Genomic DNA, 71,680 nt, shown 5'->3' with positions numbered 1-71,680 from the left:
CCAAAGAAAACCCAGTTTAAAGGGAAAAATGAGAGAAATCTCAGGGAGAGCCACAGAGGAGGGATCCCTCTCCCAGGACGGACAGACGTGCAATAGATGCCGTGTGTAAATTGAAAAGATAATACATTTGCAACATAGGTAGTCCAAATGTTTGGAAATGCATGTGTGTAATAGGAAGATGAATCCACGAGGATATCCATCCAGGACCGATGATCCAGGACCACAGCCACGACTCAAGATCCAGCGCTCGCGATCCAGGACACAGGACCGCAGGATCATCCATGACTCCGGATCTCAGCGTATATAGACACCAAAAAGAAAGACATGTGGGGAAGCTGGGTTAATCGGAACATGAGAGTACACAGGTATAGACAGAGAGAAGGAAGAAGTAAGATGTCCTACTCATTTAACGGGAAGAAACACAGCTAACTGATGATATGAACCATGTTTACGGAAATAAAACACAAGTCTCACAAGAAGCTAACCTTTTGCTAAATGAGCCCTGAGTGAAAAAATGCTAACGCACTCTAGGTATAAATCGATCGATATACTTATCTGATATGCACAAATAAGCTTATGCTAACAAACTGAGATTCCACAGATTATAGAAATATAAGTATCATCACTGAGCGATCAGAACTCGCGACAGGGGAAGCAAATACAGACATCACACGACGTAGCTTTAGGTAGCAAAATACGGAGATATGCTCACCTTTTGCTGTTATTCTGATCAAAAACGAGAAAAACGCGGCTGAAGGTTAATCCATAGGTTAATCCAATGTGTCTGTCATTTTGAAAAAATTATTGATGATCCATAATTCAATTTTTATGTAAAAAACGGAGTTTTCATATTAGCTGCTAATGAGAGCTTCCAGAGTGTATGACAGCTCCCTGTTTTGTCTCCTGGATACGAGTCAAAACAACTCACAGACTGCCTTGCTCCGAGCGCTGAAATTGTAGCCCTTGGACCATCAGATCTGACGACGCTGATTGGCGGAAATTATGTTTCGGTGGCATAGTACTTTTCAGGTAGCAACAGTCAGCACTTGGTTGGCTGCTGCTGCACTTAGGGCTCTTTTCTTAGCGCCCAGACGAGAGAGGGTAATGAAACACGGGCAAAGATTTCTGCGGCCAGGCAGGAAACCCATGACTTATCAGTAACTTTAGACATCGTAACACAATTTTAAACGAGATTTTATTGTAGATTATACATTTTTCTGATACCAACTATATACTATGTAGGCTACCTTGTTCCTTGTTTATTATAAAAAAAATGTAAACAATTTTTTTTTTTTAAATATATTCTTTTATATTTAATGACAATCTAGAATGTGGGAAGAGGGGGGGCGACGCCCCTAGCGCCCCTATGGGTCGGCTGCCACTGCTCCTAAGTACTTGTACTCCGAGACAACCTGAAGTCTCCTTCAAGAAAAGAAAACATCTTGTTCTGTTATACTGCTGTGGCCAGGGGCGGACTGGGACTACAAATCAGCCCGGGACTCTCGACCGGCCCACTTCGGTACCACCGGCCCACCGCGGTACCGCCAGTAAATACCGCTAGTAAATTGGAGGGATGGACGGACGGGGGAGTAGACAATTTACTAGCAGTAGACATTAAGGGTAAATAATGTATAACTGGCATTCGTCCAAAAAAAAGAATCGACTAATAATGAAGAAAATTAACACATTTGTTGCAATAGTAATGTATGCACTAACTACATTACTACTTGTACTACAACATTTTAATCATCAGTTCTTCCTCATTTTCCTCAATTGTTCATATTTGGTTTATTAAAATAATGATATTGTGGTCATTGTTAAAAAATGTCTGCTATTATTATTATTTGTATTGCACTTTCTGCCTTCCTGTCATTAGGAGTTAGACATGTAATGGCTATGTAATTGATTTGATTAGAACCTGAACCTTCATTATCCTAAACTGCTGGGACATTTCGCCAATGCCTTTATATTGTCTACTCCAGTGGCGGCCGGTCCATAGGGGCGCTAGGGGCGCCGCCCCACCTCTTCCCACATACAAAATAAATAATAAAAAAAAATAATAATAATTAAAAAAAGAACATTTAATTAAAAAATATATATATATATATTTTATATTTTTAATGAACAAGGTAAATATCATACAATTGGTATCAGTAGAATGTATAATCTACAATACAATCTCGTTTAAAATTGTGTTACGATGTCTAAAGTTACTGATAAGTCACATGTTTCCTGCCTGGCCTTGCCCATTGCATTAGTTTATCATTACCGGGCGGAGCCCCCGAGCCAAACAGCAGCAACCAGCACGTTGCAAAAGTCTCTATAGTAAACTGTGCCGCTGAAACATAATTTCAGCCAATCAGCGCCGTCAAATATTTTGGTCACGAGGGCGCTCACGTTGGCGCCCACGTTGCTTACGTGCGTTGACGTGAGTTGCTTTTTAGACTCGTGAGTGACCAAGGTGACACAGTAGTTGGATGAGAATGGTGTGCAGGTGGAGTCGCCGGACCTCGGTCCGCACCCAAACAGGTAAATGCTATCTTTTGTTTCCCATGCTTGCTCTTCAAACAGCCGGGGACAGATACGATCTGTTCAGAAACTAGACAAAAGTTAAACAAGTACAAACCACAGACTGTCTGTGTCATGGAGAATACAGTCGCTGGTTTATTTATGTCTGTATAGGCCGTTGTTGTGAGTGTGGACGGTCGGAGCATATATAACGTTAGCTTAGCCAAGCTCCATTCAGAAAACAAGCATTCTAAAAGGTTTTTCGCCTGCCGTCTGTCTGCAGACTTGTCAAAGCATTAATTCATGGTTTTTACTAACCGGTATCAGTATGTTGTTACGTCGGCATCATTTAGAAACGTGTATTACAATTTAATCACGGTAAAATATGTTCATTTTGTTGTAGTTGTAGCTCCCGAGCCAGCGCGTCTTGTTTGAATGATGCGAGTAAACACAGCTGGCAGCCGCGGTGAAACTCGAGCGACTAGAGCGATGCAATAGGAGCGTTAACTTTAGAGCGAAGCGAATATTCGCATCGCGTCCGGTCTAAACGCAGCATTAAAGCGAGCTCCGCGCTGCACTGGAAACGCGCCATTACATCACCAGAAGTCCTAATTTAAGGGGTCATTTCTCCCAAAAAAATATGTTTTACTCACTATATCAACCGCCCCACCAAAAATATTTTCCACCAGCCGCCACTGGTCTACTCTTCACTTACTTGTCAGCATAGGTCGGCATTGATGTACAGAGCCGACAGAAGACCTTGTTTATATTGGCATCATATTGAGCAACACACTCTCACTCCCTAAGCGTCCAGGAGCGACGTTTGGTCAGTGTCCGTGGCGTCCAATTGTGACGCTCCTAGGCTCCTTCAGCGTCATAAAGGGACGCAAATAGCTTTCAACTGATTGCAATGTATTCCCATCTGCGTCGGGATTTGACGCTCATGGAAGCACGGCATTCGTTTGTGTCGGCTGCCCTTAAAGGCAATGTGAGCGTCCATTCCCATTGGATAACGGAGAATTGTACACCCGGATGTAAGTATTCCTCTTACTGTCGATTGATTTTACAGTGATATCTGCACTACTCATCGACTAAAAAACACCAGATTATCCCTGTTAATTACACAACATTGATTGGTTTAAATTGTGTGCAATGCTTTTGTATTTTTCCCCTTCGATTCGGAGAAACAAATGTTTTTTCTGAGTAAAGGATGGCAGAAGACTCTACACCAATCAATGTTGTGTAATACACTACCCAGAATCCCCAGCTATCGTTTGGACTACACCATGTGCTCTGTTTGACAAACCCCGTGATAGTCCTCAAGCTCTGTGATTGGAGAGTGTGCTCCGAGGGTTTGACAAACCCCGTTTTTTTTCACCATTCATTCCAATGGCTGGCGTCTATGTCACGTGATCTTCAAATGTCTCCCTGCAGAAAAAGAAAACATGGCCGAACTTCGTTTTATTCTCGGTGGAAAATGCCTATTTTAAAGTTAGTTTGGCCATTAAAATGCGTTTTGATGTCATTTGATGCGAGAAATATGAGTTGTTATTTCAGATTATGTGTGCAGTGGATGTACATGATCTTTAGTTTGCTAGTTATTATGAAGATTACTTCAGGAAATTGCGACGTTTTCATTGTTACCAAGGTGGTTGCTAGGGACGCTGCTATCGATATTATTTCTGTTATGTTGTGTAACTGTTTAATGGTGTTATCTGTATTGCTACCCCCTTCCCCGTCAATGTATAGTGTTGGTCCACAGCGCAAACATATTAGTTTAACAAAATCCGCATCTAAAGATAGCCTACGTTATTTCCCCCTGTGCAATTCCAGTCTCACATCTCACAGCACATCGTCATTAACAAATACCAGAAACAGACCGAAAACATTTTTAAAAATAATAATAATAATACTTTATTCCGAGTGTGCTTGCTTTTCTCTTTGAAAGTCATCACATAACGGCATTGTAATACACGGTTCGGCTGCATTAAATATTACATATCTGCCGTAGTTCTGTATTTATAGAGCCCTGATGAGAAGACTTCTAGACAAACATGAGGAACTGAAAACGTGACGTGGATCATAAATATATCAGCCATTAAACAACATCTAACATTTCTTTTCACACAATACGTCTCCTTGCAGTATCAACACTAATTCGGCTCACTTTTATATTTGATCCAATTGGTAGATAAGCTGTATTTACACCATAAAGGTGCACAGCTGATATAAAGGGACACCTAGTGGTTAAAGCATGTTATTGAATTTCATTATTTTTATTATTAGATATTAATAGGATCCTTATAAAGTATATTCATTACTCGTTATTCTCTACTAATAGTTAATTAAAGACTGTATGTAATGACTATTTTGCACATCCCTTTCAAGATTTCAAGATTTTCTAAGGTTTATTGACATATCATATAGGCCTACACAACTATGGTGTAGTTCTGCACTGAATGAAAAACTTGGGTCGCAGGTTCCTCAATAGTGCATTACAAGACATCTATCAATATTTGTGCATACCTCCAGCAATGTTAACTATGTTGAAGCACTTATTTTAACTGATATTATACATAATGTATTATACTCTTATAAGATGTAGATATTTCATCTCCGGGTTTGTCAGGTATTGAACAATCAATAAATAAAGAACACAGAATTGTTGAATATAAAACACAGAATTTGTGTGATTATACTAAATGATTTTCAAATAAACACAACTGCATATTTAACTGTTACACATGCTGATGTAATGCAAATGTTCCAACTTGGGATCAATAAAGTATATCTTATCTTAAGCTGATCGATGGCTACTGCCATATTTGCAAAATGTGCCTCTGAACCTTGACAAGTGCATGTTTCAGGCTTATCAATTAATGTAATGTAATGTTATCACAGGGGTCACAAACATAAGACCAGCTGTTAAATAAAGCTCTTCTGACCTTAGCTGGCATGTGTGTATATATATTAATACAAGCAATTTTCACCCATTTATTAATTATATGTTTTAAATGTGAGTGTTTACTATCCCCTAAACCTCCAGGGATGTACACAGTTTAATACTGGCAACTTCTTATTATGGGAATTACGAAAACGTCTTTTAAAACTACAACTCCCAGTAGAGACGTGCCATAGAGAACATGTTGCGAAACACAATAGCCAGCATGTGTAGTTCTAGGGACGGGGTGGGGGAGGGGGGGCGCGGTGGACCCGTTCAAATCCAGTTTTGGACAGTCTGCCGTGGTTCCATCCCATTGCAAGTGCTGTTCGAGAATCGGCTTAACCCTCGGAGCACACTCTCCAATCACAGAGCTTGAGGACTATCACAGGGTTTGTCAAACAGAGCACATGGTGTAGTCCAAACGATAGCTGGGGATTCTGGGTAGTGTAGTGTCTTCTGCCATCCTTTACTCAGAACAAATATTTGTTTCTCCGAATCGAAGGGGAAAAACACAAAAGTATTGTACACAATTTAAACCAATCAATGTTGTGTAATCAACAAGGATACTGATGATTTGTAGTGGATGAGTAATGCAGATATCACTGTGTAATCATTTAACAGTGAGAGGAATACTTCCGGTTTTATTATGACAACTTTGAGACCGGAAATACTGTTTTCACCCCGTGAGCCAACTTTACATGGACGCTGTGCGGAAAGACGTAGTATACGTTCTCCTGGCGAGACCTCAAATCGTCTTCGTAATATCTATCAAACTATAGATCCTACACATCCACTGGACCTGGATTCTAAAAGTACAATATACACTTCTCGCTAGAAATCAAATCAAAAATCATTTTAATGGCCAAACTATCCTACAATTTAGGATTTTCCAGAGAGGGTTATTACTAGTGAATATGCGACCCTCTGGAGCGTTTGCAATCGCACATGCCGCAAATTGTTGTTTCTTACACGACCACTAGAGGTGCTAAACTTTAAAATAGGTTGTAATAAGCTGCTGAACAATCAACCTATTTGGTCGTTTTTTGGAGGAGGACAGGCTGGTTGCAATACAGCATGCAGTGGCTATCCATTCAACACTTGAGCAGTTAGCGTAATGCACAGGTAAAACATAAAATAAATCAAATAAAACAGGGGTTTCATCGTTAAACCCACCTTTGTTAAAACAATTTTGCAGCTCATGTTTCAACAGTTTGTTTAGATCCAGATGATATACTATGACCCATTATAATAGTATCGCAGGAGTCCAAGGTTGTGACTGCAAATTCAAAATGGCCACACACGACACTGCAGTGCAAATCCTCTTGCAGTATGCCAGATATGACAGATGAGATGCACACCACCTTAATAATTTCACTGATAATGCATCAGTATTTTTATAGGGAGTTAACACTTGGGACTCTAATGTTAATGCTCTTTCGAATAACTGTTCTACAAGTGTTTGCATGCCATTTAGGCAATAGCAAACAGGAACCATACAGTTATGTGTGGGGGTGCAGTGTGTGTGGATGCAGAGGTATCCCTATAAGACAGGGGGAATATGCTTGGCCCGCCTACAGCTGTGATGAATGGGTCTGAGGCTTTGTACCACAATGCCCCTCACTTCATTACTGTCACATGGACCAGATGGTCCCTTTCACCGTGGCATCACATGTACACACACACAGACACACACAGACACACACGCACACATACACACTTTCCGGGGATTCCGTCATTTTGTGATGTGTGCACACACAGGGACAAGGAGGCTTAATGAATTATACACCACATGCAGCTTCTGCACTCAGCTGAGGCATTCATTTACAGATCTGAAGAGCAACCAAACAAAAAATTAGATCATGAGTATGAAATGTTAGACAAACAAAACAGGGGGTAATTGAATGAAATATGGAATAAACAAAGACCTGTGATCCATCTTCCAGATGGAAAAATGTTTTGGTACTTGGGTATCTTGATTTGCTGGCAGAGAAGCACAAAATCCCAAGATGTTTGAAGGAAAACAACAATGTGTTTGTGTTTGTGTGCGAGTGTGTGTGGGTATTGATGCCTTAGGGATCGCAGGTTACACGCTCTTCTTTTCACTGTGTACCTCGGTGTTCAGTGTATGACAAACACACACATAGTTTAAAGTTTGAGCAACTGCTTTCCTTTTTTATGCATGCAAACACAATGACTAAATCAAACATGAAATATGCCAACAATCACATTAAACATTGCATTTGTTTTAACAGTTAAAGGGCATAATAGATTGGATAAAAAAAAAATCTGATTTTCTTCTTACCCACTTGTGTTTCTACCATATTCATCCAGACCCCAAAGTCCTTATCCTGTGGGTGTGTGTCACATTTGTGAAGGCCCACTGCTTTAACAACTTTCTGTTCTGCCTTAAACCAAATTCCCCCACTGGAGCCTGACCGTTATCCTTCTCCTTACACATGGGTCACAACATAATAAGTCCCCGCTCACTCAGTCACACCGGAGCATCTCTGGAGCGTGTTAATGTGAAGGGCAAATCGTGCAGGAGCAAAGCAGGCTGAGCTGTGGGGTGGAGAGGTGTGAAAGACAGGGTGGTGGGTGGGGAGGTCACCTCTGGGGAGACAGTTGGCATGTTATGATGGATGTACAGTAAGTCTTACTGGATCATTGTTATACTACTTTAGACATCCAATCTTTCTCCTGTGTCCTTTCCTTGCGAATGTTATTTAAATCTTAAGTTTCCACCAACATATCATCACACTCAGCCACATTACTGTAATTATGGTCTTCAACTTGTGCATTTAAATGTATTTCGTCTCTTTCTTTTTCTTAATCCAAACCATTTCTCACCTGTCCAGCAAACAAAAACGCTCTTTGGCAAACACTTGCAGTCTGAGGAGCAAAGATCACAGGGCTTCACACTTTGAGGTTACACCTGCCAATAAGCGGGTGCTGTAAACTCTATCTTTAACTTAGCACACACACGTTTGGAAACACTATCTAACTGAAAATCAGAGCAACTGATACAGGCACTGAGACCACACGCCAAACAGCCCCCAGTCCAAGCTTTATCTCTGGATGGAGCGAGTCCAGACTACCTGGTACCAGTATTATCTTATTGGTTTAACATTAAGCAAACTGTGGCAGCACACCAGACCCACAGCTATTGGTTCCTCTTTGCATTTTTATTTACTCTCTTTTCCTTCCGCTATCTTGAAGAGGGCTATTAAAGATGCATCTTTCTTATTTACAAGCGAACCAAGACAGGGTGTGCGTGTCTCTTTGGGTCCATCATGTGTGTTTAGGTATTTTTACTTAAGAGGTCAGAAGGAATGGCAAACAAAGAGAAAATCATGTTGAGGAAAAGAGACGTCTAATGGCGATGATATTATATGCAAAAATACTAAAAAATCACTTATTTCACTCACTAATTACTTGTATGTTTATGTCAAAAAAGGTAACAAAACGGCCTTTAAAAACCACATGTGCGCACATGTTAACACAGTGTACAACAATATACAAACAGTGGCTAAATGAATGGACTTTCTTTTGGACCATTAGTGGGGTAACTGGTCCCGCAGTGGGCAGCAGATGCAAGGCTACCTCCTAACCATTCAACAATAGCTCCCAGGCCATGCTGTCCATCCATCTGTAATTGTCCAATACAGTAAAGAATCCCTGCAGGAAAACCAACTGGCATTCTTCTGTTGTCCATTGTAATAAAAACATCACAGGGATGGATCACTAGGAAGACGATCCAACCTAATTCTCTGATCCCAAACCGAAAAGAAGGTCAGGAAGGGACTTTGATTGATCAGGGAACAAATAGGACAGATTCTACAGGCCTGCCTTTCTCTGCACACACAAGAATCTGAATAGCAAACTTATTTAATTTCCGCGGCCTGTGGCTTCATTCCTGTCAAAGTCTGATGGAGTAGCTGGCTTCAGTAGGTGGCTCGTAATGTCTTGAAGGTTCATACATGCTACTGCTGCTGCTGGAGGTCTTCACTGCAGTCTCTAAGGTGAGTGAATGTGGACCCCCCAGTAGAGGTGAAAGCACATCACACATTCCTGTATCTACAAGGAGATTACTTATCACTGCAGTGACACTGTACTTCTCTGAGTAAAACACACGTTTGGATCAACCCATGACATAGTACACATATTTCTTTAAGGAACCAGGCCTTATTACATATTGTCCAAAAAATACAAATAAATGAAGTGATTTAAATTATTCTATGTGTCATATTGATTGTAGCTCAGTGATCTATAGTTTATGAGTTGGAAGCTGTCACAGCATGACTAACAGTATGCTTTTGGGCATCAAACTCTCAGAACATGTAAAGCTTCCACAAGTTTTATGAGCTAAAAATATATTGAAGAAGCACTCTCTGAACCAGTAGGCAACACAACAAATACATTCAGAGATGGAGAGGTGACCAAGAGGGCAAGCCATAATTTACTTTCCCAAACTAATAGTCATGAAAAGGGCAACCCAGTCTCAAGGCATTTCGTGTTATAGTCACGACATTTAATCTATTGATTCGTGTTCACCAACACGATTTTCTCCTTTTTTGCGTGTCACACAGAACGATTTTAAAAGCAATGTATTTCTATTGGTAGTATGTTTCGTGCCTGCAGCACGTCTTTTTGTCCGGTCGGGTCTTGGAAGAAGCTGTGGGGTTCATAAAAACATGTTCTTACTCAATATCAAGGCACGATTATTGTTTTTATTTTAAATGGTATAATGTCGGACTTTTTTTGTCGTCTGTTAGGAAAAGAAATGGGGCTCAGAGCCTCAAAATACTGAAATCTGTATTTTTTTAATATTTTTTTCCTTCTAATTTGTTATTCTTTTCTAAATAACACACTGTTATTTACAATTATCCTTGTTTTTATTTATTCGTTTAATTCTATCATCTCTGGCTTTTTAGCCGTTCCTCGGGAACTGAATTTCAAAATAACGTCACTGGAAACAGACGTAGGCCTATAAAGCCCCTGCCACACTATCCCGAAATTGACACCCGATGGACACACGAATATGGAATTGTGAATTTCGCACGAAGATGGCCCTGAACCACACACGAAGGCAACATTTACATTACATTTAAGACATACAACTGCAATGAAAGCACCAAAACAATTATGTTACAGTACTATGATACTGAACTGATATCTTCAGACTTTGTTCTTTACTTTCTCCGTCTTTATATGTAGAAAATATTACGTTTTCTCCGTAATGTTGTTTCCATAGCAACAACAACTTCCTGTCAACTCTCCTTCAAAATAATATATTATATCCTTTTTAGTTTCACAGAACACAAATTTGGTTATTTACATAATATGTTTACATGATTTTGTTGTGCAATAAAACAACCCGATGGACACACGATAAAGGAAATGTTCAAATTCGGCTGTGATCGTAGCAACATTGGGCCATTCGTGAGGGCATCTTAAGCCATCGTATGATCGCTGGTGGAGTTTCTCAGGCTCCGGCAGCAACTTCATGAGCGGTGGCAAAATCTTTGGCATGCCAAAAAATTGCCGAAGGACCTTGCGAAGGTTCGTTTTCGTGTTGAATTTGTGTGTCAATTTTGCCCTTCGTAAGGCCATCGTGAGGGCATCTTGTTATCATCGGTGCCATCGGGCATTCGCCCCGATCAGAGTGAGGGTGAATGCACCGATGATAACACGAAGATGACACGATTTGACAAGATGCCCTCACGAGTGCCTTACGAAGTTGCCGCTCACGAAGTTGCTGCCGGAGCCTGAGAAACTCCACCGGCGGTCATACGATGGCTTAGATGCCCTCACGAATGGCCCGATGTTGCTACGATCACAGCCGAATTTGAACATTTCCTTTATCGTGTGTCCATCGGGTGTCAATTTCGGGACAGTGTGACAGGGGCTTTAGAGAAATTTCGAGCATCATTGCGATACACACCACTAACCCACTGAACTGATTACCCAAGAACCTCAGCTAAGCTCGGTGATTGGATTGTTTAGTGCGCAATGCACGTTTGGATATGGTGTTTATGCGATACGAAATCCGAAAAACATTTTTTAAAAAAAGATTTCTTTATTCCGAGTGTGCTTGCTTTTCTCTTTGAAAGTCATCACATAACGGCATTGTAATACACAGTTTGTGGCATTAAATATTACATATCTGCCGTAATTTTTCTATTTATAGAGCCCTGATGAGAAGACGTCAAGACAAACTGGAAGAATTGCCACGGAAACTGAATACGTGACGTGGATCATAAATATATCAGCAATTAAACAACATCTTCAATTTCTCTTCACACAATACGTCTCCTTGCAGTATCAACACTAATTCGGCTGACTTTTATATTTGATCCAATTGGTAGATACTAAGGTTATATTTACACCATAACGGTGCACAGCTGATATGAAAGGACTTTTTAAAGATATTACTGATTTTCTTTGAATATAAGAATGTAAATACTGAGTTGAAAGAATAGTCAGGGGTTTCGGGTGATGGGAGACACACCTATGGATTCAGAATTTCAATAGCTTACCATTAAATGACGGATATACCTTTCTGTCTGTGATGTTTTACAAATCAGACATTAGAAGTAAAACATGTGAAATAATATAGCAATATCCTGTAAAATTATGTGAAAACATGAATAAAACTACACATCTTCAGATGTTATACATACACAAGTGTCCTACACTAATAATACAAAGTTATTATGGCTGTGTGTACCTTGTGTGCACCGCCTAGTGGTTAAAGAACGTTGTTGAATTAGACATGATATGTCAATAAACCTTAGAAAATCTTGAAATCTTGAAAGGGATGTGCAAAATAGCCATTATATACAGTCTTTAATTAACTATTAGTAGAGAATAACGAAGTGAAGGAGTTCAAGTATCTCGGGGTCTCGAGTGAGGGAACAATGGACCGTGAGATGGGCTGGAGAATCGGAGCAGCGGGAGCGACACTGCAGTCTCTTTACCGCACCGTTGTGACGAAAAGGGAGCTGAGCCAGAAGGCAAAGCTCTCTGTCTACCGGGCCATTTTCGTTCCTACCCTCACCTATGGTCATGAAGGATGGGTCATGACCGAAATAACGAGATCGTGGATACAAGCGGCCGAGATGGGTTTTCTCCGCAGGGTGGCTGGTGTCTCCCTTAGAGATAAGGTGAGAAGTTCAGTCATCCGGGAGGGACTCGGAGTTGAACCGCTCCTCCTTCGCGTCGAAAGGAGCCAGTTGAGGTGGTTCGGGCACCTAGTTAGGATGCCACCTGGGCGCCTCCCTAGGGAGGTGTTCCAGGCACGTCCAGCTGGGAAGAGACCAAGGGGTAGACCTAGGACCAGGTGGAGGGATTATATCTCTTCGTTGGCCTGGGAGCGCCTTGGCATCCCCCAGTCAGAGCTGGTTGATGTGGCCAGGGAAAAGAAAGTTTGGGGCTCTCTGCTGGAACTGCTACCCCCGCGACCCGACCACGGATAAGCGGGAGAAGATGGATAGAGAATAACGAGTAATGAATATACTTTATAGGGATCTGCAGATAAATGTTTATTCTTCTCAAGCACCAACTATCAAATATCTCTCCTGATTGTTGGCATTTGACAATCACCTTCCCTGAATTTCACTCAGGTGCAGTGGCGAGCCGTGACTTTTATACCTAGGCCCTCTGACCACCCCCCCCCCCCCCCTTCCCTCGAAAAAAAAGAAGAGTTATTACGTCACAGCGTATACTTCAGCGGATTATCAAAACAGTGGCCCGGGGTGCAAAACGCATCAATGACAGCGACCCTCTACCACACAAAACAACACCATGTATCTAAACACCTATCATGACAGGGCACCCACAGCCAAGTAACAATTACAAATGAATTAAGTCGGCACGGCGGCCCGCATTGAAAATGACTTAGGCCTACCTTTGATGATCAAATCACTTAAACACAAAGTCCATCCTCCTGTCCTTCTGGATGAAGCACTTGCGGGTCATTCAGCTGATCCTTTGCCACTCCAGTTTATCATTGTAACTCAATCTTGAAAATGACTCGGTTAATAATTTCGCAACGATGTCATCACTATCACTGAAGTGAGCCATCATGAACGAACTTATGCTAATCATAAATCTATCGATCAGATTTATGATTCAAAATTAATAAAAGTAGGGTAGGCATGTGGATATTATCCGGCTGAACAAAACGTGCATTTATCTAACAGGTTCGTTTTCCACAGACCTTATTTCAAGCTATTTTCCAAACTCCTCTGGAAAAATCCCATTGCTTTCTGTCGAGGGAATCCGAGCGCAGTTTACTTCCGGGTTTTAGGACGTGTCACTGCACTTCACAGCGGGCGGAACTTGTCATAAAGTCCGCGAAAATAAAGCCCACCCATTTAGAGGGAAGATATGATTGGTCAATTGTACTGTCATTTGACATTACTCTCTCATTGAGTTACTATTGCTGGCCCTCTGTGAATGTAGAGAGGGACCAACAAGCTCTCCCTTCTTCACATAACTCGCAGAGACTGCATTTAACCCTTCACATTCCAACAGAAACTGAACTGGCAGATTCGAAGGATTTATTTATTTGGAAATAATATTTTAAATACAATGAAATCAAGTTATTTTGGTAAAACTAATGAAAAATGTAACAAAAAAATATAAAAAATAATATTTTTAAAAACGGTTCGCCACTGCTCAGGTGTAACTAAAGCCTGATTTAAGGGTTGTTTATATTTCACATCATTCTGCAAAGTAACTAAAATAAATGTAGTGAAGTAAAAATACCAGGTTAACCTCTGAATTGTAGTGGAGTAGAATTACAAAGTAACAATGAGCCGTCATGTGGGATATATTAATGCTGCCCATTATGGATACAAGCAATTTTCACCCATTTGTTAATTATATGTTTTAAATGTGTACACACCAATTTGTTTCCTATCGCCTAAACCTCCAGGGGTGTACACAGTTTAATACTGTCAACTTCTAATTTTGGGAAAAATGAAAACGTCTTTTAAAACTACAATTCCCAGTAGAGATGTGCCATAGAACATGCCAGCATCAGAGCCCTAGAGAGATTATCTATTATCTCTCTAGGGCTCTGGCCAGCATGTGTAGTTCTGGGGGGGGCGTTCGAGTCTAGTTTTGGATAGTCTGTTGTGGTTTCGGCCTTCAACACGAAATGCCGTGAGACTGGGTTGGAAAAGGGACAACAATGTAGTACATTAACTTAGAAAAATAATATAAACTTAATTCTAAATGTTAAAGCAAAATTAAATGGTGTATCAACAGTGAGTTAGCTACAGCCCTAAATAATATCACCCAAAGTACTTTATGGTAGTATTCATGCTAGCTGTGTTGTTGCTAGTACCATGTAGGCCTATGCTAGCTTAGTTGTTTTCATGCTAGCAAGCCAAGGCAATTAATCTTTGACACAAGCTTTTTGGATTGGTAGAGTTTTAGTACTGATTTACTTTAATGTAGAGGAATAAGCCTCAAGCTCTACCTGGTGTTTTCTTGACACTTATCAAACAAAAAGGGAAGAAAGAAATTGGAAAAATAGACAAATGTAATCAGCCAATGTGTTACAGGGCTTTTTCAGTGCTATACAGAAGCTTTCAACTTAAGTTTTGAGGCACAGGTATTTTACAAAAACGTAATTCTTAATGATTCACCTCAGCGTCGGTTCAACCATTGACATATTTTGTTCTGTTTAACCGTATTAACTGTAGTAAATATACTGCTGTACAACCACAGTGTTTTTATTACAACCTGAAACCCTATTTACTTGTAATGACCTTTAAAAAAGGGTATCTTCATTTGTACTAGCATGCAACTAACTTGCATCTAGGAAGTCAAACAAGTTATATAAGTTACAGAGAATTCTGTGAGCACAGGACAATTACTGTCTTGATATGAAGGCATATTTAAATGAGTTTGTTAGTTGAAAGATGTCAAGACGATACTCTCTGCTAAAGCCCAAGCCTGGACTCTGCCCGGTTAAGAGGAATTGAGGAAGGAGAGATGAAGGGTTTCATCCTTTATTGCCCATAAAGACACAAGAGTGGAGTCACATGTGTGCAGTAAAAAGCGCTCGACACCTGCTGGGATGTTGACTTAAAATCTTTATCACCAATATCTAATCGCTCACGTTTTCCCCCTGATAAATGGGCTCATGTCGGAATTCTCCCCCTCTTACTTAAAGACATGCTAAACACAGGTGTGGGTATGTGTTGGTGTGTGTTTGACAGATAGAGAGGATATCTGAGGACCTGTGTATTTATTCACATATGGTTGACTGGGTTAATGCTTAAGCAGGTGTAGGTGGGATATTGATGCCGTTGTGTTTGCCTGTGGATTCTATATACCTGGAGGCAGGGGCGCCGCCAGGGATAGTGGGCCCCATGAAAAGATAATCACATTGGTTACTTAAACATTTTTTTCTTAATGTTCTTAAATGTTTTGGGCCCCTGTCAGTCACGGGCCCTTAGAATCGTCCTAACTTTTCACCCCCTTACGGCGCCCCTGCCTGCCTGGAGGGACCATGAACCGGACAAGATCTAAAAAGAGATTGGGGTTGTTATCTAACAAACTGTTATTAACGTTGAGCAGAACAAACCTGCTGCCACACGCTGAATTTAACTGAAAACTCAACGCACGTGCACAAAAATTCAAAGAAAGAAAGGCTGTTTGTGCTTATTATGATGCGGATAATTCAATTGAATGAATGTGGTGAGTCACTGCTTTCTTTTTCTTTCTGTATTTCTTTCTCCAAGAAATGCTCCTGACATTCCTTTCAATTACTTAAAAAGCAGAAAAAAATCAAGTGATATTCAAAGCTGAAAGCAGACTAAAGTTTTCTTTAGATGAATAACAATGAAAGGTATTTTGTGGGTGCTCTGTGTGATGTAAGAAAAGCAGATCTTACACACTTCAAAGTGTTTAGCAATACACTCTTTGATTCTGTTAATCCCGGGAGTCAAATGACAAGAGCTGCTTCTTGTTCGCATGGGAGGGCATGGTCCAAAAAACTGTTACCGCCGGCCTGACACAAAAACACAGGGAGGAGAAGAAGCAAAGTGCTCTCTACCTGAGTCTAAATATTGACTGTGAAGTCTGCCACTTCTTCCAGTTATGCTTGACTGCTATTCACTCAAGAACAGGGTGATTAAAGATGAAAGCACTGCACTTCAGGGAAGACATTACAAAAGCACAAACCAGAAAAGGCTGATTGTTGTTGCTAAGACTGTTTTTTCTGATGAAGTGAAAAAAAAGTGTGTTAAGCGAACTGCTATAAGACCAAACATCAGCCATTGCCTCAGCATTGATGTGCACCTCTGTGTGCAGGTACACACAACAGATTGGTCAGGTTTCAGGAGTGACAGTATTTGTGATGTTTTGTGCGTTGTAAAATAGCAGAGCGGCAACAACATTTGGCACAGGGACTCTAGGCTAAACCTGAATGTGTTTGTGTGTGTGGGTGCACATGTAAAACGTGACTACTGTCAGTAAAACTAAAGTCTCAACACACCCCAAGGTGCATGTTATAATGGTCGAAATACAATGTGAAAAGACTCAAACACGCATACACACACACAAGCACACTCACATACATTCACACACGCAGAAACAAGCATTGCATTGTTTCGCCTGAAAAGGTCAACTGCAGAGTAAGATGTAAAACTTGTTTGCTTGAGTATTTACATTTTTTGTCACGTTCTTGTATGACAATTAACAGAACAACATTGTACTTTATTCAGCTACAGTACATTTATTTGAAATATTTGAAACCTATACTTACAAATACAAGCATAAGTTGACGTTTTAAACAATGTATAAAGTACTACACCCACATTTGTAATTTTTCCGCAGAAATTAAGTACTTCTACTTTTGATACTTTGAGTACATTTGCTTAAAATAGGATTTTGAATGCAAAACCTAACGGACCTGAATTCTCATTTTATTGTTTTTCTGTTTACATAATGCATACATATATTTTTGTGACTTATCTGTACATGTTAATGATGACCATTAACATACTCATGTCATTACAGGCCTGCCTAAAAACCAAATGTACAGCTTTACGATGTTTGAGTGAAATATGTCCTCAGTGGTTTTACTGCATTCTTTAATTGAGCCAATGCAGCCTAATTATCTTAAATACTCTTTTGCCTTAATAACTCTAATAGAATGTGTTTCTTTGCTTATCTGTAAGTAATGCAATAAACAGTAATCTACAAATGAAAGTGAAGACAAAATACATACCTTAGAGACAGCCCATCTACTGTGCAGGTGAGTACACACACCTCTCAAAATGGTCAGCAGATAGGAGCCGTCACTGAACAATAGAAGCAGGGCTGAGGCCCAGACTGCCTGCGCTGCAACTGCAGGGAAAGGCAGACAGATACTGATAGTGTATGACCTGATAAAAAGAGAGAGGTGGTGAGAGAATGAGAAAAGGAAGACCTCCTACCAGCAAGGCCACACAGGATCAGCCTTCAATGCATCTGACCCCCAGTCGGCTTCCGTTTGTGTTTGCTTGTTTGTTTTTTGTTTACTACAGGGGTAGCGCATCCAAATCCCAGTGGTGGTGGTGATCTGGCACGCTGCACTCTGTTAGAACTGTGTGTGTTTTTATTTATTTGACATACTGGGCACATAGATTGTTCAGTTCCCTGGCATCAATGAATACGGTTGAAATTGGATTACACAGTGACTTGTCTTCAGCTCTGTCTTTCACCCTTTTTTTTAGCCTTGCTCTGGACCTAACCCTTCTCTTAGGCCTTTAAAGCCACGCTGATGAGCCTGACTGGCCCTAGCTCTCAAGGCCAGTAATAATCTCTCTTTAGAAGGCTGAGAGGGTGAAGTGAGCCATAAGAACCCTCTCTGTCAGCTTTAACCGGCCAGCAGAAAGAAAAAGTCATAATTATAGTACTCTCTCTGGCTGGATTTAAATAAAGCTTCCTGGCTGGGCCCCTATAGACACACACACACACACACACACACACACACACACACACACACACACACACACACACACACACACACGCACTTCAATAAACAGGCACTAATCAATCAGGGGTTCCCCTGCCACGGCTTCATTGGAGCCTCTGTCTGAAAGAAGGACTGACAGCCCTCAACCTCCCAGTATTGTCAGACAAGACTGATTAGGCTTCTGACTGGCTACCTCAGCCACCAGCTAGAAAAGCACGGAGGTCAAGGGGTCTCCATTTGAAATCGACGAGCACTGAAAGTTCTGGACACCTGCTTTTTAAAGTGATGCTTGTCACCGAAGTTCTATCCTCCTTTTTTGTTATTTGCTATATGAGGGCAGTGCAGGGGAGAAGGACAGAGTTGTTTGAGAGGGTAAAAAAGGGGTGAGTGGGGTGCACGTGTGTGTGTGTGTGTGTGTGTGTGTGTGTGTGTGTGTGTGTGTGTGTGTGTGTGTGTGTGTGTGTGTGTGTGCGTGCGTGCGTGTGTGTGTGTGTGTGTGTGTGTGTGTGTGTGTGTGTGTGTGTGTGTGTGTGTGTGTGTGTGTGTGTGTGTGTGTGTGTGTGTGTTGTGTGTGTGTGTGTGTGTGTGTTGTGTGTGTGTGTGTGTGTGTGTGTGTGTGGCTTAAGTTTTTAAGGGGGAGCTTGGCTGTGGGCCAAGGCTGGAACAAAGAGGGGACACTCTTTACATGCATAGCCAGACAGAGTAAACTGGCCAGTAGTGCTGCCAGCAAATACAAGGCTCAAAAAGAGAACGGAAAGAAGGCGAAATGAACAGGAATCTCAGACCCTCACCACTGTCAGCTTGTTCCATCTCTAAAACCTTCTTCAGTATTGGGATAAAGTTATTAAATGTATTGGGTGGCATTCTAGGTAGTTAAATAGCACAAGCTGCTTGTATTTTGTTGTGTTTGCGTTCAATATGGAGCTGCGTTACCATGTGTAAACGAAAGATATCCCTTTGCCACAGGATGGACAAATACAGGCAATTACTGCAGCACAGCAACAGAGAGGAGAGGAGACATTAGAATCATCACACCTGTTACTTACTGTTACTGTTTGCTCCTGTGGGTATTGTCCACAGTAGATGACCATTACGTGTATGTATGATCTGTATGTGTAATGTGTATTTGTAAAGCGCTTTGAGAGTCATTGATAAAGCGCTATAATAAATATAAGGATTATTATTATTATTACTTAAATACAAGTATAATCGTGTGTCCTCAAGTTTTATTTGAAAAATGTCAATCAATGATCATATGCCATAACATAGCATCACCTGAATGTCCACATAGACACATTGTTTCACTCTCACATGTCTTCCATTATGAGTTGTGTGCATGTGCTCTCTCAATAAAACACAACAGCACTTGAATGTAACGCTCATCACTAAACTGTATCCCTAACCTGTGAATGGCCCAGTAGCAACTGAACAATTCCTCAGTGCCCTGACACTTCAGATGAATGATTTCTAAAGAACAGCTTTTTCTCCATCACTGTTATTTTTAAGAAGGAGGTGCAGTGGATTCCCTTTCCTTCCTTCTCTCCTTTTTTCGACTGAGATCAGCTTAAAGCTCTGCAACGACTTTGCCATTTAAAAAGGAGAGCCACTCCATCAATGAGGGACAATGGTATATTCTGACAAAAAGTCTGAGGGCGTTACGCCACCCTGCCATCACCAGGTTCCTTTCCATACAGCCTCTGCCGGTGACTGGTAAATGCCACTTTCAATCTTTCTCCTTTCTTTCCTCTTTCCTTTTCACTCCTCCTATTCCTACCCCTCAATGGGTGTGTTAAGTATTGTGCGTTGTGATGGGGGTGGTGAGTCAGTCAGGATCATTAAAAGCAGGCCGAGTCTTTGGCCAGATCAAAATAATTAACTGGAGAGGTCACAAGCTAATGAAATGAAATGTTGGGCTGAAAGGAGCCCCCAAATGGTGCGCACTAATCCTCCCTTTACCTTGTTTCAGGGAGGGGGCAGGACTCTGTAAGCCCGGGCATCTCTGCTGATAATAGGTTGTGGGGTGCAGGGGGACCTGGGACATAGATTTGGGTGTGTATGTGTGTTCATGTGTATGTGTGTGTGTGTGTGTGTGTGTGTGTGTGTGTGTGTGTGTGTGTGTGTGTGTGTGTGTGTGTGTGTGTGTGTGTGTGTGTGTGTGTGTGTGTGTGTGTGTGTGTGTGTGTGTGTGTGCGTGTGTGCTGTGCGTGCGTGTGTGCGTGCTGTGCGTGCGTGTGTGCGTGCGTGCGTGCGTGCGTGCGTGCGTGCGTGCGTGCGTGCGTGTGAGAGAGAGTGAGAGCTGCAAATAGCATCTATTTCAACAACTCGTTTGATCACGAAATTTCCCAAAAACAAGTGAGACAGTTTCCAGGAGGGGGTTTTTCTTTCAGTTGCTTTAATGCAAATCAGCTTTACTTAATAGTGTGTCATTAAGGAGTGAAGTGAAGTGAAGCTATTTCCCAGTTTCAAGATATTGAAATGTGTTGTTATAAGTGTTAAGGGGAAGGGTCAAGTTTACTTGAGTGAAGAACTTAAAATATGTATTTTAGTACCAAAATAAAATTATTATATTATACTGTATACCATTAGATTGTTATTTGTGGTTCAATATCAGCATTTGACTGTTTGGTTATAGCTTGTCAGGGTCAAGTTTATTTAAGCTGCATTTTGTGTAGTTTAACAGATACAAATGTATATTTTATTAATTGATATGTTTTCTATGTACATACTGAATCTGCAGCCAAAAGCTAAAGCTGTGACTAAATATAAATGGGTAAAACACATATTAATATCTAATCTAATGTTATGTCAGGAATTGTTCTCACTGCAATATGTGTAAATGTACTTTTCTCATTGTTAAAGTACTACTTATTGGGTTTCCAATGCCTGTTAAACATACACTGAACAAAAATATAAATGCAACACTTTTGTATTTGCTATATACACAAAATAACCATTTCTCTCAAATATTGTTCACAAATCTGAAAGAATCTGTGATAGTGAGCACTTCTCCTTTGCCGAGATAATCCATCCCACCTCACAGGTGTGGCATATCAAGATGCTGATTAGACAGCATGATTATTGCACAGGTGTGCCTTAGGCTGGCCACAATAAAAGGCCACTCTAAAATGTTCAGTTTTATCACACAGCACAATGCCACAGATGTCGCAAGTTTTGAGGGAGCGTGCAATTGGCATGCTGACAGCAGGAATTTCCACCAGAAATGTTGCCCGTGAATTGAATGTTCATTTCTCTACCATAAGCCGTCTCCAAAGGCGTTTCAGAGAATTTGGCAGTACATCCAACCGGCCTCACAACCGCAGACCACGTGTAACCACACCAGCCCAGGACCTCCACATCCAGCATGTTCACCTCCAAGATCGTCTGAGACCAGCCACTCGGACAGCTGCTGCAACAATCGGTTTGCATAACCAAAGGATTTCTGCACAAACTGTCAGAAACCGTCTCAGGGAAGCTCATCTGCATGCTCGTCGTCCTCATCGGGGTCTCGACCTGACTCCGGTTCATCGTCGTAACCGACTTGAGTGGGCAAATGCTCACATTCGATGGCGTCTGTCACGTTGGAGAGGTGTTCCCAGTTTTCACTGTTCAGGGCAGATGGCAGACAGCGTGTGTGGCGTCGTGTGGGTGAGCGGTTTTCTGATGTCAATGTTGTGAATCGAGTGGCCCATGGTGGTGGTGGGGTTATGGTATGGGCAGATGTATGTTATGGACGACGAACACAGGTGCATTTTATTGATGGCATTGTGAATGCACAGAGATACCGTGATGAGATCCTGAGACCCATTGTTGTGCCATTCATCCACGACCATCACCTCATGTTGCAGCATGATAATGCACGGCCCCATGTTGCAAGGATCTGTACACAATTCCTGGAGGCTGAAAACATCCCAGTTCTTGCATGGCCAGCATACTCACCGGACATGTCACCCATTGAGCATGTTTGGGATGCTCTGGATCGGCGTATACGACAGCGTGTTCCAGTTCCTGCCAATATCCAGCAACTTCGCACAGCCATTGAAGAGGAGTGGACCAACATTCCACAGGCCACAATCAACAACCTGATCAACTCTATGCGAAGGAGATGTGTTGCACTGCGTGAGGCAAATGGTGGTCACACCAGATACTGACTGGTTTTCGGACCCCCCCAGACCCCCCCAGACCCCACCAATAAAGCAAAACTGAACATTTTAGAGTGGCCTTTTATTGTGGCCAGCCTAAGGCACACCTGTGCAATAATCATGCTGTCTAATCAGCATCTTGATATGCCACACCTGTGAGGTGGGATGGATTATCTCGGCAAAGGAGAAGTGCTCACTATCACAGATTTTTTCAGATTTGTGAACAATATTTGAGAGAAATGGTTATTTTGTGTATATAGAAAATGTTTTAGATCTTTGAGTTCATCTCATGAAAAAGTGTTGCATTTATATTTTTGTTCAGGGGATACATCATTTTAAATATGTATATTAATAAAATGTGGCCAACATCAAAGCTGAAATCAGACTAAACTTAAGTATGGTTTAACATTTCTGTACCACCTTAACCTGCATGAGCTCGCATGTTTCCATTCAGAGTCATCACACAAAACCCTTTCATGACTAGAATCAAGTGTACACTAAGCTTTTATACCAAAAAGAAGGCACTTCCATTGTGTCATGCAGAGATATTCACAAGACATATAAAGGAAAAATATCTAAGCGTGCTACTGTCTGTCTGAATCGAATAATAGAAGAATGACGCATGGGATCTGAAGCTGAGGGCGATGCATGTCAGAGGCTGATGAAGCCGTGGTGTGTCACTGTAAACAGGTTCTGCAGGGGCAGGCTGCAACCTGCTGAGGACCCTGGGCATGACTGTGTGTGTGTGTGTGTGTGTGTGTGTGTGTGTGTGTGTGTGTGTGTGTGTGTGTGTGTGTGTGTGTGTGTGTGTGTGTGTGTGTGTGTGTGTGTGTGTGTGTGTGTGTGTGTGTGTGTGTGTGTGTGTGTGTGTGTGTGTGTGTGTGTGTGTGTGTGTGTGTGTGTGTGTGTGTGTGTGTGTGTGTGTGTGTGTGTGTGTGGTGTGTGTGTGTGTGTGTGTGTGTGTGTGTGTGTGTGTGTGTGTGTGTGTGTGTGTGTGTGTGTGTGTGTGTGTGTGTGTGACAGTACATGTTTGAGTAAAGATAGGTTAAAGGTTTGACCTACAACATGCAGACAAACAGTTTCGATTTGCACACCAACCCCCACATACACACACTTTGCGGCATAACAACGTATCGCTGAGTGAAGGAATGCACCTGATCAACAATAGTATGGGCGACAGCTATCTAAACAAACACACAAAGAAAAAAGCACACAAACACAACATGCCCGCACATAACATGTCAAGACCGTTTGCTCTTTGATGAATGAACTTCTCATGTCATCACACACACACACACACAAACACACACACACACACACACACACACACACACACACACACACACACACACACAGACAGACACACAGGGCAGCGCAGGACAGTGTGGGTGAGTTTTTAATAAGGTGACAGGAGGTCTGGAGAGCAGCAAATATAAAGTCTCTGACACTGACAGAAAGTAGTGCCATGGCTTATATAGTACAAGGTACTTAACTGACAGGAATACAAAATAAATTCAAGCCACTAGCAGATATAGCATTATGAATGATTGGCAATTCAATTTTTTTTACACTAAACCAAACCATACCAGAGTGAGTAGGCCAATGTAAAAATGTCTTGAGGTGCAGTTCCTATAATGGCCACAAGATGCTGGCTCAATGAAAACCGGTGGTTTGAAGGTGGTTGGGCAAAACCCTTACTTCTCACTTTAAACACATTTGGTCACACTTTTCTCTCTGTAGTGAATTTAATATAAATGTATGTTTTGATGTGATGTATTATAATTGTTCCATTAACAGCCTAATAAGCAGTGGTGGAGGAAGTAATCAAGTGATTGAGGTAAAAATAGAACTCACTATTCTCAATTACAAGTATAATTCCTCCTGTTTTGCTTGGACAGTAGCTCTTTTGTAAGTGGCCACGGATAATAGCACCTTCTAAATAAATAAATGTAATATGTCATGGTAAAAATATTAATTTTGTGGATGTGTGACAGGTATCTTTCTCAATCTGTCAAATGTTGTGCCGTGATTTTTTCTTCTCGCTTATCCCACCAGAGCTGCTTCATAGGCCTCACCGCCCAGATGTGTGTGTCACACATAGGCCTTAAATATGTCCACAGAGAATAACTGCCATCAATAAGGAAACATCCATTGGTTATAATATCAGTCAAAACAATATAAACAATTAAATTAATCAGAATACAAAATCTAAATGATAGATTATCCCTGCACTGACTCTTCTGTGTTATCAGGAGTAATCTTAGAATCCTTCCTTGCGAATTCTTCTATCCCTCACTGACCATTATCCACCTAGCATCATTCTGTGCCACTGTTTTAGAAACAGCTTCAGTTTAAGGTCCAATACCTGTGTCCACCATCCTCTTTCCAACACCTGACCCTGGACATCAGCTCCAGCTCTGCTCCACCTTCCACATCAGCCCACATAAGTAAACAAAAAAACCTCTCCCTCTCGAGCTCTGGACAAGCAGCTCACTTCAGGCTGCAGTCTCTCTGAACCATCATTTACAGTCATTAGGCAATAATAAGCTCTGTATCACAGGAGCCCACCAGCATCCAGTTTAACCCAGCACAATTAGCACATCCGTTGGAGTAGAATTACCCTGTAAAATGAGAATGTGCCGGACAAAAGAGGCAGGAGAGTTGGAGTTGAAAAAAGAGGGTAAGTGTGAGGAAAAGGGGGAGAGGAGGAGAAGTAAGGGAGGACAGGGAGAGATTAAAATTGTTTGAATTGGGTCCACGCTCGCCCCATTCATCTGGTATTCTGTTCAAATCAGGGCTTTTGTTCGGCCTGGCGTAAAGTAGTGTCAATCATCTCGACCCGGTTTTGTAGAATGGGGAAATTTATTATGAATTTGCTCCTGCAAATAATGAGGACTACCCCCTGCCTGCTCTCCCTTTTCCCTCCTCCTTCACCCCCCCCCCAAGCCACCTCTCCTCTCTCCCCCCTTGCCTCCACCCCCATATCAATGCTGCAGAATAGGCAATAGAGAGTGAAGTTAGCAATCTCAGGGCCACTCGCACTCTGGACCCACATCAAAGTGACAGAGACGTCCAATCAGATTTGTCTTACAGGCATTACATGATGAATATGGTGCGGCCGTAGCACAAAAGCGCCTTTGTGTCTCCTCCTAGCAGAGACTATTCACAGCCCGCCACAGCCAGCCAGAGTGGAAGTAAATGGCCAAAAGGGCCCAGGCCAAAAAAAAAGCACCCAAACTTGTGCAGCACAATGGCCCATGCAAATCACAGCCCCCACCTCCTCCACCCAGCACATATCCCCACCTCTTCCATCCCTCCACCCTTCAGGCCTGAGCTCGGTTCCTCCTCTGCTGGGTCGTCTGAAGTTTAGGGCCTATTCACTCAGAGGTGTCAGTTAAAAGTGCTGAGCTGCACGCATTCAAACGTTCATTTGAAAAGAGAAAGATTTCTTTTTTTAGAAAGATAGAAGAAAAAAGTCGAATGACTGACTTTTTTGTCAGAAAGTAAGAGTGACTTGGCGGCTGTGGGGATGGCTTCTATTTAGTAACCCTAAACCCTAAACCCTAAAGGATTTCCAGCACACTGGATGACATGTGTTTACATTGAGAGAAATTATCAAATGAATTTTAGCACAAGGAAAGGACATATTGAGCTCTGTATGTTCCTTTAGCACACTGATAAATATTACACCTCAGTGCATGACTTTGATTTTAACTGCAGAACCTCCTACGCAGATGTGCAGTGCAATAGATAAAACGTGTATGTAGGCCTACATCTCTGGAACATCTAGGGGGCGTCTGAATTGAAATCATAGAAACGTATCTATCAAGAATGTCCAGTTATGAGCTCTACTACATCAGGGTAGTACAACCATCTGCACTGGTTCAAGTGTCAGTTCCTGCTGTGCTCTTGCTGTGTTGGCTTTTTAGGAAAAGTACAACTATTGCTGAATAAAGAAGAGAAAAAAAGCTTAGGCAGCATCCGGAGTATCCCCAAGTTCAGCAGGGAGAGAAAAGACTAGAAGCTTTACATTTAAAAGGACAACATTATAATGGCTCAAACCCAATAAACCTGCAGTTACTGACCATAACTTCATATAGGGGCAACAAGGGGAATGGCAGCAGCAGTGATTAGTAGAAAATAGTCATTGTCCATAGTACCTTTTCTATAAAGGAGCTTCCTCAATCAGCTGCACGGGCCTCTGTGTGTGTGTGTGTGTGTGTGTGTGTGTGTGTGTGTGTGTGTGTGTGTGTGTGTGTGTGTGTGTGTGTGTGTGTGTGTGTGTGTGTGTGTGTGTGTGTGTGTGTGTGTGTGTGTGTGTGTGTGTGTGTGTGTGTGTGTGGTGTGTGTGTGTGTGTGTGTGTGTGTGTGTGTGTGTGTGTGTGTGTGTGTGTGTGTGTGTGTGTGTGGGGAGGGTGTGGGTGTGCGTGTGTGTGTGTGTGTGTGTGTGTGTGTGTGTGTGTGTGTGTGTGTGTGTGTGTGTGTGTGTGTGTGTGTGTGTGTGTGTGTGTGTGTGTGTGTGTGTGTGTGTGTGTGTGTGTGTGTGTGTGTGTGTGTGTGTGTGTGTGTGTGTGTGTGTGTGTGTGTGTGTGTGTGTGTGTGTGGGGCGGGTGTGGGTGTGGTGTGTGTGTGTGTGTGTGTGTGTGTGTGTGTGTGGTGTGTGTGTGTGTGTGTGTGTGTGTGTGTGTGTGTGTGTGTGTGTGTGTGTGTGTGTGTCTAAATCAGTTCAGCACGTTTTCTGTCTATGTCCAATAGAAGGGTGGCTGTACCTCCGCTTAAACATTAACACCTCTGTAAGCATTGCTCAAGGTTGTGCCACATCTCTTCATTCATCATCACTGTGCTGCTTGTGGTCATCTCTTCTTCTTTGTCTGGGCCGTACTCATCCTATCCTATATGTTTATCGTGGCTGTGGCTCCGTTTTAAAAGAGCAATTGTTGGTTGGTATGTTTTTTAATATTTGTATTAGTTTAAGGCAAGGCAAGTTTGTTTATATAGCATCTTTCAACACAAGGCAATTCAAAGTGCTTTACAAAAATGAAAGACATTAAGAGCATTAATAAACATAATAAAATGGCATCTAAAAACACTAATTTAAAAGCAAAGATATATAAAACATGAATAACAAAGGTACAGTGCTCTGCAAAAAAGAAATGTATGGTGAATTTGCATTCAAGTTCATTTGTGTGGAAATGTGTTTTGTCTCCCAAAGCCAATTAAAAAACGTTTTTGTTTTGTGATAATTGTGATGTTTAAAGAATCAGAGACCAGGGTCTGGTTGTTGTTAAGTAATGCATGGTGAGATAAATGATACCGTTCTTGATGCACCTGTTGCTCTACATGTAATGTGGCTCTGGGCTTTAGGCACATCTTCCAGTTTCTGAATGTATAACTTCAGCAAATTTTCTATAGCCATTCTGATTCAGTATTGTTATCTACTTCAATGTCAACACAGCCGAGAAAAATAATGTAATTGACTAAATTAAATAAACATAATTTTCTTAGATTTGACCTTCCATGAGTCATGTGTTTTGATATTATGTTAAAGTCATTCCAGATCGTATGATCAAGAGTTATGCTCTTGTGACTTCAAACAAATCAAACAAATGTCCTTCTGGAAATTCATTAATCTCATCAAACCTTTTTTCTTTTTTGGCTTATTTGCAAAGACCATGATGTAGAACTGCTGGTAAAAAAGAAAGAAAAACAATGTGTTAACACCAAAGCAACCATTAAGACGATTTACCACTTGAGCTCCTTTGTTGGTGCAAGTCACCCCAGCTGTAAATGTGATACCCAGAGGTGTTGAAAAGTCATCTATTATTTATTATATTAAATATGAAGGTGTTTCAGAGGTGGAGCCTTTAAATTGAGGCGTTTTACAAGTGAAAATTCAATAAGTAGGAATTGGTATATTGATGGACCAACACAAATAATATTCAAAAATAATTTGAGCTGCTAGCTCACATTTTAGTGCAGTTGAACAACAAACAAACAATATAGTTTTATTTATTTCTTTGCTAATTTCTGATGCTTTATTTCCAAATGAATGATCCCTACATGCTGAAAGAAAACAGTTGTGTTATTAGTGGCAGTTAGACTGTTATCATGTACATATTGTCTACGTCTAAAATTATGAATGTCGTGGCTGATAAACCTTTTTTGCCGAGGGCGTCACAACATGAAGGAAACGAAGTTTGAACACTATAATTATTTCAGCAACTAGCAATTTACGCACACACTGAAATGATTGACGGCCTCTTGTTCAGACGAAAGGCTTAAAAATCCATGAGCACTCTTATGACTGCATGCAGAGCAACAGATGACCCTTCACCACCCCACTCTTGCCAGTTTAGCCCTATACTAAATGCTGGGTTTGTGTGCATTTGGCGTTTCCATGGTTTACGCATACATCATGGCTTCGCGACAGAAAACCTGTGCATAAATGAGCTGCATGTGATTGATTTCACCATTGGATTACGCCAACATTAACATCGCCCTTATGTATTGTCAGAGTGAAAATGAGCCACGGACAAGATGACATGAATACATCCATGTTCGCCCTCTCTGAGGAGAAAATTGCAAATCCATTTTAGAAGACAAGAGACAAGTGCGTATTTCACTTTGTGCCCTGGCCTCTGCCTGACTCTGAAGGACATCAGAACTTTCAAAATTATTATAATGGAGCAGCGGGGTATTTTTCGCCAACATTGATGTGTCTTTGAGACTCCGAGTGACGTAGAGGGTTATAAAGCAGAGCGTAATTAATGTCATTTATCACTTTTTGGATGTTGACACTGCTTTCACCGACGGGCTCCATACGCGAGCCATTAACCAATGGGAGCGCTCGAGTCCCTTTGTCACCGAGTAAAGGCACGTGGCTCACACCTGCAGTGTGTGTGTGTGTGTGTGTGTGTGTGTGTGTGTGTGTGTGTGTGTGTGTGTGTGTGTGTGTGTGTGTGTGTGTGTGTGTGTGTGTGTGTGTGTGTGTGTGTGTGTGCGCGCGCGCGCACGCGCGCGTGCGTGAGTGTGGCACACTTTCAGATACAAAAATAAATATAACTTCTGTGTAAGATATCAGAAGTTCTGCTGTCCTGACCCACCACTTTATTATATATGTTTGTTGTATTTATGTTAACTGATATAATGTTGCCTATTTCAGTATTTGAATACATTTAAAAAATACTAGCTAGAATAACATGTTTAATCGGCCTCTCTTGTTCCCAATGTTCCACTCCCACAGAGAGCACCAGGTGAAATTAAACTCGTTATTTTTCGTTCTGCCTCGCTGAATTTAGCATCAGTGTTTAATTACAATGGAAGATCTTCTATAATTGGCATAATGAGGCGCAAAGGCTCACACAATAGCGCTCACAATGTGGTGTTGTACTCCCCATTTTGCAGGAGACGGGCTTTTTGCTTGGGCTGTGTGCTCCATGAAAAACACAGTTGGGGATACAACTAGTCTACAACCCTAGGTTTTATTTAGATTGATCTCAATCGGTCAATAAGAATTTTGACCCCTCTTATTGTCTCGCTGACTTTCCCGGGCCGTATTTCAAAGTGTCTATACCCTTTGAGAGGAGTGAATTGCAGCCCCTCTCCCCCCTCCCTCTTTCACTACGCTCCATGCGCTCTGGGCTATTGGGTAAGGGCAGAGTACGCAAAAGAAACAATGCAATGCATGAAACGTAATATTAATCTCCCCGTCCTGAATGCAGACAAAGCGCTGTAGAAGGTGCACGTCTATAATGGTTATTGAGTGCTCACTCAGCTGCGCAATTTCCCCCCGTGTGCCCATGCAAGTCGGGAAAAGGTCATGCAGGGGCTCTGAATAGAAGAGAAGCTCTCTGGTTTGCTCAATTACCGCCACCCCCCCCTCCTCACACATCTGAGCACAAACGTGTGCAATATCAACTGAAGAACCAAACCAATACAAAAGCATATCATATAAATAGATTCATATTTATTTATAAAACTTGTTTTACACAAAATATATCTGTTCAAATCAAATATTTACATTTTAGGCTAAAGGAAATGGAGAACAAGTGCATACATTGATAAAGGTCTCCTTACCACTTCTTATAAAAAACAAACAACACTACTGTCACAGGTAGTAGCCTTGATATTGCTGTCCATTCACTCAACTCACACATGCCAACTCACTGCCTCACTGACAGCCGGCTCGCACAACACTGTCAGAGAAAGTGTCAGTGGCTGTTGATCAAGAACATTGTTTGTTTGACTCAGTTGTACAAAAATATGTCTTCATGTTAAAACAATACGTTGTATGATACACTTTTGAAAGAAACAATGTTCATCACTGGAAAAGTCTGTCATCTTTGTTGTGCCTTCCCACAGACGTGGCAGCTGAGGAAGGCAGTCTGCTCTGATGAAACACTCATAAGTCTCAGCAGAGCATGCTGTGTCACGTATTAATTGCACTTATTCAAACATAACACCAACATTTCTTTACTTCCACGCGCTGACGTGAAGTCCAAACTCCCTCCTGCTTGTGGGAACTTCAGGTTCGACGGTTCATGCTCAGGGCTCCCTCTCTCTCACTCCCTTTCTCTCTCGCTTTCTTACTATTGCTTTGCTCCTGCAGAAGCAGCCCGGGTGAGGGAGGGAGGCAACAGATCACTTCCAATCACTGAGGGCGAGACTGATCTGAAGCCATTACCAAGTCTTTGTCAGCATTTCTGAAATAAGTCAGCAGCTTTTACGCACAGACGCTGCTGTGTGTTCATGATGCTGTCCGCCTCAGTACCGGTCGAACCAGGTCGTAAAGTCCAACAGCTCCTGCTCCTCAGAGCTCAGAGGCTCATAGCTGCCTTCGTCTGATGAGTAGGCGGAGTGAGGCGACTCAGGTTCGGCGGAGTAGCTGTTGGAGATTGCAGGGGATGGCAACCCGCATTGGAAAGCAGCAGACACAGCGTCATGTTCGTCCAGGAGTTGCTGCAAAGCCCTGATGTACTCCACCGCAGACCTCAGGGTCTCCACTTTGCTCATCTTCTTGTTGGCAGCGCCGTTTGGCACGTGCTGACGCAGCGTCTGGAAGCCCATGTTGACTTGTTTGACCCGGTTCCTCTCTCTTTCGTTCCGCCGCGCCACAGCCACGGGCTGTTGCTGAGGGATGGAGTAGCCCAGCCCGTTGAAGCTCAGACGCCGCTTGCAGCGCAGGAGCTCCGGCGACTCGGAGCGCTGTCTCTTCAGCACCTTGGTTTTACTCTGGAAGTCAGCAGCGTTGCTTGGGTCAGCGCAGTCCTGGGCCGGCGCGTGCAGGCTCAGGCTTTGGTGCCTTTCGGTAAGTCCAAAGGAGAATGCAGTCTGCGTGGTGGTGATGGTTGTAGTTTCCATCTCGCTGACAGTTGTTACAAGTGATGGATGCAGAGGGCAAGCGCAGCCTCTAACAGTGGGACCAAAGAGTGGGAAGGGTTGGCAGTGTACAGCTCTCGTGTCCTTCGCGTGGGGACCGTGTGGCTAACTCTAGTCCAAGTCTCTCTTGACTGCTTACTCCACGAGCCGGTCTGACCCAAACTTTGGCAGCACTCCTCTTTTTCAACACGCGCCCCCAACACACACCCCACCCACCCCTTTTCGGAGACGCACGCTTCGTCGCGAGGCCCCGCCCCCGCTGTGTGATTCTTCTGCACGCCGACTCCCCCGGGCCAGGCGCGTGGCTCCGGGAGCTCAATAAACAATCCCGAGCTTTCACTGCCCAGGGAGCACGCGCTGGGCTCATTTACATTCCAATGTCTCTAACTTGAAGGCCCATTGGTCGATTCAAACGGCCTGCAACCGTGCGAAAAGAAAGAAAGGCAAGGCAAAAAAAAAGACGGTGAAAGAAAGAAAAAAGAAGAGAGAATAAAAAAAAAGTGAATGGTTTGGTTCTTTGAAATGCCTTTTGAATTTGACAATGTACCCCTGGCAAGTCTTCAAATTATCAGTCTTCCCCCCTCGGCCATCTTTCTCCTCCAGTTCTTTACAATCACAAATACCAAGGACGCTCTCTCCTGTATCCAGGCTACAGCTTTGCAGAGCTAAATACACTGCAAGCGTGTCTCTGAGCACAATAATTGGCAATTATAAAGCTCGTAAGGACGCATGTTTATGACATGTAGGCGTTGAAAGAGCATATAACACTTAAATATTTAAACTCCCGCTGTTGTTGTAGACAGGTCTTCAACTGTAACATCCATTATGCAAACTATTTTACGCACATGGGGAACACAAAGTCTGAACTAGATGCACTTGTGCATAATGTCAGCACCACATCGGACTGGACAGCATCGTCTAGTTTTAGTTCAGTTTCTGCCGAGCCGAGTAGCAGAACTTGTTTGATCAGAAATGGTTTCATCCAGTATTATCAAAAGAACTTCCATATACGTTTCGTCTGGAAAAAAAAGAGTCTCCTTAACAGCGACGTCTAGCACCGAGGAAGTCTGTGTGGAGACAGTAGTCCATAGATATGTGTCACCAGCGGCCTCTGGTGGCAGAAAAAGGCAATTACTTCCTGCAAATCATCGGTTTTGTTGTGCACTATTCAGGAAGAGAGAGGGGGATTCCCTGACAGATAGTGGTAAAAACGGTGGTTTACAAGACATCACCAGTTAATCTCAATAAAAAAAGTCCAAACATTATCTGTTATTCAGTTGTCATTATCCACAACAAAATACACCTAACATAGACAGGAATATTACTACAATACTGGGGGAATCACACATTAAATAATCTATTGTGCATACTCTTCCAAGCTTTTGAATCATAGGAAAGTTACAATCACAATAACTGTTTTGAATAAATCACATACTCACACCATCTGTTTTCCTACATATTTTAAATCTGCCCACAATGAAGATCTTTCACTTCTTAATAAGTAGGATGCAGCAAATGATTAAGGGTCAAACTTTTGTTTGATATAAAACATTCCCCTAATTTTGGTTTTGTCAAAAAAAATGTTTAACAATAGTCTTCAAACTTGAATGAATGGCTACTTTAAATACAGTGAACATGACACATTGAAAAGAGAATGTCTAATATGTCATACTTTGTGTTTTTATTTATTCATGTTTTAAGGTGTGAGTCATGTGTATTGTTTGTTCTCTTGGACACATATGTTAACTGTGTATATACAATTGGATAGGCTTATGTGCTTTTACTGATTATTTCAATTTGTAGAGTTTTGTATGATAATCCCCATTTCCAATCTCTTATATTTCTCCTCTCTCTGTCTGGCTGACAGCAGAGGGCGCTGAGTTCAAATAAAAGTGAAAATCTAAATCTTGAAAAGGCATCTCCCTCCCCTGATACTACATATGAACCAGATTCTGATAAAGCTGGCAATGTCTTAACATGTATTAAATATAAAGAAAAAAAATAAACCGGATGAGGAATTCTAATGTATGCTGCATTGTTGTGCTTTCATGTGACACAAATAATGTAGAATGCCAAAACACTATCTGAAAACATAATGACTTCATGTTAGAAACAAACAAAGCGGTGACAGTATCTGGAAAACAGACATTGTGAAATCAATATCCAATAGTTTAACCGGGAAATTATTCTTGGTTAGCCAACAATGAGTCACGTGCAGTGTGTGTGTGTGTGTGTGTGTGTGTGTGTGTGTGTGTGTGTGTGTGTGTGTGTGTGTGTGTGTGTGTGTGTGTGTGTGTGTGTGTGTGTGTGTGTGTGTGTGTGTGTGTGTGTGTGTGTGTGTGACTGAATTAAGTTAAAATTAAATAATAGGCAAAGATATAAAATAAATGCATATCCAAAAGGACTGCTTATATATATATTTTGCAATGACATTTGTAAAGCCATCAAATTCCATATGTCCTATCGTATCTCAGATGAACTACTATTGTTTTTCCTCAAGTCTCACCCTCATACAGAAATACAAACACACCTTTTCAAGCTTAAGCCGGACAAAGTGTTATGAATAGGTAAGGGTGTGGCTGTTTATGAAAATATTAGCGGGTTATATGAAATGCACTGGAACTGCAGCGTCATTGTTACGTGCCGCAGTTGGTGCTTGTGTGTGTGTGCTTTTGTGTGCGTCTCTCTCTCTCTCTCTCCCTGATTGTCTCCAGGTGCTCCCAATCCCCAATCAGGGCCTCCATAAAGGACCTGAGGAAGGCTGCAGTGGTCTCTCTCCTTCTCCTCTGGCTACATTGTGTGCAGCATGTCTCTGTGTGAGGCCTGTGTTCTTGTGAATTGTTTGCCTTTTTGTGTATTGTTTATTTTAGTTTGCTTTGCAATTTGGCTGGTGAGCCCTTTTTCTTTTGTCCAGTAAAACATCACTTTGTGGCTTCAGTAGACAGTTTCCTCTCCTTTTTCTCTCGCCCGGTTATTTTGGTGTTTTGTTACTTCCCTTTGTACCTCTAGTTAGGAGGGAACGTAACAGTCATACAACAGCCATCATTTCTATAAACATGCAGGTAAGAGAGAGATAAGAGTGGATAGGTCAGTGTGTGTGACGTGTGTCAATGCCACAGAGAAAGAGAGATAGATACAGAGAGAGCAAGATGAAAGGGACTCTAGCTGGAATTTCAAGTAAAAAGGTCCTTTTGAAAACAATAAAAGTTTAACTCTATTTGTTCTTTTTTCGTACATACATTTTCCTCTGACGTGTCATATAAACGTTCTTACTCATATATTTTGTTAAGGTCGCATTGAATAGTAGAAAATGTTCTCAAAGCAAAACAGTTGCTCGCGTCACATAATCTACTTCCTGTCCTTCAGCACAATATTCCATATTTACAGATGAGTTAATACGTATGATATTTCATTCTGAATGAAAGTGTGAAATAGGTTATGGTTCCTCCATGTGGTCGTTCAATAACCGCACTGCATGCTTCATGAGCGCCCCATGTTTTCTACAGGGGCCTTCTACAAGGGCAGTTTTTCCAATGAGCAGGAAAAAGGAAGTACTCCATTAAAGTGTGTATCATTTCCTTATTCCTGACACATGCATACTTGGGCTGTAGTCATGCACGATATTTCCTAAACAGTGTTAGACTAATGCATGAGCATTAAACGCAGCCTGCGGTCAAAACACAGCCAGACAATAAAATAAACTCAATAAAAGTAAAGAGAAGTATGCTATAACTGACCTTTAGCATGCAAACTAATGCATCACACAGGACCTGCCCATGTCTGGATAAGACCCGAGAGTGGGAGGATAAAATCTCAATTGTGCTTTCTTGTTCATGGAAGTTAACAAATGGTAGAAAGAGGAAGTGCAATGTCCGGAGCAATCTTTTTTTGTATATTATGTTCATGTCATGAAATAAGGGATTCCCCACTGCACTCTCACTCACCGTATGGTATTAATATTCTGTCTCATTCAAAGACAGGAAACAACCTCACACCTGCAGGAGTCTGACTCTGAAAGTCCCACCTTACACTTCAGCACACTGCCCAACTGTTACATACTATGGAGCATTCAGTGGTGGAGTCTTGTGTCACAATTCACTGGAATATTGATGGGTTGGTTTCATGTGACAACAATACCTCACCAAAAGTACAGGTCAGAGCAGGTGGAGCTCATTGCCTCTGCTTCTTTACTGAAGAGGTGTGGGCCTTAAAGCTTATCAACATATGCAAATGCAGTTTACTGGTCTGATTTCAAACTCTCCAATTTAATACTCTTGCATTTTCATATATAAAATATAAGATGGACTTGAATTCAATAAAGAGAGATGTGTCTTATGTTTTCAAATATAACATTTATGTATGGATTTTGAGTCATCTGGTAACTAGACAGCTATTGAAAGAAAATTAGACATTTAAAAAAATAAGCTACTGAATTATCATGACAATATTTAGATAAAATAGATATAAAGGATTCATGATTAAAGATTTAAGGCTTTTATTATTATTTGTACATAGCTACAGTGTAGTTATAACAAGGAAAATCTTAGGTCACAGGCTCCTATATAAAACAGTGCAAGTAAATAAAATAAAATAGAATATAGTAGAAATAGTGCAGAATAGTCTATATACAAGTAATTGGAATATTGATCTATATATAAGTTGCAAACAGATTAATGTTATGGATGTTCTTTCAAAAGTGCATGTGTTTAACATGCAGTCTTATGGCCTGTGGGATGAAACTGAAGGATATAGGAAGGAAATCCTCTACAAAGAGGGATGTCCCACTTGTGCAGTGTAGTTATACATTTTTGCAACAATTTGGTCATAAAGTCATAAGATATGAGGGCTATTGAAATAATATAAGCTATTTAAAATAAATTACTCTTTTCAATAACGAAACTGCTGAATTATCTTAATGCTATTCATATAAAGTAGACAAATAAATTAAATCCTTTAAAAAGAGATGTGACCTAAGAAGACATGTATCTTATTTGTACAGTGCAGTTATCTGTTTTGGATTTGGGTCGCTGGTTAACACACGTGAAAGCTATAGAGCAAAAACTGAACATTTCTTCTATTAAAGAAATACTGTTAAATCAATTCATGACAAATCATCAGTCAGAAAAGGTATATCACTCGTGCAGTAATTTGATGATGGTCCCGACCCTTTTTTTCACCTCCCTTGGTGAAACCCTGTGTTAGTGACAGTCTGTTAGTCTGTTTATGTTTAACAACATAAAGTAGGCTTGGTATCATCATGGAATAAAGCAGGTCAAAGGGCGATCCTAAAGTAATAAACTAATTTGAGAATGTTGGCAAGTGTAACACTGCTGCCAAAAATACACTCTACACCTCTAAATTCCAGACAGTAATACTGCTATTGATTGTATTTAAATACACTAAGCTTGCCTGCAGGTTAAGTGGGCGAAAGCGCCTACGAGAACACAATAACTTGGGGTGGATGATGAAATGCGGATGACGTGGTGATGCAAGAACACAATTACGTGTCAAAAAACCCACTTTCATTTTGCCTCGATTAACTACTTCGGAGAAATGTCCCTTTTCCAACCAACCCAGCCCTTCATCCGGTCTGCAGAGGGTGCCTTTGATTTATTCACCGGGAGCCTGTTTTAAGCTCTGTGTGAGGAGGTAACGTCTTGCTTTTCCTTAAATCAAACCACCCATTCGTGCATCGGAAATGCCTGGAGCTGCGCCCTCCCACGGGGGAGGAGAGATCAAAACATCACAGTGTCACTGGTTCTGCTTCAATAAAATCAGCAAAGGTGCTTCTGAAGAGCCACAGACACCCTGGAGAGCAACACCTACTGAGACATGCAAAGGTAGGGATAGCCTAATCTATGCCCTCTCTTCCTTCTTTATTTATTATATGCCTTTGTTTGTTTGGGTGTTATTTGAATGTATTGTAAAGTAGTTAGTTCCTTGTCAAACCTGATTTGTGTGATGATTTGACTAAATACTTTGGTAGGCTGAATAAGTTTCCATGTTGCTGAAAACTATCTGGGCAGACCATGTAGAATATCACAGGGTGCTGAATGTGTTTTTCTTTTGTATATCTCTGCGTAAAACATAGTTCACCTTTTTTCCCAAGCTGCCAGTAGCATTTACCACAGTGCATGTGTGGTTTAGGTTCTTAAGTCCATTTCCTCTCTCTGCTCTTGTGAAATGTGTCATCTAAAGAACAACACTGATTTGTCATGTTTCCTCTCAGCCCTACCAAGCCTCCGTTTTCCAGCTGGCTCATAGAGCAGGTTGGGGCGGGCCAGTACCCGGGCCTGTGCTATGTGGGCAGAAACAAGTTCAGAGTCCCCTGGAAGCACAACTCCAGAAGGGACTGCAATGATGAAGACAGTAAAATATTCCGGGTAGGTTGAACAGCTACCATTACATGTATGGTATGATCCGGCAAAGTGTGATTAGATCAAATGTTAATGGCTTTGTTGACATCATTAGAGATTCCTTAATGTCATAATGACTGTGTGCTATTTAATAACGGCAGGTGTTTAGAGTGGCAATTATAGCATGCCAACATCTCACTTCCACTTCCCTTGAATATAAGTAGCAATACCACAATATAGGTTGTTCAAAATACGTTGTTACTTCGTGTTAAGTGGACATCCAACAATCGAATTGTCCACACAAAGAACTTAAAGTGGGTTCTCATATGCAATTACAGCTTTTACGATCATTTAATTTTCCTAGTGATCATAATTACATTTGAAGGTGTGTCCCCTGTGATGGCATTTGTAATGTGAGGATATGGAGTGGCTTTTATCTCGTGTTTTTATGGTTAACAGGCATGGTCAGAAGCAAGTGGAAAAATCCACGAGTTCCCAAACAACAAGGCCAGATGGAAAACCAACTTCCGATGCGCTCTCAACAACCTCTCTAAAGGCTTCGAGTTGATAAGGGATAATTCCAAGAATAAGGAAGACCCTCATAAAATCTATGAGATCATCAACACTGACTGTAAGAGGAGTCACTTAATCCAGGTGTTCTACTTCCACTGTTAAGAGTTGAATGCAAATTAATCTGCCCTTGTTTTCTTTATCAGCAGGCAACCTTGAAAGTCAGCCAGTACAAGACTCCCAGGAGGATGCTGACATGAGTCCAGATATCTACAACTCTCCCACAGAGGACCAACCTTCAGGAAATGAGGTGCAATATTGTCTGTTAATTGGTGTGATATCAAACAGATGTTCTCTGTGGTGGTGTCTTCCCTTAGATACTTACTAACTGCCTCAATGCTATGCTGTTTCCCTCCAAACAGCTCATTCTTCTGAACAATTTCATGACCTTGGATCTTGGCAGCCAGCCATCAGGTAGAGTGTTATGCAAAAACACAGTACCATAAAGTCATAGAAGAATGTCCTCTCCACCTGTTTATGGTTTTACATGATTAGTAATGATGGTTAAATATAGTTTAATTACATTTTTATTGTCTTTAATAGATGTGCAACTATGGGCAAAAGACTATGTTCAGCAGAATCCAGCTGTCCCTGAAAGCTATCCTGTAGCAGCCGAGAGCCATCCACAGCATATAGCAGAGCAGCCTGCTTACTGTAAGGAAATGTTCAGCCTGATAAAATCACATTCCTTTATTGTCTCTATAAAGATGTGATGTATTTTAACATTTTTATTTACAGTAAATCCTCCGCAAGTCCTCAGTTTACCTCCGCAGCCGACTATATATGACCTGGAGATCTCCATCCACTACAGGAAAAGAGAAATGCTAAAGACTACATTTAGCACTGGACTTCTCCAGCTTCATTACCACCACGAGGACCCTGAGTTCAACGCACATCGTCTCTGCTTCCCCTCCACTGATGGTCTGCTCGACCAAAAGCAGGTACATGATAACATCAAATAGGCCTTTTGTGGAAATAAAAAACAAAACAAAATCCTACAAATGTACTGAAAAACACCTCAAGGATCATGTTTTGTGCCAAGCAACCAAAAACTTAAAATAGGCTCCTGTCAGTATGGCACATAGTGAATGTGTTCTTCTAGGAATGCGTTTCACATCACCAGCGTTTTTGTCCAAGCACGAAACCAACAAATTGGGAAACCTCGTCTGTGTTAATTTAGCATGAACAAGTTTGATAAAAATCCCCTGCCAAGAACTTTGATCCGAAATGCAATGCTTGATTTTTCCCTTAAGTTAATATATTACTGTACATCCTGGAAACTTTTCTTAAGGTTAAAGTTGTTCTAATGGCAAACTTTTTCTTTACACCAGGTTGAGTACACTAACCGCATCCTGAACAGCATCCAGAGAGGTCTCTTCCTGGAGGTACGGGACACCGGTATCTACGCCTGGAGGCAGGACAAGTGCCATGTGTTTGCCAGCACCAGTGATCCCAGTGTGGCTCACCCTAACCCCAGCAAGCTGCCCCCAAACACCATTGTGACGCTCCTGAGCTTTGAGAAGTACGTGCATGGTATGTATACATCTCTCGCTTTTTATACAGTAGGAACAAAATGACATTCTGTGTAATAACGGTTACATTCTGTGTGAAGCCAGCATTAACTTGCACCATGCAATACATGTTCCCACCTGTATCTGTTTCAGAACTGAAGCAGTTTAAAGAAAACAATGGTGGCTCTCCTGAATACGCCATCAACATGTGCTTTGGAGAGAAGTTCCCTGATGGGAAACCTTTGGAAAAGAAGCTTATCGTTGTCAAGGTAACGCTCTTTTCTAATTTCACCTCAAAGACACATACAGGATTGGAGAGCGGCTCCTTTTAGTTATGCAGTTTTTATATGTGTTGTAAAATGTCTCAATGTGTCACTTCACCCCCGCAGGTGGTCCCTTTGATCTGTCGACACTTTCATGAGATGGCTCAAATGGAGGGGGCTTCGTCTCTTCACAGCAGCAATGTCAGCCTGCAGATCTCACACAATAGCCTCTTTGATCTTATTAACAACGTCTTTAGTCTACCCACAGCTGAAGAGCCAGCGAGGGCTGCTGCACCTTTCCAAACTCAAATATGAAATCACTCAAACTTTTCAAATCTCAACTATCCATTGGACCACCCTCTGCTCTGCAAAGAAAAATGCTCAAACTGGTAAATTGTTGAATGTGTCATAGAAGCTGAAGCACAAAGACCAGGAATTAGTTTGAAGATTGGATAATATACCGTCAATAATCAAACACGTCGCTGCTTTGCAATGCCTCCTGTTTTCTTTAGTCACAAATGTTGGCAAACATTTTTTTATCACTACACCAGTATATATGAGCTCCTCCTCTATTGGACTGTTACATTACTCACTCAAAGGCCACAGGTCTTGCCTTAGAATACTTTTATGATAACTGTAGATGTCAAATCACCTGCTAATGAAATGTACGGTTCCATTAATATTATATATGTACGTGGAACAGAATGAGGCCCTAAATGATGGGAAATCCTTCATAAGATGTTACGTTTCTCGATATTTATGAACTTGTACAATGCTTAAACTGGATGGGGATGTATGTTTCTGTATGACTGTCATGCTGCCATTGACTGCAATGTTTCCTTGTTTGTGATGAATGTTTTTGCACTTACCATTTTCACACTCGTTTTTTGCACTTTTTACACTGGAAAACTGTCATTGTTAAGATATTAAATAAACTGTTTAACTCCGAATGACGTCTCAGTTTATTATCACTGTGCTGCAGTGTGGACTCGGAAAGGATGGGAGGTAATACTCAGAGAGTATAATTGATCAATTTAAGGTTATAATGTACTGCTTTCTTATAAGTCAAATCAAGCCTAACATTGAAAGACCCTAAGTGGTCGTGGATAATGACGACGATTGATGAATTAAAGAGAAAGATGTCAAGTCATCTATAAAAACAGAATCATGTGTTTTCAGTCTTAAAGTAACACCAATACACTTGAGATACTTACAGAGATAATCTAACAGGGCCATCTCTATGCTTGTCATAGAATATCTTCAGACGTTACCACCTAAAGCCAAACCCTGCTTGAGCCGAAAAATGACATCAGGAAAAATAAATTGTAAAAAGATTAGATCGAGACAAACCCTATTCATCATCAGTGATTTATTATCAAGTGTTCCCTCTTAAAAACATCTGGCCTCTCTAAAGTAAATGGGGAAAAAAGTTAAATACAATAATATGTTTGTGTTTGTAGATGTTTTCATTCCTATTTCTTGGCTTTATAAAGCTGATTTCATGGGACAAAGTACAAGGCAAGTCCAACCACCCTCATAATCCGTCTTTCCAGCAAATAAACTGCTATTGACACAGAATGACTTTCTCATGAACATTTCGATAAAAGAAAGCAAAGAGTGAGGTTCAGTTTCAAGACACATTGACAAAGCAGTCCTAATGAAGCTGTGATTACTGTTAGTATAGCAGACGCCTCAAAGAGAACCCTGAACAGATTACAGTTCATTTTGATATACATACCTTGGGAATTGCTGCGATATTCTATTGTTCCTATTATTCATGGACTATACATTGATCTCAAAAACCATGGATTTACATGCAAATAAAAAAAAATCTTAATATATATTACATACAACAACAACAAACTGTTGTTAAAGGGTATGTTGACATGAGTGCACCAGGTAAGACAGCAAGGCAATACAGAAATGAATGTTTCTGGGGACTGAAACCCATTGAGCTTTTTGAACATGAAGGCTGTATTTTAACTCTTTCCACTTCAAACTAAAATGTATACTTACAGTAGGGTGGAGTAGTATTCACAACTGTTTAAAAACAGAATTGGCAAAAACAAATTGACTCTATTATTGAGAAAATTAGTGGACTGGACGCTGGACTGGATTTAGCTCTTTAAACATTGTTTGGGATGTGGAAGACGGATAATACAAAACAGAAACCAGTCAGCTCTATAAACTAGAGCCATTTATATCAGTCATTCGCAACACAGATGAAAGGAACATAAGTGGATATATCAAATCTATATTATTTACAACCAAATCTAAAATGGTTTCATATCTTTACGGATACACTTTCTACAAAAATTGCATAACAGTGTTGTTCCTTAATGTTACAAATGTCTTAAATATGCAAATAATGCATATTATTCTACCACTTCTTAACCAACAGAGAGTTGTGTCACTGATAAATACCCACAAAACAGCCGTGTGAAACTCAAAGCCCGAGCTGCATTCGAAGCTACCTGATTTCTGGCTCCATGGGGGGGGGGGGGGGGGGGGGGGTTGAGATTTGCCTCTTTAAGGCACAACCTCCAGGCCTCCCGGTTCTGAGATGATCAACACAAAGAGTCCACTTCTTGGCAGTGGCAGTCCAAGCACAAGTCCTCAGTAGGTGCAGTTCAACAAAAAGTTAGTCTTCAAAACTCAGAAACCTTGACATTGTATAAAATCTTGAAGCTGCTAGTTTACCATTTTGATTGTAGAGTTGGAGATCACAGCCAGTATTATGACTCAGAGCAAAACATGGTGTATGGGTTAGTGTTAGCAGTGGCTGTCCTCGCCTTCAATGTTTGCCTCCTCACGGGCTATCAGAGATTTTCATATCATCAGCCTCCTGCCCGAAGTCCTCGTCTTTCTTGTGTTTCCTAGCGTGTTTGAATTTGTCCACGTATGCCTTGACCAGATTGCCCACCTTCACTGGGTTGATCTCCCCACTCTTGCTGTGGCACACCTGGTGACCAGGAACAAAAGCAATATTATATATATTTTATATTCTCAGGAAATACTGACTCAAAGTTCTCGTTTTTCCGGCAGTGGTGACAAACCTTGGCTAAGTTTTGTACTCACCTTCTGGACGGCTTTGCGTAGAATCTCTTTGTATTCATCCTTGTCGATGTCTCTGTTCTGGTAGAAAGGCTTGATGGCAAGCTTCACCTCTTCTATAGCCCTCTCCTGCATGTGCAGCTTCTTCAAATACTGATGGTAAGGTTATACAAATCAGACATTAGTTTCCAAAACTATTGTCAAAGGAAAAGGAGTTATAACGTTTAGTCTAAACAAAATATCCCATGAGAATAAGTGCTCTATTCAGTCCAAAGATTACACACTACAAACACATAATCACCTGATCTTTCCCCATTAAATCCCCTTCCTCGGCTTCTCCTTGTTCTCCATCAGATCGAGAGGAGGTTCCAAGAGCCCCCCTCTTGGAGGGTTTACTGACAGCCGCAGTGATGTCCTGTGAAAGCCAACCAAAATGATATGGACGATAAGAACATGGATTACACAAGGCAGGAATAAAACACTGATTACATCACTTAGGGCTGCAAAACAATGATACTTTTGTCAATACAATTGTGAAAAATTCCTTAATATAAATAAATCTTGTAATGTCCCACAATCCATGGCTAAGTATCAACATTTCATCATCAAAACTTTTATATATTACATATAGGATTATAATGGGAGGAGGAAGTGACTGAATCAAATCTGTTGACAGCAGGTTTCTACACTAAAGCTATTACTTTCGTTTAGTCTGAAATTATCTCAGTATCAGTTTTAGTTTCTGTCACGTGACCTCACCCAGAAAAATACATTTGCTCTTTTATAGATAAAACACTGCCACCCTCTGGTTATTCAATCACATGACACACGTATAGTGTTTAGCTAGCACAATTAGGTTAACTGTTATTAGGCAATACCTGTCTTACCTGACTGGATGTCTGGCCTGGTCTGCGAGCCCCTTCCTGCTTCAGCTTCAGTTTATACAGAGACAGCTCTGTCAGGAAAGATTCAAAAGAAAACATTAAAGGTCACCTATTACGCAAAATCCACTTGTTCCTGTATTTTATACATGAACACGTGTCCCCTCTGTGGAAAGAGACTCTGGAAGTTTCAGGAAAAACGATTCGCTCTCTTTTTGTCCTGATCCATTTACAAACTTGTCTGAAAATGAGCTGATCAGATTTTGGCCACTTTGTGATGTCATAACGTTTTTTAGGCATTAGCCCATTAGCCAATCACCAACCAAGGTAACCCCCCCCCCCCCCACCTTATCACCCGAATCTCCTCCTAGAGCACCATTGTGTTCTTTTTAACCAAATCTCTCTCAGAGGGGCGTGGGGAGGGGCTCCTTATTTTCATCTAAAGTAACAGACAGAGAATCAGCCCTTTTGAAACAGGGCTGAAACAGAGGGGATTATGGGTAATGCTGCAATGATCTGTTTGGTATTTCAGCCAAACACTTCAGAGACATGTTTTGTATCTGAGACCTATAATATATTGAGGGAAAACAGTATAATAGGGGACCTTTAAGCTGAAAGTAGAAATACACTTTATGATCTGTAACATCTAGACAAAATATCAAGGAAATTGTATGTAAAACAAAATAAATTGCTTTTGACATCTTCCAGCAGCAGGACTTACTGCTTGCAGACTTCTGTTCTGGTTGAGGCCCCTCAGGCTCCTGTATATTCCAGGTGACCCTCTTCCCCTGAGTCTTGGATTTGGCTACGGTCGATATCTGTTCGCTCTTCCCCTCCTCCCCCTCCTCCCCCTCCTCCTCCCCCTCTCCCTCCTTCTCCTGTTTGACAGATGCACCGCTCTCCTCTGAACACTCGCTCTTCACATAGTCCAGGCTGTCCAGCATCACATCGACATTAAAGTCATCATCAGAGTCCGAGGGCTCCTGGACTTCCTGCTTCACAGAGTCTGGTTGTTCTCTGGAGGCCGTTAACTCTGGGTCAGACACTGTATCCTGGAGACTGTCTGCTGGGACAGGTGTGGTCAGTGAGGAGGATAAAGGGAGGGGGGGTGAATGGCATAATTTAGGGGAACTTAGCTCAGATTTAATAATGGGGCTTTTACACTTCTCCGTCTTGATGGGGTCTTCTTCTTTCCCCTTCTCATCCATGCTTTTGGCCACCATGAAAGCATGGATGTCAGATTCTTCTTTCTTAATCGGTTCACTAATAGAAAACAAATCTTCAAACATATCAAGAGATGGTCGCTTTTCTTTCTTTATTTCTTTTTCAACCTTGATCTCTGTAGCTTTTCCTGCTGTTGTGTCCTGGCTCTCTACCTTATGGTCTTTCTTTGTCATTTCAGAGGCAGGAGTATGGGAGGGAGTCTTTTGTCTGATCACTGGGGCAACGTGTTCCTCTTTGATGGAGCTTACAGGTGTATCCTTTGCTTTCTTCTTGTCTTGTGACCATTTTGTGTCTTTAGACGACGAAACGCGGGACCCTGAAGTCTTCTGAGCGCTCTTGGATGAAGACCCTTCTTCTTTCCTTTTCTCTCTTGAGCTGGATCTGGACCTGCGTCTCATCTTGTCTTTTGATCGAGAGTCCTCCTTGTCTTTGGAGGAGAGCGATGGCTGTGGCAGTCGTGTGTGGCCCTTCTTCCGTTCCCTGGATACGGATCTGGACCGTGATTTTGACCGGGAATTTGAGCGACCCCGACCGCGTCTCTTGTCCTTCGACTCTCGGCCTCTATCACTGTCTCGATCTCTGCCATCACTTCTCTCCTTGCTCCTTTGTAAAGGCTTCTTCTTTCTGGAACGCTCTCTGCTGCTGGATCCAGAACCAGACCTAAAATCAGTGACGAGAGACAAAAACCCTTAACAGAAGCAAACAACGTCAAACAGCAACAACTACATATTTGATACGAGCAATATTTTGGACAAAGTGTTACATATTTACCTAGATCTCCTCGTCTCTTTGGATTGGGAGCAGGATCGCTGTCTCTTTGGGCGTTTCCTCACAGGGGACTGAGAGCTTTCAGAGACGGAGTTTGCACCAGTCCTCTCTCTGGACCTGGACCGCCTGGAACTCTTTTCCTTTTGTCTGCCTCCTGGGCCTGATGCCTGACGGTCTCCCCTCTTCCCTCGGTCTGTCTCTGGACTTTTAGAGCGCCTCTCCTTCGAAGCTTGGAATGTCTTCTTCTTTTGGCCCAAATCTCTTGACTTGTGAGAGGATTTAGAGTCAGATTTAGTTTCCGGCTTTTGTTCCTTCTTAATGGGAGTAGAGCTAGATGCTGATGGATCTCGAGGAGTAGTGTTAGGAGTGACAGCACTCTGTGCACTCTCCTCTTCTCTCTTAATCTTAAAAAGATCCAGTCTGTGTTGGACAGGTGGTGAAGTGTCTTCTGTCTTTTCACTTTTAACGCTGCTACCAATTCTTTCAGCTCCCCCTGCGTCATCCAACCCTGGTTCTATCTTAACTTTAGTGGCTAGTAACGATGTTGTTTTCTCAGACTTCATATCTATTAGTCTTGATTTTGTTTCTACCTTGACATATGTTTCTGAGAATCTGACCTCCTGGGATGTGGATTCCTGAGCATCAGCTCTCATTGGTTCTTCCTGTGAGACCTCAATGTCCTGTGATTCGGTTTTGTCAGTCACCAGGTCCTGCTGCCTTTGCTTCTTCTTTACTAAACTAGAAGCTTTCTCCTCGCGTGTTGCATTCTGGGAGCTTCCATGCAGTCTTGCGCTCTCAGCTTCGTTGTCTGAGCTGCTCGAGTCTGACAGAGTGGGATCAAAAGGATCGTAGATAGTATCGCAGCTCTCTTCCTGTTTGACCGCTGTACGCGATGCCAGCAGCTTCTGTTTATCTCTGTGCAGCTGCCTCTTTTTGGCATCGTCTTCCTTTTGTGCCCGGGTCGGCTGCGTACTGCTTCCAGCGACAGGAAGTGACGAGCTGCCTACCTGCCTCGACTGCCACGTGTTCCCACTTGCGTTAATGCGGAAACTCACCGATGACGAGGATGATGCCGACGAGGAATAACGAGACTGGCTGGCAGAAGAGCCCATGGAGGAGGAGGAAGAGGAGGAGAACGAGTTGGAGAAGGCTGAGGAAGAGCCAGGTCCCTCGGGCCTCTGCCTCTGACCCTCGGCCCGGCCCTTCTGCTGGTCTACACTTTGCTGCCGTCCCCTGTCCCCAGCAAGACTGTTCATGCCCGTTTCTGGCAGGCTGTGACCATGACGACTGGTGGTGGAATTGCTACTGCTTCCCCTACTACTACTACTACTGCTGCTGCTACGATCACGGACATCTTGATTGGTGCCATTATTTGTGACATCACCACTCTCCCTTTTTATTTTTGGTATCCTAGGAAGCACTGACACATCTACCCACATGGGCTTTGCGGGTGCTTTTTGGGATTGTGATGAGGCCATCCCCTTGCTCTTGGTGCTTAGGGAGGGGCTGGGGGCTCCGTTGCTTCTCTGATGACCGTGGGGGTGCGTGGGTCTGATCGGAAGAGGTAGCTGAGAAGATGGTCGGATGTGGCTGCTCTGCAGGGGCGTGTGGGGGGGTAAGTGAGAGGAGCTCTGGGATAGAAGTCTGTTCATGGAACTGTGGGAGGATCCTGGTTGGTCTACATTGTAGGGGAGGGACGGAGTACCGTCTCCTTGGTTGGGGGACATCATTGGGCTGATCTGGGTGCTGGCCTCTCCTGAGCTGTTGTCGTTGCTGTGGCCTGGGTTTAACTCAGATTGCATTACTGCAACACAAAAACAAAAACCATTTAAAAACACATATTAAGAAATGAATTCAATTATTGCTTTGCTTAGCTGACCCAGCTCACATTAGTTATTCACATCAGGATTATAAAAGACCCCCCCCCCCCCCCCAGCAACAAACTGTTCCATCTGTTGCCGTCTGGCAGGTGGTGCCGCAGAATCAGGACTAAAACCACCAGACTCAGGGACAGTTTCATCCCACAGACCATAAGACTGCTAAACGCCTGAGCTCTGTTAAAGGTGGGGTAGGTAATTCACTTCAGAAACACTTTTTGTTATATTCCATGGAATGCTCTTAACATCCCGATAGCAATGAATATATGAAATGCTTTGACAATAAATACATTAAAAAAATGTCATCTGTGGAAGCCGTAGCGCTTCAAAAAGCACGACCAATCATTTTAGCGGGCCCGGCTAAAATAACTGGATGGCCGACCTGCCTGTCAGCCTTCCATCTGTGCACAAGCTTATCTCGTGCCCTCATTGGTCATGTGCGCGTTTGTGTGTGTTGGAGGAGGGGCTCTGTAAGGAAGTGGCAGATTTTTTCTGGTTGTGTATTTTCAAATTCTAGCGCACTCTAGCTGGTTTCCCCATTCTTACCAACCCTACCTTTAAGTGCTCAATAACCCAAATTCATCTGGTTGCATCTTAGAATTTATTTAATGTATTATCTTAATACTTATCACTGGATCAAACAGTATTTGATTGTATTTCACTGTACAATATTTAACCTTATATTCCGTTTCTTTCACCTGCACTATTTTATTCAAATGTATTATACTCAGTTTCATTTGCACTATTTTTATTTTTGTATTATTATTATTTAGTTGTCTTATGTCCTATAATAATATCTTGCATTGTCGGAGGAGCTCGGGACCTACGATTTTCATTGCCATAACCACACTGTAGCTACTTTGCATATGATAATGAAACCCTTGAATCTTGAATGTTATTCACGTCAGAGTTCGGGCAAACTGGAACATTCATCAACAGCAACACAGTGAGATGATCTTTGACTTACATGACTTTGTAGCTTTAAGGGAACCATCTCGATTGATAACGACATCACAGCTGTTCATCAAGAGGACGCTTTGTCCTGATAGGATGCTTCCCAGGAGGTCGGGCACAGGAGCCGCCTCAACAAAACTCGCTGATTGGGGAACGTCCATACCTCTCCTGGTGTAGCAAAGCAAATCCTTAATTAGATCAGCCATATTTCAAGCTAGATACCATTGTGATGATAAAAACATTCAAAACACCTGATATATTGCATATATAACAAATGATGGTCACTGTCATGAATGATGCACATAAGTAGTGTTTGTATTTGTTGTTTAATAATTTCAGGGTTTTTTTTTATCTACTCTTCTTCTTAGCAAAACACAGAGATTAAACCAAAAATATTTGTAAGCAAAACAACACTAGATTTGCATTAAAGAATTACATAAAATAAACTAAAATTGTCATTAAAAAAAAAGCAGTGATTTGTGCATTTTCTATCATGTAATGCACACGTATGCAGTGGCGGCTGGTGCAAAATATATTAGGTGGGGCTGTGGAAGATGGTAACCGAGCAATTCTAGAAGGTATGATTCCCCGGAAGGAAATGTAGGCTTTAAAATATGATAAGACTTAACAGATTCAAAGTATCTGACTGGCACTTCAGGGGAGCCTTCACTGACTGGGGTTGTACAAAGGCGAGAGATGGTAATCAAACATACTGTAATAGTGGTTTAGATGTTATATATATTAAACATTATTGTACATTTAAACCCATACATTCTGAGGATAATTAGTTACATTTAAAAAAATGTAATACAACATTTTATTTGAACCGTTCCACTGGGGAGGAAGGGAAGGCGGCGCCCTAGCACCCTCTATTGACCAGCTGCCACAGCATGTATGTCATGCACATGTTCAACGTGTACAATTGTAGAGATTGATGAACAAAAACATGTTACTCAAAATCAGAAGTTCAGAATCAGGAGGTGTTCAAAACAACAACCCCCTTTGGTTCGGTACACACGTGTGTACCGAACAAATATAACGTTAAACGTAAACAATTGAGAACGTGAACAACTTTTTGTAAGTAATCTCAGGTGCTGCGTCGCAGCATTCAGAGTAATTTGCTCACATTGGGTTCAACGCGTCATAGAGCGACCAAGTCATTTCATTGGACGAGAGGCATACTATGAGAGCTGGTCACAGGGATGCGTTCAAATGTAGTCAGTAATTTGAGGAACTGTCGAAATGGCGAACGCAGATAAAGTTTAGCTCGAAAATCCTCCAGCATCATTGAAGTCTCCGGTTTGGGAACATTTTGGTTTCGCAGTTACGTACAAGGATGACGGACAAAGACAGGTGGACCGAACCAAAGCTGTTTAGTCGGCATTGTTCAACTAAAATTGGTTACGCGGCTGGCAATACATCAAACTTGCACACTCATTTGAAAAGGCATCACCCGAACGTCAATATCACCGGTACCAAAAGAAAAATTACTGAAGTGCAAACCCAACTCCCACTAGCATTTAAGCCTCCACCACTCGCAAAAAGTTAAGACTGAGCCAAAGCTATTACAAACGTTTGTTATGTTTTGTGAGTACTAGCACAGTAAAGTTCAAACACAGATTATTTCAGTTCATCGAAATGCTGCACGTTAATGTTTATTTTATTATATTTTGTATTTATTTGAGTGAATACATTATTCATAGTTTAATAATAATAAAAAAACAAGAAATATTTTATGTTTTGTGATAATTTTTTCTGCTGTACCGAAAACGTAACGTACCGAACCGAACCGTGACCTAAAAACCGAGGTACGTACCGCAGAGTCCTCCACGGGTCTGATTTTTAAGATCCGCTCCCGCCACGCACCCGTGCAATACCGAACCCGCCTCGCTACCTGCGCATATTGCCAATTAGTTCCCCGACCCGTCGGCACAAGATCCGCAACCCGACCCGAACCCGCATATATATGAGCAGTGAAAACGTGCAATTATTAACACACAGTTGTATATTTGTCTCAAAAAGCGTGGGATGTTGGTTATTTTCTCCATCTAGGATGACACCAAAAGCCTCCCAGACGTTGGATTTCGCTCTTGAGGAAGTGTCAGCCATTTAGAATGTGGCGCGCTCAGCAGCAGATTGTTTCGCTGCAGAGGTTATGATTATGCGCGGTCCCGCGGGGGAGAGGTCTGAGGATTTAAACATTAAACTAAATTATTATTATTTTAATATATTTATTATGCAACACCCGCGACCTGACCCGCATCATCTTTGTTTTACCCAGAACCGAACCCGGAAAATAGCGTTTGAAAAAATACCACCCGCGGGTACCCGACCCGATGCAGGACTCTGACGTACCGAACCGAAATGTTTGTGAACCGTTACACCCCTAACCCTTACACATCATGGTTAGAGGGGGGTGTTACCTGGAATGGCCTGCAGTGACGGGTCGAGCTACAGGCTGGTGAGAGCGCAGAGCAGAGCGAGAGATCCCTCGTCTCTTGGCCTCCAACAGCGATGTGACGCGGGCCTGCTGCTCCACCTCCTCACTGGTCAAATGAATAATGCAATGCACTATTAGCTTGATAATTAAAATAGCATATGCTTAGCTATGTACAGTTACACTCTGAAGAACTATCCAACTACAGTAGGTGTTATATACTTGAATAGGTCATAACCACATATAAAGGTTTATGATATTGCCGGCCCAGACCTAGTCATACCAATGAGAAATATTTGAAGTCTGTAAAATGGTATTTGTGTCAGCAGTACAATATGCACAATACTTCTTCTTACCGTTCCGATAATGGATCCAGGTCACATTGATCCCCGTGGATAGAGAGAGATGCAGCACCGATGTCAGCACGCATGTTGCTTAGCGTGTTCTCTGCTGGCCGATACACTGAAGGAAGCGAAGAACCCTTTTTATCCTTTACAATTCGGAGAGTATTAGCAATACGGCTTCGAGGAGTGGCTGGCTTTTTCACGATCTAGCAGGAAATCACAGGTATAGTTTATTTAGAGAGAAATCAACTGACAGATTCAAGAGGAATAAATAATTGTATTTATACTCTTCTGAAAATGTAAAAAAACGAATTACATTAACCTCCAGTTAACAACAAATGTTGATGATAAACTCACCCTTCTTCTGGATTTAGTCCTCCTCACTCTCCGTTTCCTCCTCTTCACTCCTGTAGTTGCTGCTTTGCCTGTTTTACTTTTAGCAGAAGATGTCGTCTTTCTTCGGACCTTCCTGCGCTTTCCTGTTAAAACAACAATAACATTTAAAGGATTACGGCTTCATCACTATTTCCTGCTTTTCTCTCTCCGCTAAATATTTTTCTGTGTTTGAATATGTGACAAAAAAATTGTTGTGAAATGATATGTGTGTCAGAACTTACTGGTCTTGCGCCTCTGGGTAGTTGGGGGGCGGGGGGTGAAGTCCCGTATATACACAGCCGTGTTGAGCCCAGCCACCACAGCGTTAATAGTGTCATCGAGCCAAGTGGACTGGATGAGAAAGGTGGGAGCCAACTAGGAAGAAAAAGGTTTGCAGCACTCCATTGGTTCACTTTGACAACCCATTATTTATAATTACAACTACAAAACACATGCACTGCTTCTCAACACAAGCATTTCAATCACAAATCAAATTGACAACACCCGTCAAAAACTCATGCCATAATTTCTCCTCTAAGAAGCACTAAATAACATTATCCAAACACACACCAAATGAGTCGCAAATGCAATCAGTATATCTTATTTGCACAACAACAAACATTGTGGAACATGAAAATGCAAAAATCCAGCCTGCGCTTATACTATATAAGTTAGTTAATAAATAAGCCAATACTGAAGCGCTACGCCTCATGCCAAACCTGTGAGGAGCGTGCCTGTGTGATGCGATGGCGGTTGACATTGGCGCGAACCCTCTCGCTCTGCTGGGTCCGGGCGATGGCTCTGGTGGGACCTGCAGCACCGAACTGGAAGCGACTGGTGGCAGGACGGGCGGTAGAGGGAAGGCTCTCTGTGTCGCTAAGTTCTTCAGCTGAAACCCCTGAATAAAAAAGATTTAAAAGATGCTAAATGGTGCAAACAATTCTTAAAAATGGCCACTTGATATATGATGAATAGATGTAGGTTAACATGTCCTTTTTATATGATTTTTTTCGTTGCAACATCATTTGGTAGGAGCTACAAAAATAAAGAGCAATTCCACAAAGATATTGAATTTAGGAAGGCTTGAAGGCTTACTTGAGCGACGGTTGGTGGCTTCACACTCTGGGCAGAACCATTCCTCCACAGGAACAGAGTCCAGAGGAGGCGTGAGACACTCCATGTGATACCTATAGAAGAATAAGTCATAACAAATACCTCTGATGAAAAAGAAATTCAGCGGCAGGATTTATTTCTGTAATAAAGGCAAAAGCTGACAACACTCAACACACCAAGAAAGGGGTTAGGTCTTCAAGACATTTGGAGCAGCTCCAAATCACAAGACAGATACACACATTATCTGTACATTTATGGAAGCATAGGACTGGGCTGTTCAATGCCTTTCTAGTTTAGCAAAAAATATCTATCTCACCCAGAATCACAGCCATCGCAGAGCAAGAGGCGGTCCTCGCGGTCACTGCCCCCACACGCCTCACAGCTGGTCTGCTCCAGGTCCAAATCTACTACTTCCTCAACCCCTTCCTTCACAGGCTTTTGTACTGTGATCTGAAGCAGAAAATAATCCCACATAAACATTAGCCTAAATTAAAAGACTAAACTATAAATGTTGCAAAAGTTATGCTACCAAAAACTGAAGGCACTTACCATTTTCTTTACTTTGCCTCCATAACATTTCCTTAGGTATATGCTGTTGAAGGCAATACGGTCCACAGGACACGAGTTTGCATTCTAAAAAGGCAGAAAACAAAAATGTCAGAATTAACCATTCAACTTCCTCCAAGATGTATGCTTCGTAAATGCAAAGTATGTACTCGGAAGAAAAATATATAACGTGCTTTATAACAAAGTGCTTTCTCCTTGGGTTCATATAACTTACCTTGGCCCATGCAAGGATGCAGTCGAGGCAGAAGTAGTGCTCGCAGTTCTCTGGTGTTGCGACAGGCTGGCTGCTGAAGGAGTTCAGGCAGATGGGACATTTATCTGCGTCTTCATCCGAGCTCATTTCGGCAGGATCAGCAGAGGTTCCAACTAAAGCTCCATCCTCAGCCTTAGCGTCTCCCTCTTCTTCCTCATCTGATCAAAGTAGGTAGAAATATATTGTGAATGCAATTTACATACTTTATTCATTGATGCTGCAGCATAAAAGAAAAGTAGTGAGCAAATAATGTTATACTTATTTCACGCAACATGTGTGTAGTGCATATCGAAGAGGCACAATTTCCTCTTTAACTCTACAGACAAACTAAGATTACTTAAGTTACAAAACTTGTGTAGGTTGAATCAGAGTAGCTTACACTTAAATGTATTTGTTATTGGGCTGTATAAACCTAAAACAGAAACATAAGTTGAGCAAAAAAAGTTACATGATAATCTTGTAACATGAAATAACAAGTACCATCTTCCTCTTCATTCCCATCTTCTTCTTCTTCTTCTTCCTCCTCCTCATCATCATCTTCCTCATCATCACTATCATCCTCTCCACCTAGATGATCATCCTCTTCTTCCTCACCACTCTCAGATTCTCCCTCTTCAGACTCCGCTTCCCCACTGTCCGAGTCATCTAAGAGCAACACAAATGCATGAGGAGTTAAATAAAAGTATACTTTAGATTAAAACATTTACTCATGCTCTTTTATATATATATGAATAACATGTTAAACAGGCTACCTGAGATTGCCCACAACGCAGGCCTTTTTCCTTTGCTGTTGGAAGTACTGCGGTTGATCAGCTCCTCTTGGCTGTCATCTTCATCCATGGCTGACCATCAGAAGATCAGCTGAACAATTTCTCAACAGCAACACAGCTTTTCTCTTAAGGAATCCTAAGAAGATAGACCAGAATTGCAGATAGTGCTTAAATAGAAGAATATGTTTGGAATTGTCTGTTGTACAAGCTGAATTTGAACAATTATGACACAAGTGGTCTGAAAGAATATCATTAGGACTGAGGTGTTTTGGTTGCATGTAAGCCAATCAACTCACTGTTCAGAGAGGACAGGAGATGATGGAAAGACAATCAACAGACTCTATGGAATGACAAGGTGATATCAGGCCGAGTCTTTGAGCAGAGAGGGAAAGTGATCCTCAAGCATGTGCCCTTGGTCATTGGAATATAGTAATGACTACAGTACACGGATACATTAAACCAACCGAGATTTTCTTACTAAGCACGATTGACATTTTGGAAGTCGTGAGCAGTTTATAAAAGTAAAAAAACAACAGTTTTACATTTCCCGAATGTTGTACATTACCTGTATTGTTAGAAGACACACAGTTAAAGGTTATCTAGCATTAGCTTGCTAGCTAGGAGCAGCCTGCACGCTATATTATGGCTACATTTGTAAACAAAGAAGACATCACCGCAGCTAACAGAGTGCTTCCTCTGTGCCGTAGATAAAATATGCACCCATTATATATTTAGATGTGTATTTTAAAGATATATGCAATAACAAGAATGTGAGACTAAGCTCTAAAGCTGTTCTAAATGAACAAATGTCGCTGGCCACTACCATGAGCTTCAGGGTAACGTGTTAGCTAGCCTCAGTATAGCTACATTTAGCGAATGTCAACTAACGTTGCAAGCTCCCTTGGAGTCTGCACAATACATTGTGTAGGGGAACTTACACACATTTCCCAAAAACCATACAACCTAAATTACATATGTTCGCATTAAACAATAATTTTAACCAAACCTACCCTACTCAGTAAAGTGAGTTGTGATTTTAAGTGTCTGAAGTCTCCACGGTTGTTGAGTGACACCACCGGCTGGTTAGAGACGGAAATGGCTGAGTGCGTTCAGGCTGTGACTCTTAAAGAGACACTGTTCGTTTATTTAGGATCACAGGAGGCCTAATATTAATGCATATCAGAGTAAAGACCAAATACTGGTAGTACAACCACATTTAAGCAGCTAATTTAACCATTTTAACACGTGATACCCAAATAATTAACTGATTTGTTGTGCTATTTATAGTTATTATATTTCATATAAGCGTTTAAGTTTAAGTTACACATTTAGTACCCGTTTCTTATTACATTATAATGAAAACATTTCCTTTAAAGTCTCAATAATCTTGTCAACTTTTTCAATCAGCCTATTATCAAATCTTTAATACACCTGTCACAAGCCACATGGAGCCAATACTGTAAACAGGTGCCACTGTCGCCCCCTAGTGGTCTTGGTTACATTGCAAAACAGCTGTTACATAATGTAATCCTGATTTGTGAGTTTATGGGGTTGTGTGTATCCTGGCTGTAAATAATCCGACAGGGTTTTGGCAGACAAATACTGGTCAGAAGAAATCTTGAGAATAGGCCTAACTGAATCCCAAAGGTTGCTTGATGATATACAAGAATCAGAGAAAGAACATCGTGTCCCAGCTGACAAGTTCAAGAGGGTCAATCTGGTGAAGAGATCTTTTTGTGCATATCTAAAAGAGGACTTTTTTTGTTTATATAAATATACCAGACGAAATGGTTGATAATACAATTATAATATAAATACAATATATATGGTGGACCTATCCCTATGTGTTATATTGGGATGTCAATAAAAAATGTTCACTCGAATGAAACCTCTGTATTGAAGGTCTCAATGCACCCAACTGTGTAAAAGTGAGATTTAAGGGTCAACTAATTAATATTAAAATTGTAGAGGAATCCTTAAACCCTCACTCTGCTAATAGTGTAAATCATCATAATGGCCCTCTTCCCTGTCGTCATCATCAGATCAGGCTGTCATGCTACATCCTTGGTACGTGCACAGCCACACTCTGCTCATGGCAACACTGTACACAAGTAAACCGAGTTCAACCACTTTGCACTGTAGGGGTGGGCCGATATTTGTCAAACCGGCTTAAAGCACATTTATCCCACATGTACTAGCAGCTCCAGCATTAGATAATGTGATTTAAGGGTAAATAAACCTGCGTCGCATTGCTGTATGCGATAAATAATCAGTCAGGCCAATAAATAAACTGTTATCGAGAGAATGGTTTATTCCTAATGTACGACGTGCAGAACTGAACGCGCCGCACCCCAACTATAACTCTCAGATCAGTTGAACTTGCTGGCCCTTATAAAGCCCACCCCTCTCCCGGTTTTGATTTGACGAGTCTCTTTAATGGATGGGCTACTTCACCTCAACTCGGCAGCTCATTGGCTGCACCCGTTGTTAGTTTCTTTCAAATGTGCATAACCAGGTCGGGTTGCAGATGCAGGGGAGTGGGCAGGGTAGGGAATAGTGCAAGTGAACTGAACTTCAGCGTCGGTGTACTCTATCCTCAAAATGCACCCAATTTAAGCCATGCGCAGTGATTTATTTTAGAGAAAAAACAATGTTGAACTTCGGATAGATGGTTTGTGGCGTGCTGTTGGCAAAAATGAAATGTTCTTTTCATTTCAAATTAATCCAAAAGAAAACTTGGGACTGGTAAGTAGATCCATTTATCTTCCAGTATTATTTATTCTAAATACCTCATCCAACATATCATAGATGCAATTTCGTGAATAATTTATTTACAATTGTCACATGTATTGGTTATTGTGAAACTTTTAATGACAGTTACATTAAAAGCAATGTGATGTGTTTCGGGACATCGTGAACCATCAGTATTGTCAGATGTTTAAGTAGCCTATTGTTGGGACAAAAGAGGGTTTAAGAGAATTGTCGATTTAATTGAACTGTTATATAATCTTTGTAATGTGTTTAATTTAAATAACGGTATTTCTAAAAGTGATACAAATAGTCTAGAAAAACTAGCCTTCCATTTCACACCTCATGTGTCTGATTTGACTGTTGTATTTCACAGCCTTTGTCTGTTACTCCACAGATTGTGTGTGCTTATGCTTATCAGTATGATATCTGATCTCTAAAAGCAGGTAAGCCACTGACTAACGCACATTGTGCCAGTTAACAATTCCACTGTGCGTGTGACAGCGGCTAACCTGGTTTTGGGAATTCTTCATATTTTTTGGCTCGCCCAAGTCCAGCCACCACCGGACCAGAAAAACACCTACAGTAGATCTACAGGCAGACCTCTATCATTATGTCCCGTGTTCACTGCTGGGACAGTACTGCTCAACATGCCTGTCCTCCCAGTGGTGTCCATGTGTACTAGCCTACTTCCTACTATGTTCACATACTGTTCTTTATTTAGGGCCAGTGGCTTTTGCCTTGCCTCCTATAGGGCAGACCTCTCTAATGCCCCCTACTGCCGACTCTTGGTGAGTGTTTTGTTGCAGTTTCTGTTTCATCTGGCTTCTTGGAGAGGTTTCCTGGGGGTCCTCCAGCTAAAATAAGCATTACTATAAAGCTGCTGAGGTTTATTTCAGTGTGTCCACCACTTGATATTACTAGATGTTCAGTTATTTACAAGTTTATTAGAAGTAAGAGAATCTGTATCTGTAACATGTAAAATGTATTTTTAAAGTGACACGTAAAGTTTCTACTCCAACCAATTGTGGCTTCCTGTATCTTACTTTCTGTTTTACTACAGTGTGTACTGTATTTCTTAGAATCAGTGAGAATGTTTCATGCCCGTTTGTTTCTAAGTGAGTCACAGAGGAATAGATAAGTGCAGTATGTCAGACTCATTAACTTGTGGCCCCATTCATCATCATAATGTGGACGTGCAGATGTTCACTCTCCAGACAACAAGGACGTTCTTTCCCGGACACTCACTGCCTGTTTCTTATAAATGCTCATCAATCTCTTCATAAAAAAGGTAGTCAAACGTTTAGCTTTGTAACCCATTTTAGATTAATCCGAAACCTCGAGTTCATAAGGAGTGCAATTGTATGAGCATTTATAATTCCCTCGGCGTGGTGTCCTGAAGCATCATGATAATCTGTTAATGTCCTGTTTACGAGATTGGAGTCCTCTGGGTTTAGATTTGAAAGTGGGGGAGGTTGGATATATTTCACTTTGCATGTGAGACTGATATAATAGGAACAATGTGATAGGGGTAAGAGGGAAGTACAAAGAGAAAGACATTGTTTTTTGACTTGTTTGTACAGTATCCAAGATACTCCGTGTACAGTTAGGGCTCAGAGTTGCACCATGCTGCTTGTCCAGACTGAGGGAAACAAGGATTTGGAGCTTATCTAACCCCTAAGGAGCCAGACAGCTCCAAATCTTCTAAGTAAGATCCAATTGTACATCATTAATCTAATATCTAAACTAGGGATCTCACATACTTCTCCATAGTAAACAAGGTCCCAAAGTGGAAATTAACTATGAAGAAACCTTATGATGACATCTGTTTTTGAAACCGAATTTGTGCATATGGTGTAATCAATGGAAAGGGAAATATGTGCACATTTAGGATTTCACCAGGCAAGTGCGACCAGATAAGGTATTTATAGAAATCCACAGGGTATCAGTCAGGGGTTAGCCAGAGCACAAGGAAGGCTCACGTCAGCCAGTGTGTGATAGACAGAATATTTACTCTCCAGGGTAAACAAACAGGAAAGGGGTGGAGGACAAAAGTGTTATGCAGTAGCTGTCTAAGTGCAACTGTGTGTATAGACAAAACATTTTTTTTGAAATGGGGTTTTTACAGAATGTTCTAAATGTTTCTGGTTCTAAGAATAAAAACATTAACCCTATTTGAACGCCAAAACACTTTAAAACAATGACAATAACAATGTATCTATATTATATACACAACTCAAAAGATTTATTGTCAGCTTCCGCAAATGATCTCACTTCTGTAGTGCCCTCGTGCCTTTATGGTGACGTGTCTTGTACTCACTGATACTATATACTCAGTTACATCACCCGTATCAGCGGGGGCAGCTATACCAGGATGTTTGCCACTGTTCCCTCTGCATCCAAGGATGAACTTTGTGAACTCTCAATCAGCCACCTGTGAAGACTGGCTTCAAAACACACAGCAATGATTGTGAAATGATGGACCCATGAACCAGAGGTAATGAGGAGAGCATTCATATTTTAGTACCTATAACATATTCATAATGCATTTCACATAGGAGCTTCATGGCACTGTCATTTTTAGAAAGTGCACACTGGTGTTAATTATTTACTGCAGAGTATTCCAGAAGCACTGCCCCTTCCTCTCAGTTACTGCAGTTACAAGAATGATTACAAGGACATTTGACTTCCTGAACAGGGCATAATAAAACTTGACGAAATATTATCTTATACACAATGCACATTTTTATTATATTTAAATACACTCATAGTAATAATTGCTCTAGGTAAAAGGTTTCTAAATTATTTTACATTTCATACAGATACTTTGCAGTGTTTACAGTAGCAAATCTCAAATATATTTGTCTTATGTATATACAGTATGTGTATCATATTCGATTAAATAATGCATTACAAAGAAAGGGGTTTGATAAGAGGTGACGGTGACAGAACAGTGAACAACTCCTTTGGCCCTGCGGTCCATGTTTTATCTCCATGACGACTCTCGGGATGTCAGGACTGCAAGACACACAAAAATAAGTGGGGATGATGATCCCTTTGTTTATAAAACATTGTATAGCTAAGACACAGCAGGAGCGACTGGGGGTCAGTCCAGAAATTCACACATGAAAAGCATTAGCTGACACAAGACCAGTTACTGGGTCCTTTACCAGCAGAGGGCTGTGGACCATAACTGAAGTCTTGTAGTCAGCATTGACAGAATTGTTTTTTAAGAAAACATTAAGATGTAGTTTCCCAAGCAAAGAGTAAATATAATCCCCCAAAGAAAACACAACACTGTAGATAATAAGGAGAGAGTGCACACGTCACTTTGACCTGTCAGTGAGCCATAAAGATATGATAAGTGCTATGATAAGGTAAATATTGGTTTAGGTGGTTTGGAGGGTCCTTTCTGGAAAACAGTATTGTTTATAATAGAGACATCAAAAGCACTGGAAACAGCAGCTCATGTTCGCTTGATGTTTGTTATAAGTGCTTATGTAAGTAAGCTCATACTATGTTTTAGTACACTGAGGCACAACACAAGTTATGACAGGTCAAATGTTCGGTGTAATGGCAGCAAAAAGAACCAGGCGCATCCATCCCACAGGAGGAAAAGAAAGATATCGTAACAAACCATGGCCTTGTTGCGCTACTTGTGAAATGTATCCCTTGTTTTAGCAGGGAGCGTGACAAAAATAGACTGGCAAAGGCTATAAGCTTGTCAAATAAAATAGTTTTGGAGCAGAACGAGATGGGAAGGATACATTTCTCTGCAGGCAAACAGGGCCAAGGCTTCACACAGGAAGAGAATGGGACAGTGCAATACATTTTGCAGAGCCCTTTCGTGAAAAGGCTCTTGCTCTTTGGAAGTCAAGTGTCACCAAAGTACAAGGCATTGTATAGATACACCCCACCTCACATATAAATAGTATCCATACATAAAAGGCAAACTGAAATGGCATTTGTCTCATATCATTCCATGTCACAGTATAACAACAGCGCTACAATCAGAATGTCTGCTACAGTCATTCCCAGTGCGGTGATTGATTTGTTACATGGAGATACGGCGGAGAAAAAGGGCTGTTGGTAGATGAGTGTTGACTTGAAGGTGGGAAGGCCGCTCTGTTTTACAGAGGGGGATAGATAGGAGAAAGTTCCCAGATGTATTAAAGTATAAAGAAAGTAGCGTATGTTAGTCCGAAAGAAGTGAGAGAGGAGGAAGGCGGGGAGTAGAGACAACTAAAAAAGGATAAGTAGACCCACAGAATTATGTGAGAAAATTCAAAGAAGGAATGTGTTAAGTCAGCTGTTAAAAACGAGACGGGAATCAGCAGAAGACTGAGGGCTAGTATTTTAGTCTTTAAAAAGGTAGAGCACAGGGAAGAGGCGAAATAATTAGCAGCGACCTCCACCAAACAGATGCTTCCATCACCCAAAACCAAAAATGGCAGATGAAGCCTTACACCCAAACAAGCTGGGGTAGAAAGAGTGGGGGGCAAGGGGCTCAGGGACCAGGGGACGGGCAGGAGAGGAGCAGAGCGGGATGGAGGGTCTCACACATACACACCCTCAGGGTTGAGACTGGACACTAAAGGGTTTTGCAGGTTGCGTGGATGTCCCAGGAATTGTTTGGCAGTGGGGCGAGGCGGCGATTCCAGTTGAGTTACGTCGTAGCCTGGCGGAGAGACAGAAATGTGTTTAGAGGGCACATCATCGAGCAGATAATACAATGTTGAAATGTAATTTGTTTACATACTTCCGTTCCTGTATCCATTGTGCAGAAGATGTGCCAGTTCTAACTGCTCCAGTTGCTCCTGAAGCTCTGTGCGTGAGTGTGCGTGCGCTGGCAGCACACCTGTCTGTTGAATGAACTGCTGCAGGTTACACTGCCTCAGCTCCTTATTCAACTCCTCCAGCTCCTCCTGTTTGGCCTGAGATAGAAAGGGAAATGGATCGGTGACGAAAACAAAGGACAATTGAGAGCTCACATCACTCAGTATTGACCCAGTGAACACTGTCACCCTGTTTGCCTGTAACTGGACGCAGCATATGGAAATGGAATGAGCTTAACAGGCCTGTCAATCAGTAGATATAAGTACGTTTTGCATGACTAGTACGTTCTAGCTCTCCTTGTGTTTTAAATGTTGCTTAATATTGTCTTATTTGTAAAAAACAAAAAGTAGGATGTATTAATACATAAAGGCAGGACTCCTGTATTTTGCCTTTAAGTCACATGACCTCTCCTGTAAGTGTCAAGTTACTTTTTTACCATAAGGGGGCAGTAGAGTCTATAAGTCTAGTCCCAAGTCATTGAAACAGACGATCATCATACAATATAGATCCAACAAATCATCAAAGTCCCAGAATTACCGTAAGCATTATTTTCTGATTCCATCAGATGTCAGCCGCCTGAGGCCTACACTTATAGACGGATACGTAACAATGCTCTTTCGCCTGCTGCATTTCAGAGTTTTCATAATCGACCAGATGCCGCAGGAGCCAAGATATTCATCAGCTCCAATTATTGACAAAGTGGAGCTCAAAGATGCTCAATCAAGACTGTGGCATCACCTCTGTGCCCACACATTAAACTGCGATGCACGCATGCAGGCCTGTCAATTGGTTCTTAATCGACTTTCCATTTGTGCTTAATCAATGTGTCTGCACCCAGTACAGGAAGCAGCAGCAGGAATATGCTATAGTCCCTTACCCCGGTGTGTGCTTGTGTGTGAAGGAGTAATTGATGTTGGACTGAGGCCGCCTGCTGAGGCAGTTCACACCTGCAGGTCTGCCCTCCATTAGCTTAATGACAGGAACGCTGTGCTCATCACCACCAACACTTAAACACTCGGCTGGCAGCCTGGACCAATCAGCTCACTGATGACTGACACCGCCAGACATGCACACCTTCTCCTTACTATGGAATTATGCTGTATTATTTTACCGTAATATCATGTCATTTACAGGAAATCATTTCATCTTATTTCTTCAAGGCAATAACTGCATAAGTGGCTAAATGCCTCTGTGGTTACATTCGGATTTAACAACATTGCAGTGCTGTTATGACATGGCGGTACATAATACCGGTATGTATGAACAAATAAAAGCCTAATACCTCTGTTCTGCAGCAGGATGCTTTCTATGTAATTGACAAATTGATCATGACACAATGCCTCTCTGTTCCATCAACTGGGGACTTAATCTGTTGAGTTCACCCCGAGAGTCACACACATCCCGAGGAGTATGACTGCAAATAAGATTATCATTATGTTTTAATCAGTTTTGCAGCCAGTTATTACTTGTAGCGCAGTGGATTGAGGATGGGACACAAAGGTATTTCAGTCCGGCTGGTCTTTGCTAATCAAGATATGGAAACACTACACTACACATGTTTTCAGTGTGCTCTATTTCCTTGTGGCAGAACATTCAAAACCCAATCTACCATACCACCAATTAAAAAAAAAAGTATTCTTCACTATAATCTGAATGAGCTTCATGAAGTGGACACCCGAGTCTTTGTTTCATGTGGATTATGAGGAAACTTGAGTTTGTTCCTAACTGGGTTAGGCTTTTATTGATTCAGTCGCATCTATGACAACCACCAAAAGTAAACAGACATGACACGATAAAACTACCATGAATTGAGGCCGAGTAGATCCAATAAAGGGGCTTTTGTTCTACAAATCAATCCTCTTTAATCTCTTTTTACACAGGGTACAAGAATATATAGATACTGGCAATGTAATATTAACACCATTAGTAACCATGTGTTCAGAACATGCATACAAGATAATACCTGCCAAACCAGTTCGGCTACACTGTAATTTGTCCTTTCGAGAATAAAACATTTTGATACAAGGCAGGATATGAGTGTACAGCATTCATTCAGTCATCGTCATTTGTAGGATAATTTATTATATATAAAAACTGTCACGATAAATCATGTGTTCAAGTGTCTCTGCACTGTTGTTTGTGTGTTGCAGTATGCAGGTAGGAGAGGGATACAGCTTTACACTAAAGCTAGAAGAGGGTCTACGCTACACCCCTCACATGACTACACACGGGCTGATTGGATTTAAAGCCCTTTCTCAAGAACCGTCACCTCTCTCCTTACCTGCATCAGAGACTCTGCCTTCCCCAGAGCCTTCTCAGTCTCAGATAGCCTCCCCTCCAGTTCTGTCCCTTGATTCCCCCGGCTCTGGATTTCTGCCTTCAGGACATCGAGGGATTCCTCCGGCCCGGTGGCTTTCCCTTCCGCCTGGCTCTCCCGCTGGATCTCTTGCTCCAGCTGAACAGAGCGCACGGAGAACTCGTGGAGCCGCCGTCCGCAGTCGTCTAGCTTGGCGTGGAGCTCCCCGACCTTCCTCCTCATTCCTCGCTCTCGCTCCATCTCCGCCTGAAGCTCCTCCTCCCAGAACTGCTCGTGGGCGAGCTCGGCCTGGTTCCTCCGCAGCGCTTGCTCCATGGTGTCCATCTCTTCTTGCAAGCGAGTGTCAGAAACAGGTGAAGGACACGGCGATGGGTAGGGGACGATCCCAGGAGTGCGACTCCCTCTCAAGGGCTTCTAGCTGGGCCTCCATAGCCCTCATTCTCTCCTGCTGCTGAAGAACCTTCCTAAACACCTCCTCTTTGGACGGGCCTATAGGTGGTGTTGGAGATGGAGATGGAGATGGCACATGAGAGGGTACAGGGCTGGGAGAAGGGGAGGGAGAGGCTCTTTGCTCTGGAGAATCCTGAGGAGACCTCTTAAACTGTTTGGCTTTGGATCTAGGAGAGGTAGAAGGCCCCAAGTTGAAGGTGAGGGCCTTCTTAGGCTGGCTGCGTTTCAAAGGCTCCGGCTCAGGATGCCTGGGCAGGGGAGGGGGAGTTGGTCTGTCCTGTTTTGGGTTAGGTCCGTCACTGCTGCTGGGGCCAGTACGGCGCAGGAAGAACTGAACTTCACTGCCATGTTGGCCTAACTTAGCCAGAGACTCCAGAGGCTTCTCTGTGGCCAACAGCTGCCTCTCGGTATCCCTGAGACGCTGGATCAGAACATAACGGCCTGTTTGACCTGTGAGGGAGAGAGACAGAGTCCATATTTAATACACAGACATACTGCAATAACATTTAAAACATCTAAATTGCCCTTAAAGATTACTATACTTAGCTGAAAGACACTCACTTATATTAATAAATAGTTCTGTTACATAAATCATTCAAGACCTTTCTTTTCCTTCAGTGCAATTTGGTCTGATTCCTCCCACTGCTTCTACGCAAGTAGCACCAAGTGAGCAAGTGACATCAGCAGCATAATGGTGATGCTGATGCCTTTAAATCTCTGCCTCCGAGGATTGGAATAAAAGCTGCGGTGCCAGACTTGCACAACACGTACAACATGTTCAAATAATCTGAAGTTTCCACAAGGACCTTGAAATTAGGACAAGCCCTCCCTGATGACTCGGCAGCAAGCTCACTCATGGAAGGAGGAGACTGCTAAATCTGGATTTATGTTGTTCAACACTGCTGCAGCGTGAAGCTCGAATAAAGCCGGAGGATATAGCAATCCGACATAATACTCAATTTAAGTTAGGGGTGAATGAAAAAGGTGAGAGCAGAAACTGAAATGCTGCAAAAATGTTAATGAACAAGTACTCTTTGTTTTGCCCACATCACCTGTTATCTAATCACTCGAGGCCGTAAGATAAAGTGATCAAGCAGACAAACAAGGTGCCAAGTAAAAACAGCTTGGATGCTGGTATCACAACATGACCACCCCATGATCTCACCACACTTAAGAATTTGAGGGACTCACCGATGGCCTGGGCCAGAGCGATGACCACATCCTGGCAGGACGTCTCCTCCGACAGGCCGCACACGACCCGCACCACTCCGTCCACCCACACTTTGAGCTCCATCTCAGGACACTGACGGGGTGAAGGGTTCAAAGGTCTTCAGGACAGATTTCCTCAGATTGGCTTTTTGTTAAATTAACACTGCATGGCACTGATTCTGAAAAACAAGAACAAAGAGAAATGTGTGTTGAGAGGAGTGATATTAGAAATGCAATATTTCCAGTGGTTGGAGCAGAATTAGCCGACAGTAGAAACAATAGACAGAAGAAAGCCTCACACTGATTTCTAGAGCCTTCACTGATCATGATGTTATCTTACCCCAACATGTGACAACTTGTTGCTAACCAAAACACAACACACTAGAAGTTGTCACATACCCAGCAGCCACCCTCACTTGTAAGATGTTGTTGAAATACCAGTTTCTACACTAAACAATGATGACGTAGAAAATGTACTTTGAGGGTATGATTGAATTGTACATTTCAACACCAGCAGCCAATGGGTAGAGCAGCGTTGCATTTGTGTTCAGTTCCTGGTGGTTAGTTAAGAGCCGCGGCAGTATCTCGTGGACCTGGAAGCATAAATGCCAATCTGTAACCCAATTAAACGCTCTGCTGCCCTCCTTCAAAGCCGTTATGATAGCTTACTGCCGAGGGGAACGGACAGGGAAAGTGGAGCAACTCAAGTGTGTCTATGTTTGGGAGAGGGTGTTTGTGCGGTAGAAATACATAAAAACATAGCAAGAGTGTGTCCCCCTGAGTTTGAACCCCCTCAGCAGGACCAGAACTGGGTCTCATTAGACTTCAGGGCGCAGATCAGCAGGTATCTGAACATGTCTGTGAAGCAGATTCCACCTAAATGAATGTTATGCTCGGTACTACGTCTGTCTGTCTGTACTTTTAGCTTCAAAACAAGGAAATAAAATACTGCAGTGCTCATAAAAAGTGAATTGCCTGGAGCGGGGGTAGGATTATCTATAGCACTTGGCACAGTGAATGAAACGTTGTAGCCTAGGTGGTTAGAAGACAACTCTTCACCCAGAGTCAGACAGATGGTGTTCTCCTTCTGCCAGTCCCTCCGGTTCTCAATGGGAGGTGTGTAATGCCGAGCCCCACCATTATCGTGCCCCTCATTCAGCGCCTGGCTCTGCTCCACTGGCCGCCTATAGGGAGCTGCTTTGAAGGAATGCACTGACTTCATCTGCCAGCCGGAAGAATTCCATGCTTTTCTTAACAAAGCCCCCCCCCCCCGCCCCGCCCCGCCCCGCCCCCCTCTGCCGCTGACCTGGCGGCCCCGCACCACCATTACTTCTCCGCTGTTTAGACGCCAAACAGCAAACTCTGATGTGGCAACAACATCACACAGAACAGCTCAACATGACACCACATATGGGAGGGAATGACGGCACGGTGAGGAGACTTAACCAGCGGATCAACTTCAAGCGGGAGACAGAGATGTATGATCACATGTGGCAGCAATGCGAGCATTTAGTGATCTCATCTGGAGAGAAAGCTGATATGAAAAGGGGAGTGCTTACCCAAATCAAACATCAGAAATGTCCACAGAGCGGAGATGTCAATATTTGTTTTTTTTCCGAGGGAACACTCTGTATCCTCTGATAAAACAAATATTGAGCAATACATCATTAAGTCTAACTGCTTGAGTCCCAGAGTTCGGAGACAATCGTTAACTTCTGCCAATGAGTTTTATTTATTTTTCAAAAACAAGCAGAGGTGAACAGGAAGTCTCATGGAGAGGAATGTCCTTACAGCCCAGGACAACACTTTCCTCAAAAGCATCTTCATACCAAGCCTGAATATATAGGGAAAAAGTTCCTACCTTATTTGATTACATGCAAACTCATTCTATATATGTGTCTGAGATTTCTATGAACCATAACAATCTGGTTATAAAGAAGAACACGAACGTCTCCCAGCTAAAAATGCCACTCTCCCATGATGCTGAGGTCTAGTCCCTCCTGGCTGCTGAAATGTGATAATGTGAAACAAACAGGCCTGTGGGTCTCAGGTTGCTGTCTATTCTCTTTGTCACAGGCACAACAACACTGAGAACCAGACATCCGCCTGACCCATCTCCTTTTCACAGCTCAGACTGTGTCAGTTCTCATTGAAATACAGATGAGAGGGACTGAAATAAAGCTCAAAATAGCAGAAGTCTGTCTATCAACATATGTTTGGTCCTGAAAGGAGGTTGAGTGAAACCCTACAGTAGAATGGTCGGTTTCGGTGTCACCATGCAAATGCTGTCGACAAAACACAGGCCGCAGACTGCTTTGCACGTGTTCAGAGTCACTATGCACACACACCCATTACAATGTAAGCCACTGAAGTTATTGGAAGCGCTTAATTTCATCCATATGACAACACTCACACTTCCCCACCCCACCCTTTAAACTCAAGTCACCCCTAACAACAGAAATACAACTCCCACCTCTACGTTCCCTCCAGCCCCACCCGCCCATAACAACACAGGACAGTTTCAGTTGAAACTCTAAAAGTGTGGCATGTTTTCTCAGAGGGAAGAAATCAAGAAGATGTACAACCACGTTGGAGGTAATCAGCAAACCGAAGCAATCTCACACTCCGGGCTCAGACACAAGCCCATCCACAGGAAGAAAAAAAGCATGAGGAGCTAAAATTGAATAAATCTAAAACAAGTCATACTGTATGATAAAGGGGAGAGAAAGAGAAACACTGAAGAAGACAGACAGTGAGCAAATGAGAAAGGGAGAGAATAAGTGTGGGGTGGAAATAGTTGGACAGATATAGACAGATAAAGAGTGGTAGAGAAAGGAGCAGTGATTGGATCCATGTGCCTCTCCCCTCTCATCATCGCTCACCCATCCAGCTAAGCGTCTTTCATCACCCTGTCTGTGCCTTCCGTCTGTCTCTCTTCAATAACAAGCCTCCCAGCCCCTTGTTGGATTTGACTCAAGGCAGAAGATGTTAGCATCACAGCCCTGGGCATGATTCGGCTTGTCTTTGCCCCTTCCTGCGTGAGCAACAGTGTCAGGCTGTGAATCCATGGGCCTTTTTGGACAAGCCTGGCAAAAAAGTGTTCCTATGCCAAAACGACAGCATGGGACACACCCCCAATCTCCATTTATGTTTTTCCTATTATATATGAAAATCCCCCATTCTCCCCCATTCTCTCACACACACATATAACACACACACACACACACACAAAATGCAAAGACACACCCATAAAAGGAAAACATCACACATGGTGCTACGAGTCTGGACGAGTTGCATCCCCGCAAATTGGTGAGGCTGTGTATCTGTGCAAATTGTCTTGAAACCGCACAAATGCATGTGCATTAGCAGAGTAGGCGACTCGATAAACAGACTTTGATTGAAAATGTACACCAACAACACAATATATTGCATATGAATTGTGTTTAACACAGTGGATAAGACTTTTCTCCGCTTTGGAGTCTTCTTCCAATGTTGAAGGAGGTTCAATTATATATATATAAAAAAGTCATTTAGCAGTTGAAGCATTCCTGCGAACAAGTATAAACCATTAACTTTTGTTAATCATGAGCAGCATTGGCAAACATGCGGAAACCAGTATGGCTTATCAGGACAATTCCAAGCAAGGTTATTCATGTGTTGTAGATTCTCAATACATGAGCCCTTAGGTTATGAAGAGCTTCTTCCTGGGTGTGGACAGAAAGTACAGAACTCAGTGTGCTGCCAGTATAATGGTCAAAGGTTGGGTTAGGCTTGCGTTCATGTACAAGCCTGTATGTGTAAGTGTGTTTGCAAGCAGCCATGTCATGTCGGCCCATCTTTACGACAGGTTGCAACCGAATTGTGCATATGGTTGTTGTAATTCAAGGAAAGGGAAATATGTGCACATTTAGGATTTCACCAGGCAAGTGCGACCAGATAAGGTATTATAGAAATCCAACAGGGTATCAGTCAGGGGTTAGCCAGAGCACAAGGAAGGCTCACGTCACAGCCAGTGTGTGATAGACAGAATATTTACTCTCCAGGGTAAACAAACAGGAAAGGGGTGGAGGACAAAAGTGTTATGCAGTAGCTGTCTAAGGCAACTGTGTGTATAGACAAAACATTTTTTTGAAATGGGGTTTTACAGAATGTTCTAAATGTTTCTGGTTCTAAGAATAAAAACATTAACCCTATTTGAACGCCAAAACACTTTAAAACAATGAATAACAATGTATCTTATTATATACACAACTCAAAAGATTATTGTCAGCTTCCGCAAATGATCTCACTTCTGTAGTGCCCTCGTGCCTTTATGGTGACGTGTCTTGTACTCACTGATACTATATACTCAGTTACATCACCCGTATCAGCGGGGGCAGCGCTATACCAGGATGTTTGCCACTGTCCCTCTGCATCCAAGGATGAACTTTGTGAACTCTCAATCAGCCACCTGTGAAGACTGGCTTCAAAACACACAGCAATGATTGTGAAATGATGGACCCATGAACCAGAGGTAATGGAGAGCATTCATATTTAGTACCTATAACATTCATAATGCATTTCACATAGGAGCTTCATGGCACTGTCATTTTTAGAAAGTGCACACTGGTGTTAATTATTTACTGCAGAGTATTCCAGAAGCACTGCCCCTTCCTCTCAGTTACTGCAGTTACAAGAATGATTACAAGGACATTTGACTTCCTGAACAGGGCATAATAAAACTTGACGAAATATTATCTTATACACAATGCACATTTTTATTTTATTTAAATACACTCATAGTAATAATTGCTCTAGGTAAAAGGTTTCTAAATTATTTTACATTTCATACAGATACTTTGCAGTGTTTACAGTAGCA

At 42.0% G+C, this 71,680-nt stretch overlaps 5 protein-coding genes across 9 annotated transcripts in view; 1 reads left to right on the top strand and 4 right to left on the bottom strand.

Annotated features, from left to right (window-relative positions):
* Positions 1–30,600: 30,600 nt before the first annotated feature.
* ascl1b (achaete-scute family bHLH transcription factor 1b) lies at positions 30,601–32,081 on the bottom strand. Its single transcript, XM_034085937.1, has one exon. It carries the CDS (start codon positions 31,925–31,927, stop codon positions 31,331–31,333), a length of 597 nt encoding a protein of 198 aa, XP_033941828.1. The 5' UTR covers positions 31,928–32,081; the 3' UTR covers positions 30,601–31,330.
* A 5,595-nt stretch (positions 32,082–37,676) lies between these two features.
* irf7 (interferon regulatory factor 7) lies at positions 37,677–41,595 on the top strand. 2 transcript variants are annotated; one of them, XM_034085866.2, is made up of 10 exons: positions 37,677–37,785; positions 38,175–38,328; positions 38,761–38,932; positions 39,018–39,121; positions 39,234–39,285; positions 39,415–39,525; positions 39,610–39,812; positions 40,203–40,404; positions 40,536–40,651; positions 40,772–41,595. In XM_034085866.2, the coding sequence occupies exons 1-10, from the start codon at positions 37,778–37,780 to the stop codon at positions 40,958–40,960; spliced, it is 1,311 nt and encodes a 436-aa protein (XP_033941757.1). In that variant the 5' UTR covers positions 37,677–37,777; the 3' UTR covers positions 40,961–41,595. The 2 variants fall into 2 exon arrangements, with proteins under 2 accessions (XP_033941757.1, XP_071059481.1); XM_071203380.1 differs by lacking the exon at positions 37,677–37,785 and having other exon boundaries at positions 38,161–38,328.
* A 401-nt stretch (positions 41,596–41,996) lies between these two features.
* Positions 41,997–56,378, bottom strand: phrf1 (PHD and ring finger domains 1). 2 transcript variants are annotated; one of them, XM_034084962.2, is made up of 19 exons: positions 56,273–56,378; positions 55,245–55,398; positions 54,973–55,137; positions 54,454–54,650; positions 54,222–54,305; positions 53,989–54,122; positions 53,655–53,746; positions 53,279–53,457; positions 52,802–52,934; positions 52,542–52,663; positions 52,197–52,390; positions 51,827–51,949; positions 49,417–49,571; positions 46,576–48,376; positions 45,302–46,464; positions 44,578–44,654; positions 44,001–44,114; positions 43,724–43,852; positions 41,997–43,607 (listed from the first exon to the last, which is right to left on the bottom strand). In XM_034084962.2, exons 2-19 carry the CDS (start codon positions 55,330–55,332, stop codon positions 43,455–43,457), a joined length of 5,103 nt encoding a protein of 1,700 aa, XP_033940853.1. In that variant the 5' UTR covers positions 55,333–55,398; positions 56,273–56,378; the 3' UTR covers positions 41,997–43,454. The 2 variants fall into 2 exon arrangements, with proteins under 2 accessions (XP_033940853.1, XP_033940854.1); XM_034084963.2 differs by having other exon boundaries at positions 44,587–44,654.
* Positions 56,379–60,269: 3,891 nt separating this feature from the next.
* rassf7a (Ras association domain family member 7a) lies at positions 60,270–67,022 on the bottom strand. Its single transcript, XM_034085718.2, is given in 6 exon segments — positions 60,270–61,028; positions 62,581–62,688; positions 62,770–62,944; positions 65,128–65,541; positions 65,543–66,063; positions 66,805–67,022. Coding segments are annotated over 6 exon segments (1,353 nt in total). The 5' UTR covers positions 66,908–67,022; the 3' UTR covers positions 60,270–60,996.
* A 4,366-nt stretch (positions 67,023–71,388) lies between these two features.
* LOC117448319 (ras association domain-containing protein 7-like) overlaps positions 71,389–71,680 on the bottom strand; it is a 40,758-nt gene continuing 40,466 nt past the window's right edge. For all 3 annotated transcript variants that reach the window (XM_034085569.2, XM_034085570.2, XM_034085568.2), the window contains exon 6: positions 71,389–71,680. This exon is cut by the window's right edge and continues 171 nt beyond it. The gene's annotated coding sequence lies outside the window, so the exon portion shown is untranslated.

Source organism: Pseudochaenichthys georgianus, chromosome 6 (genome assembly GCF_902827115.2).
Source record: "Pseudochaenichthys georgianus chromosome 6, fPseGeo1.2, whole genome shotgun sequence".
In the NCBI taxonomy this organism is placed as follows: domain Eukaryota; kingdom Metazoa; phylum Chordata; class Actinopteri; order Perciformes; family Channichthyidae; genus Pseudochaenichthys; species Pseudochaenichthys georgianus.
This window is presented reverse-complemented; position numbering and strand designations above follow the sequence as displayed.

What these genes read in the sequence shown, in the direction of transcription:
- ascl1b (XM_034085937.1), bottom strand. Translation starts at nt 31,927, where the DNA reads ATGGAAACTACAACCATCACCACCACGCAGACTGCATTCTCCTTTGGA.
- phrf1 (XM_034084962.2), bottom strand. Translation starts at nt 55,332, where the DNA reads ATGGATGAAGATGACAGCCAAGAGGAGCTGATCAACCGCAGTACTTCC. An exon ending in GAGGCAAAGTAAAGAAAATG is followed by an intron (nt 54,123 to 54,221) that starts GTAAGTGCCTTC and finishes TTTCTGCTTCAG; the next exon opens with ATCACAGTACAAAAGCCTGT. An exon ending in CCTTAAAGCTACAAAGTCAT is followed by an intron (nt 48,377 to 49,416) that starts GTAAGTCAAAGA and finishes TTTGTGTTGCAG; the next exon opens with TAATGCAATCTGAGTTAAAC.
- irf7 (XM_071203380.1), top strand. Translation starts at nt 38,161, where the DNA reads ATGTTTCCTCTCAGCCCTACCAAGCCTCCGTTTTCCAGCTGGCTCATA. An exon ending in AAGACAGTAAAATATTCCGG is followed by an intron (nt 38,329 to 38,760) that starts GTAGGTTGAACA and finishes TATGGTTAACAG; the next exon opens with GCATGGTCAGAAGCAAGTGG. An exon ending in TGAGATCATCAACACTGACT is followed by an intron (nt 38,933 to 39,017) that starts GTAAGAGGAGTC and finishes TTTCTTTATCAG; the next exon opens with CAGGCAACCTTGAAAGTCAG.